This window comes from Martes martes (assembly GCF_963455335.1).
Source record: "Martes martes genome assembly, chromosome: 8".
Lineage (NCBI taxonomy): Eukaryota > Metazoa > Chordata > Mammalia > Carnivora > Mustelidae > Martes > Martes martes.
In genome coordinates, this window is record NC_137895.1 from 116541176 (window position 1) to 116612553 (window position 71378).

At 42.3% G+C, this 71378-nt stretch overlaps 2 protein-coding genes across 2 annotated transcripts; one reads left to right on the plus strand and one right to left on the minus strand.

Moving 5' to 3' along the window:
* The first annotated feature begins 1251 nt into the window (after positions 1 to 1251).
* On the plus strand, positions 1252 to 40089 carry MCM10 (minichromosome maintenance 10 replication initiation factor). The gene is made up of 20 exons (XM_080810491.1): positions 1252 to 1406; positions 3399 to 3490; positions 6564 to 6905; positions 7674 to 7775; positions 7922 to 8059; positions 9937 to 10108; positions 10573 to 10738; positions 12334 to 12501; positions 14206 to 14322; positions 17014 to 17213; positions 18695 to 18795; positions 19467 to 19577; positions 19662 to 19779; positions 21371 to 21599; positions 22934 to 23078; positions 23716 to 23834; positions 25575 to 25688; positions 27861 to 28006; positions 38079 to 38121; positions 38208 to 40089. Exons 2-20 carry the CDS (start codon positions 3484 to 3486, stop codon positions 38289 to 38291), a joined length of 2622 nt encoding a protein of 873 aa, XP_080666617.1. The 5' UTR covers positions 1252 to 1406; positions 3399 to 3483; the 3' UTR covers positions 38292 to 40089.
* A 13568-nt stretch (positions 40090 to 53657) lies between these two features.
* Positions 53658 to 64723, minus strand: UCMA (upper zone of growth plate and cartilage matrix associated). The gene is made up of 5 exons (XM_080810492.1): positions 64385 to 64723; positions 63977 to 64042; positions 63780 to 63875; positions 59490 to 59588; positions 53658 to 54570 (listed from the first exon to the last, which is right to left on the minus strand). Exons 1-5 carry the CDS (start codon positions 64539 to 64541, stop codon positions 54473 to 54475), a joined length of 516 nt encoding a protein of 171 aa, XP_080666618.1. The 5' UTR covers positions 64542 to 64723; the 3' UTR covers positions 53658 to 54472.
* Between the last annotated feature and the right edge of the window lie 6655 nt (positions 64724 to 71378).

The following is a 71378-nucleotide window of genomic DNA, read 5'->3' on the forward strand; positions in this document are numbered from 1 at the left end:
CCACATCCGGCTTCCAGCTCCACAGGGAGTCTGCTTCTCCCTCTGACCTTCTCCCCTCTCATGCTCTCTCTCTTTCAAATAAATAAAATCTTTTCTTAAAAAAAAAAAAGTTAAGGGGCGCCTGGATGGCTCAGTGGGTTAAGCCTCTGCCTTCGCCTCAGGTCATGATCTCAGAGTCCTGGGATAGAGCCCTGCATTGGGCTCTCAGCTCAGCAGGGAGCCTGCTTCCCCTCTCTCCCTGCCTGCCTCTCTGCCTTTCTGTGATCTCTGTCTGTCAAATAAATAAATAAAATCTCTTAAAAAAAAAAGTTAATTAAAAAGTGGTCATTTGCTCCATCAAAAACTCTTCTGCTTTGAATTCCTTCAAATTATGTAGAAGCTAAATATAATCCTGCACGTAGACATGGCAGTTCTCAAAATTATGTACAAACACCATTTTTAGAATGTAAATACCTAAAAAAGTCTGAATTTTACTAAAAAATATCCCGTGAAAAATAGGGCCCTCTAACAAGTTAGTATAATGCCAGTTTAAATTCTCCAAGCCTGTGGACCACAAATTCCTCTGTGAAGAGTGATTTCTATAACATCAAACAATGTCATCTAGACTTAAGATCTCATATTACAGATGGTGAAGCAGAATCCCAAGGGGGTAAGTTATTTCCCCAAAGTTAGAAAGAATTAAAAGTGAACCAGATTTTTGTTTGAGTCTAGTCATCTCAGTTGAACACAAGAGGTTGTGAAATAATCATCCAGCTTATTCAGACCTCTCTAGGATCAGTCCAACACAGAACATTTGTGGGGCCGGGAGAAACGTCTGGAATGTGCTCCCTGTTTAAGTGTGTATGTGCAGGCTTCTTGGCCTCAGGCGTTACCCTCCACCTCACAGAAAGAAAAAGAAGCTCAGAAGGATTGGATGACATAGTCCCACACAGTGTCAGGAATTCAGTTTCCACCGCCAGTAAAAATACCTTACAGGACGACTTAAACTTCCCGGCGCTGGGGGTCGCCAGAACATTTGATTTTATCTAAAGAAACGCAAGCCTTCACAGGCCGGAAGTTCCTTTACCCCCAACAAAGAGGGAGCGCCGTCACGTGGACCAATCAGATTGCCCTACGCAAGGTCGGCATTTCGCTAACTCATCCCGGTTGTCCTCGCCAAAAACGCTGACGTTAGCCAGTCAGCGCGGCCCGAAGCCGGCGTGCGTCTGGCGTCAGAGGTGGGGGTGGGGCCAAGTTGGAATTTTGGCGGGTCTGGCTGTAGGACGCGAACCGCTTCGGAATAGGGTGAGAGAAGTCGGAGTCTGGGTGTGGGGGTGGCCCTCCGGCAGCTGGGGAGAGCGGCCGCCACGCGGGTCTGTGGGAAGGTTTGAAGACCTCCGAGGGCGAGCAGCGCGGAGCCCGGGGAGGTAAGGCGGGCGAGACTGGAATTGGGCGAGCGCGGTTGTCGGAGCTGCTGGGTGGGCGCCGGCTGAGGAGCGACCGAAAGGTAGGGGCCCCTCTCAGAGGCACTGGGGAGGTGCCAGGCGTCGGGCCGTCGTCTCTACTTAAGGGGCCGGATTTGGTTTTTTCCTGAAGAAGGCTTTTAAAATGCCTGCGAAATGCGTGCCGTGTGGACTTAAATTCATTTTTTAAAAATAAATGATTTGCTAATCGTCCTTGAATGTGTACCTCTGCCGGCCTCCAGACGTAAGTTGTTTATGAATTATTTATGCCCGCACGAAGCTTAGAATCTCAAGAGAGTAACATAGCAAACAAGCACCCCGTAGTCGAAAGTGCAGTAAAGTCGCGAAAAGGGTGGGGTGTGAGAGGGTGCCAACGGGGCCGCTCAGGTAGGGTGGTGTGGAAGGCTCAGAAAAATCGATGCCTCGGGGGAGCCGAAGGGATGAGAAGGAGCTAGGGGAGCGCTTTCTAAAGAGCCTGAGGCCTGAGAGCACTCAGTGTGTTCGGGAAGATGAAGGTAGTCTAGTCTGAAGAGAAATAGGCAAGGGACAGAGTATCCATTTCCTCATAGACTTTTAAATTTGGTTCAACCAATGAAAAATCACTAAAGAGGTTTTTTGGGGGGTTTTGTTTTGTTTTGTTTTGTTTTTAATTTGAGAGAGAGAGCTCCTGCAGGAGAAGGAAAAGCAGATTCCCCACTGAGTGGGGAGCCCCCCATGGAGCTGGATCCCAGGACCCAGAGATCATGACCTGAGCCAAGCCAGACGCTTTCGGGACTGAACCACCCAGGTCCCCCCTTTAAAGACTTTTTATTGAGGGAATACCACGATCCAATGTACGTTCCTAGAAAATTACTAAGAAAAGAAAAGATTACGGTGGCTGCTGTTTGGAGAAGAGATAACAAAGAGACCAATACCAGAAGCCCATGCAGTAGGTTCAGGCAAATGATAGAGCAGTATTTTGGAGACCGACCCGATGGCAGTTGTTGGGTGTTCCTGAATGTGAGGGTGAGGTAGAGTACACAGCTTTGAGGGGGAAAAGGCGGTTGGTTATAGAGATGAATACAACAGTTGGCTAACCCTCAGGAAGCTTACAGTCCAGCAGGTTTCCCAGTAGACTCTCAACACAGTGTGGTGCACACGGTACTTCCATAGAAATATTTGTTGAATAAAAAGAAAGCATCATAATTAATACTTGACATTAGACATACCAAGATTAGCTGTAAAGCTCGTCAGTTAAATAATAGCTTAGAAAATTTGTACTTTTTTCTTGCAGTTATTAAAATTAATTTAATGGGGGTGCCTGGGTCGCTCAGTCATTTAAGTGTCTGCCTTTGTGTCAGGTCATTGATCTCAGAGTCCTGGGATGGAGCCTGCTTGGAGCCCGCTCAGCGGGGAGGCTGCTTCTCTGTCTCCCTTTCCTGTCCCCCACTCCTCTTGTGCATGCTCTCTCTCTCAAATAAATAAAATCTTTTTTTTTTAAAGTCAATTAAATGAAAAGTGTAATGCACAGAATAATATGATTTTACCCTTCTTAGCTCTGCCAACACTGAGTTTTGCTGAGTAGTATTGAATTGAAATCCTGATGTGACTAAGGCTGCAATTGAGTAGAACCACCCACTAGACTGCTATGGATAAGGTAGCCGTCACATGTGTCATAGTAAATAAAATGGGATCGTAGCCCTAATATTTAGACCACTCTCAATAATACTTGTTCACAATCCATCCCATCCATGTAATCTAGTACCCTACAAAGGGTACATCAATCGAGTTTCTAAAACCATAGTTTGAAGTCAAGATAAAGGGAGATGGTGTTGGTAGGTGGAGATGAGAAGTGGTCAGATTCTGGATGAATTCTGAGCTTCAAGCCCGTAGGATTTGTGAGATCCTAGATTTGTTGCCTATGAGATGTAAGAGAGGGGACTATCAAGGGTGACTTTTCCCATGTTGATTTCATAGCCTAGCCAAGATTTGACATTACTGCCATCTCCTGGGCACCTGATTCTTCTTCGAAGCTCTCAATCACAACTGTTCTCTTGACAGCATGGATGGTAAGTTCTTTTTATTTCATGGAAAACCACCCTTTTGTCCACAGACTTATTTATTTTACTTGCAAAATAGTGAAAATAGGTATACCCCACCCTCAAGTATTTTCTCAGTGGTCCAGAGAAGATCTCACTTCAGTCAGTGAATGTTATTTGTTTCAATCAGGTGGGATTTTATCTCCTGGCAGCATTGATTGTCTTTCATAATAATGATAGTTGGCATGTACTTACAATGTGTCAAGCACTATTCTAAGGTCCCTACTTATATTAACTTCTTCCCTACTTATATTAACTTCCTTAGTCCTCCGAGCAACTGTATTTTTTAGACTGGAAGAGATATGGTTAGTAATTTGTCACGGGTGAGACTGCCAGAGCAGGGATTTGAACCCAGGCAGTTTGACTTCAGAGTTCACAATTAATATTGAAGTCTGTTGAAATGGTTTTATCTAGCTCTGGGTTAAACTCTTATAGTCCTTTCTAATTTTATACCCTGCCCTTTTCAAAAAAGTGGAACCAAATGTTGAAATTCCTCACACTATAACAACATGTGACATTGATTGTACCTTTGGTAAAATAATAGTGTCCTGTTTCCAAAAATCATCAAATTGCCTTCTGGGCAATTGCCTTCAAATTGCCCACTCTGGGCAGTTAATTTAATATAAAGTATAATTATTTGCTGGGAGACAGTTATGAGAGTAAGTGGTGAATGGTATGTGTTCTCTAAGAAATCATCGTATCTAATAAACATTGATTTGGGTAGCATGGTGTTAATAATCTGGTTCAGTACAGATGGAATCAAAGCATTTACTGGTTCTGGGCATACATGGTTGAACAAAATCCCTGCTTCTATTCTAGTACAGAGAGTAAGATTGTAACAAATAAGTAGGAAAATATCAGGTAGTTGGTACAATGGAAGATACTAGAATGAATTTGTATGCTGAGAGAAATGCTCCAAAAGACGGGAAATAATGGGTGATGTGGGGATGAGAGCTGGTGCTTATAGGCTTAAGTCCTTGAGGAGCTAAAAGGAAGAGGGTCCAGTGTATAAATGGAATGAGGAAACACGGAGATTGGGTCAACATAACATAGAAAAGACAGGATTTTCTGTGGTGACTGAGTTAAACCAGGATGGGTGGTATCACGGGATTAGACCTGGTGCTCTCATGAAAGAAAATGGGTTCAAGGAAGGGTATGGAGCCACTTGGCCACATTTGTCACATGGGACACCCAGTGATGTGAGCCAAGGCCTCTTCTTGGGGTGTGCTGTCTTCCACAGCTGGTAGCCAGACAGAGGAGGGCCTCTTGGCTCTATTGAGGGAATGTGGCTGTCTCACCCAGAGCACAGGGAGCCATATTGCCTCTTCTCTCTTGCTGCACCCTGCAAAGGGAGTGTTGACTCAGCAATTCAGATAAATCATTATGCAACCTCTGACTTTAAGCTTTAGACCCTTTTATCAGATTCTAGGCCATGAGTTTGGCTACTGGCTGTTTTCCATCTGCTAAGAGTGCAGAGCAGTGGAAAGAATATTGGTTTGCTGGTCTAGAGATCTCCATCCTTTTTTTTTTTTTTTAAAGATTTTATTTATTTATTTGGCAGAGATCACAAGCAGGCAGAGAGGCAGGCGGAGAGAGAGGAAGGGAAGCAGGCTCCCCGCTGAGCAGAGAGCCCGATGCGGGGCTCGATTCCAGGACCCTGGGATCATGACCTGAGCCGAAGGCAGAAACTTTAACCCACTGAGCCACCCAGGCACCCCTAGAGACCTCCATCCTAAGTCAGGCTCCTGTGCTGACCTGTTTCACCATATGGTCCTGAACAGGCCTTTGACCTCTCTGTACTTCAGCCCTTATCTTTGAGGTGAAGGGGGTGTGTGAAATAGCCTTAATGTCTGCTTTAAAATGGCTTAGATTTATTAAGGACTAATGCCCAAATAGGGGGGAAAAAAGGGGAGGGGCACAGAAAATAAACAAATCAAGAAAGAAGAAATCCAAAGGGCCAATAAACATAATTCTTTGCCTTACGAGAATTCCAAAAATGCAAATTAGAACAGTGAGATGCCTTTTAAAATCATCCATCAGACTAGCAAGAAATTTTAAGTGACATATCAGATATTGATGAGATGGTAGGAAGAAATGGTACTTGCATGCAATGCTAGTGAGGGTATAACCGCTTTGGGACCAGTTTGGCAGTATCTAGGAAAGTTGAAAAATGTGCATATGCAATAATCCAGCAATTCCACTTCTGATTGGTATTTCCAGGAAACTGACACATATTGCAAGACACATTCATGGTTGCTGGATAGTTTGTGATGGGAAAGAATTGGAAATGACCCATATATCCTTTATTGGATTAAAAATATGAGTTAGTAAAACGTGATAGTTTTACTATGGAATGCCCTCTAGTCACTGAAAGAAGTAAACTAGAACTCTGTGTTTTGATTTAGATCAATTATACATGCAGTGTTGAATGAAAAATAGACTAGAATGATATACCAAAATTATGACACTTATTGCAGTGGGGCATGGAGGCAGTGGAAGGAATTGGGCTAAGATTTGGCACAATAAACTTCATAAACTTTTTTTTTTTAAAGTCATGCAGTGTAAAGGCAAGCAAACATGACAAATGGCTAATTCTGGGTGATGAAATATAAGTACATTTTATGTAATTCTTTGTACTTTTCCTACACTTGAAATTTTTTTTCCTCAAATAATTAAAAAGAGCCTAAATGTATGTTTAGTGTGTTTTGGGATTATTCCCATTATTATGGATTGGGTTTCTTAGAAGTCGGCATGCAGGCAGGTGCTTATCTGCTGAAGTAGCACAGGTGAAAGGACACAGCCCTGTGCATGGTGCACTGGGTTCACTAAGCAGATACCAACCTCTTCCTCCTTAGCCCGGTGCCCTCTAAGCACCTGGGGAGATGAAAGATGGACATAAGAACAAGAGTTTTAGCAGGCAAAATGGTGAATCAGCAGAGTCATTTCAATTGCCTTATTAATGGTGAATGTTTTAATTCACTGTGCTTGTCATTGTTGGTTTTTCTCAGGTACGTTTACATTCTGTCCTTCTTCTTTCTGCCAGGGGAAGAAGATGATTTGTCTCTGCTGACTGCACTGCTGGAGGAGAATGAGTCTGCTTTGGATTATAATCCAGAAGAGAGTCACCCCTTGACCCAGGGGGCTGGCGAACCCGACGCATATGACGAGCTCTTTGATGCGGATGGTGATGGTGAATCTTACTCAGAGGAGGCTGCTGATGGAGACCTGGGAGAGACTGAAGAGCGAAAGGAAAACTTGGCCACTCTCTTTGGAGATATGGGGGACTTAACAGATGAAGAAGAAGTTCCCACACAGCAATCACCTAAAAATAGAGTCCTCCCCGCTCCTGCTCCCAATCAGGGGAAAACTAATCAAGAGTTGCAAGGTGCCCTAACTACTTGCTCTTCTAATTTCTTCAAGATACACTAGATGGGAGCCAACAGTTTTCATCAAAATAGCTGCTGAGTCAGGGTGGTGATAAATGACTTGGCCAAAAAAAAGGGTGGAATTAGTAGATGAGACATTTTAGGCTGCAGAGGCCCCCATCCCAGTGTCAGCCAGCTATAACTGGTCCTTCCCAGAATGGCTCTACCAGCTTTCGTGCCTATTACAGAAAAATCTCACTTAGAGGTTTATATACATGTGGAGCCAGGGGTAGGACTGTAGGCTTCTCCTCCTTCTATTTGGGCAGGAGGCCATTTATGAACAGAAGCTTTGAGGAGTGCCCTTTTCTAATTTGTGACATTGTCTCACATATTTTGAAATTGTAATCAAATTCAGTGGTTGTCTATTCCTTCTAATAGAGGAGCCCGCATTTATTGCATTAATTATGGTATTCACTTTATGATATAGTAATCATTCCCTGACACCTAAAAACTTGTTAGCTGGGAATATGCATCTGTGATATTTGTCAGTAGTACCAGTTTGTGACTAGCTTAGGTATTAGAGGCTTGGTTACTGAAAATACGAAGTTTATTTCCCTGAAGAACCTCTTTGAAGTACCAAAGTTAATGGTTGTTCTCAGTATGTGACTATATTGTGGGTCTCAGGGTTTTAGGGTGGGGAGTGGACACCAAAAATAATTCCAACATTTTTATCATATATAATATTTCTTCTGCTGTGGATCTTAAATCAATATATTTTGCTTCCCTAGATGAATTAAGGAAGTTACAAGAACAGATGAAATCCTTACAGGAACAGCTAAAAATAGCAACACTTAAGCAGCCTGCAAGTCCTCCCCTTCTGCCTAAATCTGGTAAAAAACTGTAATTCTAGGAATAATGTGCAATTCTATTGTTAAGAAATTATAGCATTTTTTTCTACATTCAGCTGCTGGTAAAATAGACTCTGAGCCCCTTTCTAAATTTTCTTTGTGAATTTCTTTTTCTTTTAATAAAGTAGAGAAGTCTCCACGCTCCCCTCTTAAAGAGAAGAAAGTTCAGAGAATTCAGGAGTCGACATGCTTCTCTGCAGAGCTCGATGTCCCTGCTCTACCAAAAACCAAGCGAGTGGCTCGGACACCAAAGATTTCACCTACAGGTATAGTAGTCAAGGCCTCCCTGGTTTTTCACTACTCTTGCTCTATTTAAAAGTCAATTTGGCACTGTCATATCTGTGTGCAGGGGGCACTGTCATACCTTTCTGGTTGGGGAGGGCCAGGGGTCTATCTTATCTGCCCATTGAGAAAATCAAGTTTGTTGGGAATGAGAGCCATGTGGTATATTTTGTAATCTCTCTCTACATCTCAGATTGCTTAGAAATTCCTTAGATAAAGAGTAGCTATATTTACTAAAACAGTGAATTAAATTTTTTTAAACTCTATAGTTTTCAGTTGACTTGAATTATAGTAAGTATAACTACTGGATTGAGTTCTCAGGCAATCCAGAGATTGACTCTTCGGGCCCCTGAGTTCAAGCACAGATTCCTTTTAAAATGGCTAAGTTTTATTTGAAGCCAGGTTGTATTAAAGCAGATGGTCCATTCTTTGAAAAGACTTCTTTGCCCAGAGTAGAGACGTGTACTCAAGCATAGTTCTGGTTCAGCCCACATGTAAGCACGCAGTTAAAATGAAAAATGTCTATGACCCCTATGTATTGCTTTTGTTGCACTGCCTCAGTTTGCACATGGTAATACTTTGAAAGATCTAAGACAAAATGGTCTGGTTACTCAGAGTAAACAGCATATTATTGACCACTTATGTTCAAAAAGGCCCTTTTAAATAGCAGTGGCATAAGACACAATAGCAGAGAAAAACAGCCTCTCCATATTCACATTTGAAATAAATTATATATTCCATGTATCCATTTATGAATGGCATCCTTCCCTTTAGGACCTTTGACATTAATAAGGTGTTTCATTAAGTAGTGTCCAAAGTTAAGTTTTGAGGGGGTGTGGCATGGGCAGACTTTCTAGAGATTCTAAAGTTCTAGGGTTGTCCTGACCCTGGAAGCTTACGATGATGAACCAAAGTCTCTTTGAGGATAAAACAATACAGTGTTATTTCAGAGAAAATACGTTTATTAAGGAAAATATCCAAAATATCCTGACCTTCAGGAACATTATCAAACACTTCTGAAGTAAGAAAACTAACTGCATTGGGGATATTTAATGAAACCAAGTCAGGAGAATACCCTGGTCCCCCTAGTTCCCCACCCCCTTCCCCACCACCACCACAAATAAAATGAAATGAAACGGAATGGGATGAAATGAAACCAGAAACAAAGAAAGGGAAGCTAACATTAGGTTTTCTTCAGGTCACAGTTGATCTACACACAAATCACTAATTGATCCCTGAAGGAGGGCTCTTACTCCCTCGTGGAGTCTACCACAGCAATCTGTGTATGGGGAATACTCAGTAAATGTCATTGCACAAAGGATCTGCGTTTGAGAGCAGCACTATAATATAGCCGCCGTCTGCTACATGTGGCTTTTTAAGTTTAAATTAGATTAAATAAAATTAGACATTCATTTCTTTGGAAACACTATTCCATTTTAAGTGCTCAGTGGCTACCATATCAGACAGCATCAGTGTATAACCTTTCCATTGTCACAGGAAGTTCTTTCGGGCTACACTGCAGAGGTTTGGAGGATAGTACAGAAATGGTCTTGTGGGCATCCTTTGTTTTCAAGATTTGGTTATTGCATATGTTGACTTTAAAAGAAGCAATTCTATAAAAACAAATTTTGTAAGGATCAGTGGGATTTTTTCCTTTCACTTAACTTTTATTTGACAGACAGAGATCACAAGCAGGCAGAGAGGCCGGGAGAGAAGCAGGCTCCCTGCTGAGCAGAGAGCCCGATGCGGGGCTTGATCCCAGGATCCTGGGATCATGACCTGAGCCAAAGGCAGAGGCTTTAACCCACTGAGCCACCCAGGCGCCCCCTTCTTTCACTTAACTTTTATGTTAATTTTCTAGAGCCCAAAAGCACATCTTCGAAGATGACAAGTACACCTCCCCAACCACTCCGAACTACTCCTGGAAACAAACCTAGTGGGTTGGCCGGAGATCAGAGCACAGGGACCCCCAGGAGTTCAGGGGAACCGGCTCAGACTGTCTCCGTGGAAGCCTTCTCAGGCCTGAGGCTCAGGTCAGTAACTGTAGAGCCCTCACATTGGGTTCTTATGGCATCACTAGATGTTTTGTCCTCCTTCCCAAGGATTAAGGCTTTTTGAAATAATGTGTTTGTACAGCAGATCCACTTAACACCAACAGCTCTTGAACTTGGCAAAACTTGGCACTAAGATGAGCCATAGCATTCAGTACAGTTTGATTGTGAAATGTTTAAAGAATGCATTTTCATTTATTCATTTAATATGAATAAAAGATCATGTATCTGTAAAAAGGAAGTAGACAAATAAATAATAGTTTATTTAATCAGAAACAGTGGATGGAGACTATTTTTAAGCCCATAAAGGTATATACAGTTTAACCAGGATAGTAGTACCTTCTTGTAACTAATGTTAAGAAAAGTACCTGTGCTCTTTTTCCTACAATGCCAGGTAATCTCTTAATTAGAATAATAATCTAATCCTTGCTGGTTTCTTGACCCAGGCGGCCCCGAGTGTCTTCCACAGAGATGAACAAGAAAATGGTTGGCCGAAAACTGATCAGATTATCTCAGCTCAAGGAAAAGATGGCAAGTGAGCAGCTAGAAGAAGTAGACTGGGTGACTTTCGGGGTTATATTGAAGAAAATCACTCCACAGAGTTCTAATAGTGTAAGCCTACTGATTTCTTAACTGCTCCATCACAAGCTGACCATGGGTGCTCATGTTCATGATTTCTCTACCTTAAGCCTATCAGTATTTTATTTTGAGAATGCTGCTAGTAAGTTCACAGATTGCCTCACCATTGTTGGATTGCTGTCTGAAGGTTAAATTTGTAAAGAATGCCCTGCAATAACAAGACCTGGTTGTACAGAGTCCTTGGGCTTTTCATTGTATTATTACTGCTGCATTTCATTTGTCATTGTTTTGGGCGTACATGTGGTGGCCCCTGTGACACTGTCATCCCTCTTGTGGGAGAGAAGCCGAGTTTCTAGATGCTCCAGAGAGCATGCCTAGAAGGAAAAGGTCAATCTCAGAAGTTCTGAAATTGCCATCCTGTGCCAGCACAGTGGATCTTAGAAAAGTTCTAAAAGGTTTTAAAGTCGCACTTGACTGAGAGGTAGCGGGAAGATGACTTTGTGGCCTGGCCACTCAGAAAACCTGGGGCCTGAGCCTCAATCTCCCTAGCTATGTGAACTTAGGTTGACCTTTAATCTTTGAGGACGTCCATTTCCTTCTTTTTAAAAGGAAAGAATTGGCTTTTGGTTATACCAGAATTCTCTCTGAGCTCTCAAATACTATGCTTAATCATGCTCAATCCTGATTTCATTCTCTAATTGAGATCTTGGTCAACCTTAGATTGTTATGTGGGTCTTGATCTAGCCCTCTAACTGTCAAGGTGAATGTGAACACATCTGGTTCATTTGATTAAGTTCTTAATTGTGTCACAAGTGGCTATAATGACATTGAAATAACAGGTGTGAAATTTTATCTGCACCCTTCCAAGAAAGACTTTGTACAAATCCATGGAAACATAGTTATAACACTTGAATCCAGTCAATAACTCACCATAACCTATAACCACACCTGTTCTGGGATACCTGTGTGAAATAGTTTGATTCAATATTCAGATTATTTTGTTTAAGTCATAACTGTGAAAGTAGAAATTTTTATATAAATGGTTAGCATTTTGAGTTTCATTTCTTCAGATATGTAATGCTTCTGAAATTTTACAGTTAAACATAACCAGCTGTCTTTAAATGATACTTTTGTTTTTCTTCTAAGCTAGGCAAAGATTGAATAGCACAGAGCTGACATCTTTTTATTAATATTAATAATAATAATTAACCAGTGGTAAATAATAGATCCTTTAAATTTATATCAGTAAATTATTAAATGGTAGTGCCACAACCTCCTCTGGTCCTTTTAATACTCCGTGTGTGTGTGTGTGTTTGCGTGCGTGCGTGTGTGCAGTTAGAAAGGTCATACTATCCCATTGACTATTTAGACCTGAGAATCAGAGACTTCACTAACATTTGTGCTACTGGCTTGCCTTACTTCACCTTCATTTCTAAAATGAGAAAGGTAATAAATACTAAAACCTAGAGAGAGGTTTAATTTATAATGAACAGACATTCTCAAGATTTTATAGTCAGGGTGGTTTATATTTATATATGCTTTCACAGTAGAGCACTTGAACCAAAAATGGAGACAGTATAGCCCATTGTGCAAAATTTATTAAAAATAAGAATAAATATTTGTTCCAGGGGAAAACTTTTAGTATCTGGCGACTGAATGATCTTCGTGACCTGACACGGTGTGTGTCATTGTTCTTGTTTGGAGAAGTTCACAAAGAACTCTGGAAGACTGAACAGGGTACTGTCATAGGGCTGCTCAATGCAAATCCCATGAAGCCCAAGGATGGTTCAGAGGAGGTAAGAGTCTGTTTCCATGGTTTCTTTCTTCCTTTCTTCCTTCTTTCCCTCCTTCCTTCCTTCTTTCCTTCTTTCATTTCTTTTTTTCTTTCCATCCTTCCGTCTATCTGTCCTTCTTCCTTCCTTCCATCTTTCTTTCTGTCCTTTCCTTCCTTCTTTCTTTCTTTCCTCCTTCCTTCCTTCCTTCCCCGTCCCTTCCTCCCTCTCTCCCTTCCTTCCATACTTCCTTGTCTTTATAGCTTAGCCAAGTTCTATGAAAAACTTGTCTACCTCCAGATACTGAATCGGGCTTTTATATATCTCCACTAATTTGACTTTTTGTTTGTTCCTCACCCACCAATATTCTGAATTTCCACCTACTCTTAAGTGTGTCATAACAGCTTCTTTCATTAAATCTTTCCACATCAGTTCCAAGTTTCCTGGAGTGTTTTGAACTATTCTTCTCAGGTGTCCTTACATCTCTTTCACAGATCTCCGTTGGGAGCATCAAGCAGGCAGGATTTTCTAGTTGACAGGGCTTCATTCCATTAGTTGTACAGCTGTAGCTCCAACTTAGAATCAGAGTGATTTCATCTTCTTAAGCAGCAGTAGAGTTTTCTCTGCTATTGCAGACAGAGATCTGTGAGAGACAGAGTTATTTCTCTTCTTCCTTTCACCATAGAATGGCAACAAATCATCTGTTGGTTCAAATGTGTTTAGGTACAATAGAGAAAAACTTCCCTACAGGTTTTTTTGTTTTATTTTTATTTTTTATTTTTTAAGATTTATTTATTTTAAAGAGAGAGACAGAGAGCACAAGCCGGAGGGGCAGAGGGAGAGAGGATCTTTTTTTTTTTTTTTTAAGATTTTATTTTTTTTTATTGATTTGACAGACAGAAATCACAAGTAGGCAGAGAGGCAGGCAGAGAGAGAGGAGGAAGCAGGCTCCCCGCTGAGCGGAGAGCCTGATGCGGGGCTCGATCCCAGGACCCTGGGATCATGACCTGAGCCGAAGGCAGAGGCTTTAACCCGCTGAGCCACCCAGGTGCCCCAGAGGGAGAGAGGATCTTAACCAGAGCTGGATGCAGGGCTCAAGCTCATCTCCCTGAGATCACAACCTGAGCCAAAACCAAAGAGTCATATGCTTAACTGACCAGTCAGGCGCCCCACACTACAGTTTGTTTTAATGGTAAACATTGGGGTATGTTTTTCTCCCATAATAAATAATCCCAGTGTAGGCAATGTAGTGATGTCAGGACCAGTGTCTGTGAGCCTCTCAGCCTTCTCCTCTTCCACTGGATGGCTTTGAAGCTCTTTCCCTTACATCGCCATTCAAGGCAGGAGTGAGCCAGCTCCACCCTGTCTGCTTTTGTGGGGAAATCCCTGTGTCGGTTTCTTTGGCCTGAACACAGTCCCATGACCATTGCTAGCTTCAAGGAATGCTGGGGAAATGAACAGGATCTGTCACCTGAGGCTGAGCTCTGGCCAGCCCAAGTGAGATCCAGATTCTATAACAGAGGCACAGGAGAGAATGGATACTGGGTACAGAATTGATCATGTCTTCTATACCTCCTATTCCTACAGCTGTTTTGCAGGGTTTGGCTTCTAATTTCTGTAGACTGCTAAAGCTGTGCTAACTCCTGCCAGCCAGCTCTTACTTATTCTTGCTGATGAAAGAGCATACCTTTGTGGGCTTTTAACTCCTGCCCTGTGTCTTCTCTGCAGGTGTGTTTGTCTATTGATCATCCTCAGAAGGTCTTGATCATGGGTGAAGCTCTTGATTTGGGAACCTGTAAAGCAAAGAAGAAGAATGGACAGCCGTGTACACAGACTGTTAATTTGGTTGGTTTCCACCCTGTTGGGATGGTTTCTCCTGGAGATGGGATCTAATGGGTGTAGATTTGTAGATAGCCTAGTGGTAATAATCTGTTTGCAACAGAGTTTCCTACATAACAGGAAGCATCAAAGTAAGAAAATTCATTGTGTGGTGAGTAACTGCCAGTTTGAAAAACTGAGGACAAGGGAAGGATTTAATAAGGTGATCTTTTACTGCCAACTGACTAGAAAGTATAAGGAAGATGGAATTTGAGTTTGCCCTCAATTCTGAGCAGTGCCAGAGACCAAACACTGTAATGAAATGCATTGGAAACCTTATTTTAATCTCTGAACTCCAACATGTATTTTCTTAGAGCTTTTTAAAAAATAAGTCATGATAACTTGAGATATAATTCACGTATCATACAGTTCACCCTTTTAAAGTGTACAGTATGGTAGTTTTAATACTGAGATGTGCAGCTATCACCACCACTGTAATTTCAGACCCCCCTCCCACTACCCCCCCAAAAAACCCCATACTCATTAGCAGTCACCTCCCATCACCCTCTTCCCCCAGCCCCTGGTGAGCACTACTCTGCTTTCTGTCTGGATTTGCCTTCTCTGGACATTTCATATAATGGAATTGTACAGTGAATGACCTTTTGTGTCTGGCTTTCACTTAACATGATGTTTACAAGATTTGTTCACATTGTCACATGTGTCAGTACTTCATTCTTTTTTGTGGTTGAATAATATTGCATCATATGCACATACTGCTTTTGTTTATTCATTAGTCAGTGGTCCTATTATGAATATTGCTATCAGCAATCTTTTTTTTTTTTTTTTTAAGATTTATTTGTCAGACAGAGAGAAAGAGAGCACAAGCAGGGGGAACAGTAGAGGCAGAGGGGGAAGCAGGCTCCTTGCTGAGCAAGGAACCCAATGTGGGACTTGATCCCAGGACCCCAGGATCATGACCTGAACCGAAGGCAGACGCTTTACTGACTGAGCCACCCAGGTGTCCGTGCTCTCAGCATTCTTGCACCAGTTATTATGTGGACGGATGGATGGATGTTTCCAGTTTCCTTGGGTATATAACCTGGAATTTCTGGGTTGCACCATAACCCCCTGTTTCAGCTTTTTTTTTCTTTTTAAGATTTTTTTTTAAATTTATTTCAGAGAGAGAGAGAGATCACAAGTAGGCAGAGAGGCAGGCAGAGAGAGAGAGTGGGGAGCAGGCTCCCCGCTGAGCAGAGAGCCCGATGTGGGGCTTGATCCCAGGACCCTGAGATCATGACCTGAGCCGAAGGCAGAGGCTTTAACCCACTGAGCCACCCAGGTGCCCCCCTGTTTCAGCTTTTGAGGAACTGCCAGACTGGCTTCCAAAGTGGCTTTTACATTCTCACCAGCAGAGAGGAGGGTTCCGGTTTTTTGGGTTTTTTTCCATATCCCGGCCAGCACTTGTTTTTGTCTTGTCACTGATGACAGCCATCCTAGTGGGTGTGAAGTGGTGCTAATTAGAGCTCTTTGAACAGATTAAATGGCAAGTTTTTGTTTGTCTCCTTTTAGTTCCCTCATTCCTGCCTCACAGATGAGCTAGTGAGCAGGAAGTAGCAGGAGGGAAATAGCTGGAAAAAGAGGTATCAGCAGGAAGTGTCTGACATATTTCTACATAGCAGTGCGATCATTAAAACCCCATTGTTGCTGCATCTAAGAGCTCGCCCAATGGAACATTTGCATGTTTCGCATTTTTCCTTCACTGAAGGGGTAACATTCGTCCAGGAAGCAGCCAGAGGAATAGAAAAATTTCACTAGAACCTAATGTTTTATTCTTTTTTTTTTTTTTTAAGAGAGCTCTTAGGAGTTGAGGAGTAGGAGGAGAGCAAGAATCTTAAGCAGACTCCACCCTCAGTGCAGGCCCCATGCGAGGCTTGGTTTCACGATCCTGAGATCATGACCTGAGCCAAAATCAAGAGTCAGACACCTAACAGACTGAGTTACCCAGGCACCCCAGTGTTGTTTTATTCTTAAATCAGTTTGTATTGAGGTAAAATTCATATAACCTATAATTAACCATTTTTAAATATACACCTGAGTGATATTCAGCATATTTACTCTCATGTAAACACCAGCTCTCTACTTCCGAAAAATCTTTTATTATCCCACAGAAACACACCATACCCATTAAGTAACCACTCCCTACCTCTCACCTCCATCCCGTGGTGATGTGGCCTTTTGTGTCTGACTTCTTTCACTTAGCATAATGTTTTCAAGGTTCACTCTAGAAGCTGATTTTATTTCCCTAATAGCAAAAGGGCATATGCGGTGAACAGTATCATTTTTTCTTTCACCCAACTAGAGCTTTTAAGTGGAATTTCAGGGAAGTCGCTGCATAGCTGTACGCTCATTAGTGCACCTGAAGCTGGGAGAAAGGAATAGTGTTTATTTATTTTTTTTTTTAAGATTTTGTTTATTTGACAGAGAGAGAGAGATCACAGTTAGGCAGAGAGGCAGGCAGAGAGAGATGGGGGGAGGAAAGTTCCCTGCTGAACAGAGAGGCCAATGCGGGGCTCGATCCCAGGACCCCGGGATCATGACCTGAGCCGAAGGCAGAGGCTTAACCCACTGAGCCACCCAGGCGCTCCAGGAATAGTGTTTATTGACACTGTCCCCTGATGTGTCGCCCTAGCCCTGAGACAGCTGCTCTTCCTTTTGCAGAATGACTGTGAGTACTGTCAGTATCACATCCAAGCCCAGTACAAGAAGCTCAGTGCCAGGCGAGCCGACCTGCAGTCCACCTTCTCTGGAGGACGAATTCCAAAGAAGTTTGCCCGCAAAGGCACCAGCCTACGAGAACGGCTATGTCAGGATGGTTTCTACTATGGAGGGGTTTCTTCTGCATCATATGCAGCCTCAATGTAAGACATTCTCTGGGGAGTCTTTCAGGACAGAGATCTTGCTTCTCTCCTTGTAAGAATAAACCCAATGGTTGTACTTTTCTGTAATGGTCCTAGAAGACTTGTACAGGTTTTATCTTTCATAAATTCATGGGCTAGAACAAGGTAGACAAGGATCTCCTTTATTTCCAGGTAGAGAGGAAAACACGGTGGGGCGGATATTGGTTAAGTTTTGTCATGATGGTCTTTAACACAGCCCACACTTCTTATTTTGCTACTAAAGTAAGAATGTAGTACAACTTTGTCAGGTCTGATTGTATGGCCATTAAAGGTATGTTAATTCCAGTGTTGGCATCCATTAAGTTATTCCCCTCCCGACTATTACAGTGAGGTGGCAGACCTCTTGGAAGCCACATTTAACTCTGAATTAATAGCAGTAAAGCCTTAAACAGAGTGGAATGCTGCTGAGTCAGACATTCATGGCTATGTTCTGGGGATCTCAGGCCTTCCATAGAGTCCCCAAAGTAGGTGATCAATGGCCTTGCCACTGTAGGGTAGAAAGCATATCTGAGGACATGACCGGTGGGGACCTGTCTCAAAGGAGCTACCCCTGGTCCAAGAACAAAATAGTTTGCTTCCAGGCAAACAGAAATTGGGCAAGAAGACTCTCACCTCCTACCTGACTTGTTATATCAAACACATTTTTAAGATTTAAAGAAATGTCTATATTTTTCCAAACTGCAGAAACCAATAGTCCTACATTATAAGAATGTATCTGTATATATGCAGTTCAGCCAAAAGGAGATGATAAAAACTAGATGTAATCCTGCTGCATAGATAATAATTAGTTCCTTGCTATCTGTGAAGACATGCACACATACACACACACACACACACAGGTGTATATGCTTCTAGATGTTTTTTTCCCATGTATATAAATTTCCAGTAATATAAAGTGAGATCATACTGGACCTATACTTTGCAACTTCCCTGCCCCCATAAAATAATTAATACTTTCCTTATTGAATATGCACTTATGGCATTATTTTTAGTGGCCACATAGTCTTTTACATGGCTCTGTGATAAAACCATTCCCATAAAAAAAAAAACAAACATTCCCATAATGCTTAATGGATAACATTAATGGTGCTTCTAACTTTTAACATTGCAAACAATATTTTAGTCCATTAATATCCTAATTTTTTACTTATTCCTTAATTTCTTCAAGATAAATTCCAGACTACTTGATCAAAGTGGTGTCATTTTTTTTTTATTTCTTTTGCCATCTTGCTTTTCCAGAATGGCCTCCACCAAATTTGCTGGTTGCCTGACATAATGCATTCACCAGCTGTGCTGTAGGATTGTGGTATTAAGACAGTTCTTAAACAGTGCTTTGAGAAACGTTGATAGTTTGTAATAAATGAATACTTCTGTGCCTTTACCTCATCAGAGCATTGAATTTTAGTGACTTTCCTTTTGGGGGGTGACTCTTATCATTCCAGTGCAGCTGCTGTTGCTCCTAAAAAGAAGATTCAAACCACTCTGACTGATCTGGTCATTAAAGGAGCAGACTTGATCATTCAGAAAACCCAACAAAAACTTGGTAACTTTGTTTCTTGATACTATATTTTTTCCTGCAGATTAAATATGTAGTCTTTAGGATTGAAAATGGTCACAGTTATTCATGCCCTAAGTTATAAATATCTACTCATCACCATAGTTAGTGAGTGATGTGGCCTAAGCTGAAACAATCAGCCTTGCTTTTCAGCACCTTAAGGAAAAACAGCATATTAATCAGGGCTGAGTCTTTGAGTAGATGCTTTGTAGATTTTCTTGATATATCTGGTCTAACTCTTAATGGCTAGTATTAAAATTGGTAGTATCAGGTTCCTGGTGATACTCATCAGTTATCTTCTCATTAAAAAAGATTTAAGTCAAAGAATGGCACCTCTGCCCTTTTCGCTGGGGACTTTGTTCCTAACAGTGGTGAGGGCCTAGGACAGACTCTATCCATAGCGAATGTTCCGGATGTAGTGTAGGAAAAGACCATACAGATACTGGTGTCCTAATCATCACTTGAAATAAGATCTATTTGTCACAGCTTTGCAGTCCTACTAGTCTACTAGAGGCTAAGGATTCTTTTTTTCTCTTGGCATTCCATCTACTGCATTTACAAATGACTAAGTTGTGAATGCAGAGTTTTAAAAGTGATGTCACATAATCTCAAACTGCCAGAACTTTGAGTCCTCTAAAGCTGATGTTTGTATATTCCAGGAATACCCCAGAAGAGCTTGTCTTGCTCTGAGGAATTCAGGGAACTGATGGACTTGCCTACGTTTGGAGCCAGAAACTTAAAACAACATTTAGCCAAAACCAGGTTATCAGGTAGAGTCAGCTGTCCCTGCTCTAGCCCCACGTCTTTGTTCTCCTGGCCCCTCGGAGCCACTCAGTCTGTGGCTTGTGTTTTAGGGGTGATGGGGAGCTCGAAACCTGCTTTCCAGTCTGTCTCAGCATCAGCCCTCTTGAAGCAGCAGAAACAGCACATGCTGGAGATGAGGAAGAAGAGGTCAGAAGAAATACAGAAACGGTAAGAATAACTACTTTAATATTCCATATTTAGATCTCAGGGATCCTCAGAATGTCTTAATGGGTTTCCAAAATGTGGCTATAGATTTTGGGTTGGCTACCATTTTAACTTTGAAAGTTCAAAAGTAATTTTAACTTAACCTAAGAAGAGAGCCTTTCGAGTTCTGTATTTCTGACTATCAAACCTGAGACCAGGTGGGACAGATTACAGTAATTAACACCCTGGGGAAGAAGAGAAAGAGGGAACCCTCGAAGAGGGTTTTGGAAAAGGGGAAAGTGCGTGTTGACCTGTTTCCTCTCATTTCTTAGTTCTACCACAATTCATTTGTAAATTACAGGCTAAGGCAGTAATTTGCAGTTGTTCAGGTAGATGGTAAAAATGAGGCACTGAAAGTGGAGAGTCATTTTAGAAGCAGAATCAAGTGGAAAACAGTGCAGAAAGTAGATGAATCAAAGATTCTTGCACTCAAGTTACCAGAATAGTGATAAGAGTAACAGTTTACAGACGTGTCACGTGTATGAAGACATGCACCGCACAAAGACAGTGTCTCACTCAGGCCTTAGCATAGTCTGTGAAGGGCTGTTATCCTTGTTCTATGAGTCATGTAACTGAGTGCAAGAGAACTGGTTGGTGATGGAGTCTGGTTTGGACTCTCACCTGTTCTGCCCCCATTAAAACAGTTATCCCAAATCTGGGCCACTGAAAGATAGATGGGTCAATAAACAGGAAAGTTAACTTTAAGTCACCAGGAAACTGCTTGGAAAAACCCAGAGCATAGATTTGGCCTCAGGCAGGTGAGTTTGAGGTGCTGATGGAATATCTCTGGAGGTGTTCTTCATGTGTCTACAGATGATATAAATAGATAATACATGGAATTGTGGCCTTGTGTGAAATAGGGGTCCACCTGCTCATTTGAAGGTATTACAGTTGGAAGTTTTTCAGAATTTTACTAGCCAAATAAAACATCTCTTTGGGTAGGGTCTCACAGGGAGGTTACAGGAGTGGGCATGTGGTAGTGAAAACAATCCTGGCCTGGGATTACCCAGTACTAGACCTCAGCCTGTCACTTACGAGCAGTAGGGTCTTGGGCCTTAATTTCTTCATTTATTAAATGAGAGTTCTGGACTGCATAGTTTGTGGCAACTGTTGTTTTTCAATAGCCTTTAAGACTATTTACCAAATTAATCACCATGCAAATTATAGGTTCTTTCTGTGAAGGACTTCCAAATGTATCCTGTGTGTTATCTTTTCCCAGTAAACTAAAATACAGAGAAATTCCATGAGTTCCTGAAGGTCCCAGCTAACCAGAGAGCTAGGAATACAGCCCACATCTCACCTTCAGGGCTGTGTTCTATAGAGAGGCACCCACTTTCCAGTTAGCAAAAATAGTAATCAGTTCTAAACTGGTAAAATGAGAGCTTATCAATGAATAATCTGTTAACCAGAGTTAGTAAAGCCAACATGTTCTCAGTGTGTGCCAATCTGAATTCTTGACCAAGGAGCGGCAGCTGCTTTTTTATGACTATTTATCCCCTGGTGGCCTAGCCTACAGTGTCCCAATCTGCGTATCTGTGACTGTATTTCTTTAAAGATTTCTCCAAAGCTCAAGTGGGGTTGAGAGCCCAGCTGTGCCACCCTCTTCTCAATGGGCCCGTTCTCAGTCTTTGCAAATGGGGGCTGCATTGCCCAGCCTGGAAGGAATGCCAGCAACACAGATGCCCAAGCTTGGGCGAGGCATCTCAGAAGGAGATGATGTTCTCTTTTTTGATGAGTCACCACCACCAAGACCAAAACTGAGTGCTTTAGCAGAAGCCAAAAAGGTAAGTGGCATCTATTTTCAACATTTGAATTTGCATTCTGTAAGACATAGCTGGAGTTGCAAAATTTTTGTTATCTATGATCAGGAAAGACAGACAGTAACAGCTATTTCTTGATCATGGTAATTAGAGTCAAAGGAATTTCAAGTGATAATGGTATCAACATAATGCCATTGATTTAATCCAAGCATGTTATCCATTCTCAACACTGTTCCTTGTGAGGCTGAGGGAGATGGCCTAAACGCTGGCTAGCCCAAAGGAAACAAATTCTGGGACTTGTTAAGGCAAGATTGTAAAATGGTTGTTTAAAGAATCCTTCTTTAAAAGAAATCTTACAAAATGAAATCTTGCAGTGTCTGGGTGGCTCAGTCATTAAATATTTGTCTTTGGCTCAGGTCATGATCTCAGGGTCTTGGGATCAAGCCCTGCATTGGGTTCCCTGCTCGGTGGAAAGCCTGCTTCTCGCTCTCCCACTCCCCCTATTTGTGTTCCCTCTCTTGCTGTGTCTCCCTCTGTCAAATAAATAAATAAAATCTTTTAAAATAAATAAAAGAAATCTTACACAGGAGCTAAGTTACTCTGATTGACGTGGAAGCTGGGAGTGCTCAGAAACCCCCCTCCACTTCCTCAGCCACCCTGAGCCCTAATTAGAGCCTGTCTTCTCTTTGTTCTAGTTAGTCACTGCACCACATGAAGGGCAAAGGCTTGTCATAAGCCAAAGCTGCACCTGCAGTAATGATAGTGATAATAAGTGCACATGTGATCTTGGGGTTATGAGTTCGAGCCCCATGTTGGGTATAGAGATTACTGAAAAAATGAACTGTAAAACAGAACAATTGAACATGTACCCGTGATATATGACACACATGTTGTTTAGTCTGTATAGGTTTGTGCTTTGCACTCATTTTCTCATTTCATCTGCACAACCTAGTAAACACTATCATCTCCGTTTTATAAATATAGAACCTGAGGCTGAAAAATTAAGTAATTTGTGTAAGGTTACAAACTAATAAGTGGCAGAGCTAGGACCCTATCCTCATTCTATTTAATTGTAAAGCAAATTTCCACAGTGTTTATGTGATTCCTCTGTGGGTCCTGAAGCCCACAGTATAACTGATGTTTAACTTAATATTTAAATAAGCTGAAATTTTATTAGTTTATAGACCTGTCTCCATGCTTTGAAATTTTAATAACTGGGTTAATAATGCTAGGCAAAGAGAAGATATATTTTGCTGATTTGTATTTCAAAGTAGAATTCACTGCGTTAATAACTAGAAAAGGGACATAGGGCGACAGATACCTGTCTCGTCATTAAGATTTTTTTCTTTTTTTCCTAGTTAGCTGCTATAACCAAATTAAGGGCAAAAGGCCAGATTCTTACAAAAACAGACCCAAACAGCATTAAAAAGAAGCAAAAGGACCCCCAGGATGTCCTGGAAGTAAAGGAACGTGTAGAAAAGAGCAACACCTTTTCTCCTCAAGGTACTGGGGATTTCCAAGTTAGTAGTGGGAAGGCCACCGTCTGTGAGGAGGTGTTCCAAACCATAATCACCATCCCTGATACCAGAAGTTGTTGTTTTACTTAAAGTGGCCTCTATACAATACCTAAGTAGAATATCTACAAACTGGAATGGACCGTTTTCTATAAGCACACTAAATTGAAATGAAATTATGCATAATCCAAAAACTTGAGAAAAAGATTACTCATGGATCTTTGTACAGATATATTAGTGTAAAGATTTACTTTGAAAGAAGTGGAATTTCTTTGTTTGCAAATTATTGTTTTTACTTTGAAAACTCTGAAGCTGACAGTAATATTTTACCATCGATTTTTTAAAAAAGGCTTTTTTGTCGATGTTACCTATCATCATAGTCCACTCCTATCTTAAGGTGAAAGAGATTCTGATCCAGTGGTCAAATCTGCCATCTCCCATATTCTAGGCCCTACTTTTCAGTTCACTCCTGAAGAGTTTTCCTCTGCTGGTACCTAGTGGGGTAAATGAAGTTTGAGGGGCCTGACTGGCAGAGATGGAGAGAACTAGAGGAAACTGAGTTCATAAGGCTGCCTGGCTTTCCGAAATTCCTCTGGGACTGCTACTGTGTTTCCTTTCTGCTCTAGCTGAAGATGAATTAGAGCCTGCCAGGAAAAAAAGGAGAGAACAACTTGCGTACATGGAATCTGAGGAATTTCAGAAAATTCTAAAAGCAAAATCGAAGCACACAGGGATAATTAAAGAGGTAAGAGCTCAAAAGGTCAGAAATGATAGAGATACCTTCCAGACGCGAGGCACTTTGTTCTGAGACTAAGAATCTGTTTCTTCGACCTCAACCAAGATGTACTTATATGTCTGAGTTAACTTTAAGAACAGGAATATTTCTGATAGAATTTAGCTTTGCCTCTGTCCTTGAATTGAAGAATATCATTTATCATTATTTTAATGGACCTCAATGTTATAAAAATGATGCCTCATAATTATGGCTTTGCATTGATGTTTAAGCGGTTCACCACTATAGCTGTTCTTTTCTGTCCTGCTATATGGGGAGGGGTATTTTTCCCCATTCATGTATTTTTATATTGGGACTTCAAATACTGTAAGTCAGTTACCAACCCATTGGGGGTAGTTGCTCCCAAAGCCGTGTATTTCAGATTGCTCCCTTATTACCCTGAAATAAAATTCTTGGGTAATATAAATTAACCTAACTACAAATTTCAAGAATATCCTATGTGTAATGTAAAGAAGAAAGAATGAAAATACTTATATTAAAAGTATGTATTTGATTATGTTAATATGTAGGCATAACTATCCCAGAAGTAATAATGAAGTTTTCAGAGATTTGGATTATAAATGTAAATGAGACAATAGAAATGAAGTCTCCTTAGGTGTGGTTTTTTTGGCGACTTAAATACCATGGGTCTGTTTCTTTGACAGTGTGATTTTTTTTTTAAACTGCAAATAATCCAAGGAACTTCTGAGGATACCAAACTACATTTGTCCCTCCATATACACAGGAGTTGCCTAGTTGTACTCTTGCTATATTCAATGTATATTTGAACCATGCACAAATATTGTAGGCTTGTATACAAAGCAGTTAGGTTTGAGGGTTATGATTGGGTTTTTCATCCACATGGGTGCCTTCTAGAATAGTCAGAAGAATCCTTTCATATGGAGGGACTGTTCCGTGCATTGCGGGTGCAGCCTCCCCGTCTCTGCAAGTAGCAAGGGTGGCAGTCATTGGGATGACCAAAAAAAGTGCTCTCACCAATTTTCACAATGTCTCCATGGGGGCAGTACTGTCCCCATTTAGTGCCAGTGCACTGAGTGCTCTGCTCTTCTGATAAACTACTGATTAATGAGACAGTTGTGTATCCCACCATTCTACCAGACCTGAAACGTGGCCAGGAGAGAAGCTGGGGCCAACCTTGAGAGGCTGTAGAGCTGAATTCCTGGCCTCTGTGGCCACCAGAGACCTCGGGCCTTGTGCAGCTGTTCTTACTCCTGAGCTGTGACCACCTTCAGCTGTCAGTCTCTCTCTGCCCTCACACCTACTCCCTGTTATTCCAAACAACCAAGGATTGCTACTGCCAGGTGCTTGGTCTGGCAGATAGTATCAAATAGACTGGGCTGTCATACGTGGGGAGGCACTGAATACCTTCCATATCTTGAGTCTGTATTGGCATAGGAGAAATAATTTCCTTCTGGTGCACACTCTTGACGCGATGACGCTGTTAATAATGTTAGTATTTTCAGTTTGTATTTGGTATTTTTAAAAACTGCCAGATGCTTTCATACTTGTTTTTGGAAAAATAAGAGCTTATGTCTACTTATGATCATCTTTTGGTTTGCAGTTTCTTGAGCTCTTATCAGGTGTCCTCATAACAGCTTGTCTCTTCAGTGGTTTTTATTGTGATTATTGAATTTGGTGCCTGAATACATTTTGGATTTGGTGCAAGCTCTCTTGTATGCCTTGTCATTGCAGGCTGAGGCTGAGCTGCAGGAACGCTATTTTGAGCCATTGGTGAAAAAAGAACAAATGGAAGAAAAGATGAGAAGCATCAGAGAGGTGAAATGTCGAGTAGTGACATGCAAGACGGTGAGTGGAGATGCTTCTAACCCTGGGCCCTGTTTGGAGCTGTTGTGACCTCTAGTGACTCAGTGGGACACGGAGATATATGGGATATGGGGCCATGTCTTGTGATTGCAGTCCTGCACAGGTCATTTATTTATTCTGGAAAGCAAGCTGCTCACGACAGCCAAGGACCTGGCTGCCTGCCCACTTGGCCTCCAAGCTCTGATGGCAGAATGTTGGTGGTGAGATTCTCCTCTGATTTGACCACAGCTCCTGGTTCTGCAGGCGAGCCTTGTCCATTGGATCCAAGTTCTTCTGACCTATGCTTCTCAAGTTTCTAGCACACCCTCAGTCCACAGCTCACAGTCCTGGGACATCAGTTGAACGATTTCCTTTGGCATCACCTGTTAGGACCAATTACTATTAACCTTTTCTACTCAGGGCTTAACCTGCTAAATTGAATCTCAAGGCAAAGGATAAATTGCATTATTTTCTGTTTGCAGAATTTTTACACTAAGTCTATTAGAAGATGATATACCCTCCATCCTTCAACACTGATAAAATAGGACCAAAAAATATTTCTTGCAGAACCGTATCCTTCCATTACCACTCATTTTATCCTGCCTGACTCATCCTCCTCATAAGCACATGTGAGAGAGGAGGAAGAGGCTTAGCTTACCAAGTACCATTTTCTCAGTCTTTATTCCTTTTCAAACCTCAACATTCTCCTTTACATTTAGGGGATGGCCCTGAACCAGCTGTCACCAAAAGGTAGGGATTCCTTGAGAAAATTCAGAATAAGTAAATGTTTTTCCTGAGATAACAGCTTGTACTCTGACAAAACAGCAAACCTAAGGACATACTGGTGTGTTCGTTTCCCATTGCTGCTCAGACAAATAACTACCACCTTGATAGTTTAAACACAACTTTATTATCTTGCACTTCAATAGGCCAGAAGTCTCTGTGGGTCTCACGAGGCTAAAATCCAGGTCTGGCAGGACTGTGTTCCTTCTGGAGGCTCTAGTGTAGAATCCATTTCCTTCCCTTTCCCTGCTTCTCAATCCCACACATATTCTTTGTTTTGCAGCTCCTTCCTCCATCTTCAGAGCCAGCCATGGCAGGCCGAGCCCTCTTCTCACATCCTCTGGCCTCCTCCCTGTGCATCCCACTTCCACTTTTAAGGGCCCTTATGATTCCATTGGGCCCACCCAGTCCAGGATCATTTCTCAATTTTAAGATCAACTAACAACTCTGGTCCCTCTTTGCCATGTAGCCTCACATGCTCATAGGTTCTAGGGAGCAGGGTGTGTATGTCCTGGGGGCATGGGGGGCCGTTTTGCCTACCACAGCTGGCATACCACTCTGCTCTGTACTTTCTGAGGCTGCCAGAACCAAAAGTTACTTACCTGACTCTCATTACCAGAAACCGCGGTGCTCTGTCCCAGCAGCTTTCAGTGTTCACCCATCATTTCTTTCTTTTTTTCTTTCTTCCTTCCTCCCTCCCTATCTCTCCCTCTTTCTTTCTTTATATCATATGATTGCATTTATGCAAAATTCAAAACGGTCAAATGAATCTCTGCTGCTAGAAAGGAGGGTAGTGATTACCCTTGGGGTGCGGGGGAAGCAGTGCCTGGAAGGGGGTGCAGGGAGGGCTTCAGGAGTGCTAGGGAGTTTTGTTTCTTAGACTGGATGCTGCTTATTGTTTCCTATACTCTTCAGTCCTTTTGAGGATCAAAATTACAAGTGAATTATTAATATCTCTGCTTGGTTCTGCTGCTTATGAAATAGGAGTAGTAATAAGCTTACATCCTATTCTGAGGCTTTTTAAGAGGAAGTAAAAGGGCTACTGAAGAGGCCCCAGTGTCCATGTCCTATTACCAAACGACGGCAATAAATTTAGGACAGACCTGATGAAGCTATCAAAAGGTTTCTGGTGCTTTTGTTTTGATGTTACAGAAAGTTATTGTGTACTTCATGCCTGACCAAAAATTGTGGCAAACATAAGAAAAAGTGGCATCAGTGTGTGAGACTGAAGAAATCGCTGCAGCTAGTAGATAAGGTGGTTGCTCTGCTCACAGCTGCCTGAGCGGTGGCAAGAAAACAGAAGTCCTCATGGAACAGATTGCCCTCTTAGCAGCTAGCCAGTTTCTCCTTCGAGGCTCTTGACAGATGTGCCCTCCTGTTGGTTTTATGCAGTGTGCCTACACCCACTTCAAGCCTTTGGAGACTTGTGTCAGTGAGCAGCATGACTACCACTGGCATGACGGCCTGAAGAGGTTTTTCAAGTGTCCCTGTGGAAACAGAAGCATCTCCCTGGACAGACTCCCCAAAAAGCACTGCAGGTAGGAGATCTCGCCTGGCATTCTTAAACCCTCTTTTCAGTTCCCATGTTATGCCTTTCTGCTAGAACATTGGACAGTCTGTTTTAAGGTCAGGCCTTATTTCCATGCCTCTTACAGCTTCAGGCCACCCCTAAAAGCTCATGGAGGGAAGGGATCCTGACCTCTTCAATGCTTTACCCCCAATACTTAGTATAGTGCCTAGCCCATAGAGGGTCCTCATAAATGTTTGTTGAATGAAAGACAGAAATCATTTCTCTGAAGGTCCTGGAATTGCTGGGACAAGAAGTAGGGAACCAGAACCAGGGTAGAACCTTAGAGCGATGAGCTAACTTCTGTGGCCGTTTTTGCCCTGGGAGGTTTGGCGGACTCTAGGCCAGGCAGGGAGATGAGAGTCTGGGTCTTGTCCTGGTGGAGGGCCACCTGTGGAACTGTTGATGGAGATCGGGGTTCTCCCACAGTGGTTGATACTCCCTTTAGGATATTTATTTCATTCAGGTTTTCTAGTTGTTCTCAGAGCACTAATCTAAGGACTAAGTTGTATGCCACTCAGAAGTAGAATTAAGATCACTTTACATGAATTGGGGCACCTGGGTGGCTCAGTGGGTTAAAGCCTCTGCCTTTGGCTCAGGTCATGATCCCAGGGTCCTGGGATCAAGCCCCACATCGGGCTCTCTGCTCAGCAGGGAGCCTGCTTCCTCGTCTTTCTCTCTCTCTGCCTGCCTCTCTGCCTACTTGTGATCTCTGTCTGTCAAATAAATAAATAAAATCTTAAAAAATAATCACATTACATGAATAAAATAATTTTGTGGAGACTAATGTCTTTTATATATGAAATCATCCCTTTTTAAGATCCTGGAGTATCTTCCCATTTATTCATCCCATCCTCTATGGCTTTTATAAATTTTAAAAATTATCTCCACTGAAATGTTGAGTATTCTTAATTCTTAAATGGTTCATTACTTTTGTTGATACTGTGAGTGACAACTTACTTTCTAGTGTATTTTTTCGTTGCTTACTGTTGGTGTAGAGAAATATTATTAATTTTTTATATGGTGATCTTGCCTCTGACAAGCTTATCAGACTCTTATGCCAACAATATGTTGATTTCTCTACATAATTGATCATTTGCAAATACAATTTTACCTGTTTTGTTCCCATCCTTACACCCTCTATTTTTTGTCCTTCCTGATAGGGTTGGTCGGACCTCCAATACTATTTCCATTTCTTGATCTTTATCTTAAAGTGAATGTATCCTTCACAAATTTCTCCTCCGAGTATAAACTTTACCAACTTAAGGAAAATCCTTTTTATTTCCAGTTCACTATGATTGTGGGTAGATAACTTCTCTTCATTGTATGATCTTATCCTTTAGCTTATCAATGTGTTAGTAAGTTGACGAACTTCTTTCTTTATTTTGAATATTAACCCCTTGTCTGATAGATGGCTGGCAAAATTTTCTCCTGTTCTGTAGGTTGTTTTTTCACTTTGTTACTTGTTAATTTTGATGTGCAGAAGCTTTTGGGTTTGATATAATCCCATCTGTTGAGTTTTGCTTTTTTGCCTGAGCTTTTGCCATATACTGTAAGTCAGTTACCACCCCATTGGGGGTAGTTGCTCCTAAAGCTGTGTGTTCAAAAAATCAGGGCTAAGACCAATATCGATGAGCCTTTTTCCCTACATTTCCTTCGAGGGGTTTTATGGTTTCAGGTCTTACATGTAAGTGTTTCATCCATTTTAAGTTAATTTTTGTGAGGGATGTGAGATAATAGTCCAATTTCCTTGGTCTGTGTGTATTTCTCCGGTTTTCCCAGCACTGTTTGTTGAAGAGACTGTCCTTTCCCATTGGGTACTCTTTTTTTTTTGGACAGAGAGAGAGAGATCACAAGTAGGCAGAGAAGCAGGCAGAAAGAGAGGGGGAAGCAGGCTCCCTGCTGAGCAGAGCCTGACACAGGGCTCGATCCTAGGACCCTGGGATCATGACCTGAGCCAAAGGCAGAGGCTTAACCCACTGAGCCATCCAGGCGCCCCTACCCATTGGGTATTCTTAACTCCCTTGCAGAACATTCGTTGAAATATTAGTTGACCATATATACTGGGCTTTAAATCTGGGCCTTCTATTCTGTTCCTACTGGTCGGTATATCTATTTTTGTGCCATTATCATCCTGTTTTTATTACTGGGGCATTATAGTATAGTTTGAAATCTAGAAGCATGATGCCTCCAGCTTTGTTTTTTTCCCCCAACATTGCTTTGGCTATTCAGGGTCTACTCTGGGTCCATACAAATTTTAGAGTTGTTTCTTCTTCTTCTTCTTTTTTTTAAAAGAACGCCTTTGGTATTTTGATGGGGGTTGCTTTGAATATCTGCAGATACTGCTTTAGGTAGTTTGGCCATTATAACAATATTAATTTTTTTACATCCATGGACTGGGGTGTCTTTCCGTTCACAGGTGTCTTCAGTTTCTTTCAGAAAAGTCTCGTAGATTTCCATTCACTTCCTTGGTTAAATTTATTACTAAACGTTTTATTGTTTTTGAGTGTATCCTGAGTGTAAAGGAACATAATTGATCATTGAGATGATCATGTGATATTTTGTATCTTTCATTTTATTGATGTGATATGTTAAATTTATTGATATGTGTATGTTGAATCATCCTTGTATCCCAGGGATAAATCCCACTTGGCCATGGTGTATAATCCATTTAATGTGTTCTTGTATTTGATTCACTAATGTTTTGTTGAGAATTTTTGCATCTATATTCATCAAAGATAGTTTGTCTACTTTTTTTTTTTTGGTGGTATCTTTCTCTGTTTTTTTTTTTTTTTTAAGATTTTATTTATTTATTTGATAGAGATCGCAAGTAGGTCGAGAGGCAGGCAGAGAGAGAGGAGGAAGCAGGCTTCCCGCTGAGCAGAGAGCCAGATGTGGGGCTCAATCCCAGGACCCTGGGATCATGACCTAAGCCGAAGGCAGAGGTTTTAACCCACTGAGCCACCCAGGCGCCCCTCCTTCTCTGGTTTTGGAATCAAAGTGATGCTGGTTTATTCATTATTGGTCTGTTCAAATTTTTGGTTTCTTTTTGATTCTGTCTTAGGTTGTAGGTTTCTAGAAATTTATCCGTTTCTTCTAGGTTATATAATTTGTTGGCATATAATCTTTCATAGTCATCTCTGATGATTCTGTATATTTCTGTAGTATCAGTTGTAATGTCTCCTCTTTGATTTCTAATTTTGAATCTTCTCTTTTTCTTAGTCTAGCTAAAGATTCGTCAATTTTGTTTATCTTTTCAAAGAATCAATTCTTAGGCTCACTTTCTTTCCTATTTTTCTGGTCTCTTTTTCTGATCTTTATTATTTCCTTCCTTCTGCCACTAAATATGGGCTTACTTCTGTTTTTTCTAGTTCCTTGAGTATAAAATTAGATTATTTGAGAGGTATCTAATTTATTAATAGACATTCCATCCCTTCACTTTAAACTTTGTATGTTGTTAGAGGTGAGACGTGCCCCTTTAGGCAGTATATGGATGGGTCGTTTTCTGCCCATCTAGCCACTCTGTGCCTTTTGACTGATGGATTAAATCCATTTAAATTTAGGGTGATTATTGATGAGTAAGGATATACTACTGCTATTTTATCTTTTGTCTTCTGGTTGTTTGGTCTCCCCATTGTTTCTTTTTCCTTGTTTCTGCCTACTTTTATAAGTTGGTGGTTTTCCATGGTGATTTGTTCAGTCTCCCCATCTTTTATATTTTGTGTCTCTTCTCTAGATCTTTGCCTGTGGTGACCATGAGGTTCGCATAAAACATCTTTTTGGTAAAATAATCTTTTCTCTGGTGTCAGCAATTTGTCTTCACCTATAAAAGATTCATCTTTTTTCTCTTCCCCTTTTATATTTTATGACACAAATTATTTCCTTTGTGCTGCGATGTCATCACCAAGTAGTAGCCATACTTTAATTCTCTTTTCCTTGAATCTTTATATTGTAATTAAGAGTTTAATATGCTATTCTAGATAAGGGTTAACAGTTTTCTAATTCTGACTATCACCTTAATCGGAGTTTTGTGTATTTCTTTTTGTTTCTGCTCCAAGAGCTTTTAGCATTTCTTATTATAAGGCAGGTCTAGTAGTGGTGATGTCCTCAGCTTTTGTTTGTCTGGGAAAGTCTTTATTTCTCCTTCCCATCTAAAGGATAACTTTGCAGAATAGAGTATTGTTGGCTGGCAGTTTTTAATCTTTGAATATTTTTCGTATGTCATTCTACTGTCTCCTAGTCTGTAGAGTTTCTGCTGAGAAATCTGATAGCCGGATCCTTTGTAGGTTGCTATCTTTTTTTTACCCCCAGTTGCCTTTCAGATTTTTTCTTTATCATTGACTTTTGACAGCTTTGACAGAATTTTGTTTCTTGGAGAGGTCTTCTTGCATTGAGTTAAGAAGGTATTCTACTAGCTTCATAGATTTGTGTATCCAGTTCCTTCACCAGGTTTGGGAAGTTCTCAGCTATTACTTCCTTAAATAAACTCCCCTTTCTTGTCCTCTCTTCCCTTTCTGGAATGCTTATCATTCTTGCATCGGCTTTTCCACTGGCATTTGTTTTGATGTGGCATCTCAGAGGACTTCTTTTCTTTTTTAACATCTTCATTCTCGGGCGCCTGGGTGGCTCAGTGGGTTAAAGCCTCTGCCTTTGGCTCAGGTCATGATCTCAGGGTCCTGGGATCAAGTCCTGCATTGGGCTCTCTGCTCAGCAGGGAGCCTGTTTCCTTCTTTCTCTCTCTCTGTCTGCCTCTCTGTCTACTTGTGATCTCTCTCTCTCTCTCTGTGTCAAATAAAAAATAAAATCTTTAACATCGTCATTCTCTCACCTCTTCCACCTGAATCATTTTTAGTTTCCTGCCTTCTAATTCACTAATTCTCTCTTCTATCTGATTTGCTGTATTTCCAATGTATTCTTTTGCAGGCTTCATCTTATTTAGTGAGTTGTTCTGCTCCAGAATTTGTTTGGCTCTTTTTTAGAATTTCTTCTGTGAAGTTCTTCTGTTCATTAATCCTGAGGCCATTGAGTTGCCTTTCTAAGTTTTCTTGTAGCTCACTGAATTTCTTCATAAAAGCTGTTTTAAATTCTTTATTGGTTAGATTGCACTATTGTTTGGGCTCCTTTGCTGGAAAATTGTCAGGTGGTTTTTGTTTTTATTTTTAATACTGTATTACCATGGTTTTTTGTGGTGCCTGTTGAAGAGTGTCTCTGTGGTTGCATTTGTAGTAATGAACACCTATCTTGGGCTAAGTTTTGTTCACTCTGATTCTGACAGTTCAACCTGTAATTAGGAGCATTTTTCTTATTTTCCAGAAGGTGGCACTATAGCACATGTTTTTAGTTTCTCTAGGCAGTGAGCACTTAAAAAAAAAAAAAATGAGGGGGGGCAGTGGCCAACTCAGGGGAGGTGTGTACTTAGCATTTGGGTACTTGGGTGAGCCCAGAAGTCCTTGGGCCAAATGCCTGGACAGGAAGGAGGAGAGACTTTCCTGCGGTCCCTCCAGCTGTAGAAGCTGCAGAATGGGTGGCTGACCCCCACTCGGCACCTTCACCCTCCACCTCCTGCCAAAAGGGTGTTGCTGACCCGCCATTTCCATGACCACTCTCCTCCTTTGCTGCCCTCCCTGCTCCCATCCACCCTTGGTGACCTGGATGCTGTGCACAGGTGCTTTTTTTTCCGGGGCGGGGGGTGTTATAGATGTCTACTTCCTTGTAAACCAAAGGGGGAGAGAGGAAAGGAACAGCTCACCTTGTGATAATGACATCACTCCCAGAAGTTTCCTTTCATTCTTTGGGTAAACCCTACTTGATTTTTATTTTATTTTTTTAATTTTTTTTTTAAGATTTTTTATTTATTTATTTGACAGAGATCACAAGCAGGCAGAGAGGCAGGCAGAGACAGAGGGGGAAGCAGGCTCCCTGCTGAGCAGAGAGCCCAATGTGGGGCTCCATCCCAGGACCCTGAGATCATAACCTGAGCCGAAGGCAGAGGCTTAACCCACTGAGCCAACCAGGTGCCCCCTTGATTTTTGTTTTTAGTCTGACATCCCCTTTATCCATTCCATCTCCCCACCAGCCTCCCCTCTGACAGCCACCAGTTCTCTGTATTTAAGAGTCTGGGTTTTTTTGTTGTTTTAGTCTTTGTTCATTTGTTTTGTTTCTTAAGTTCCATATATGGTATTTGCCTTTCTCCAACTGATGTATTTCACTTACTGTTACACCCTCGAGATCCATTCATGTTGTTGCAAATGGCACAGTCTTATTCTTTTTTTATGGCTGACTAATATTCCATTGTGTGTGTGTATGAGTGGTTAGGTGTGTGCTTCCATAATTTGGTTATTGTAAATAATAGTGCAGTAAACAGGGGTGCATATATCTTTTCAAATTAGTGATTCATTTTATTTGGGTAATCCCAGTAGCAGGATTACTAGATCATAAGGTAGTTCTAATTTTTATTTTTTGAGGAAACTCCATACTGTTTTTTAGTTTACTTTATTGTAGGAATACGATATACAATACATATACAAAGTTGGGTTAATTGACTATTATCAGTAAGGCTTTGGTCAGCAATAGGCTATTAGTAATTAAGTTGTAGGGGAGTCAAAAGTTACTTGAGGATTTTTAACTGCATGGGGGCGGTACCTCTACGCCCATCTTGTTCAAGAGTCCACTGTATATTTGTAAGTGAATTAGACCTATTTTGGTTTTTTGTTTTTGTATAGGCTTTACCTGGTTTTAGTTATTTCTTGTCTTTTTGATTTCAGCCATTCTGAGAGGTATGAGGTGATATCCCCTTGTGGTTTTGACTTGCATTTCCCTGATGATCAGTGAGGTTGAGCATCTTTTCATGTGTCTGTTGGCCATCTGTGTGTCATTAGAAAAATGTCTATTCATGTTTTCTTTCCATTTTAATCAGATTATTAGTGGTTTTGGTGTTGTGTCGAGATTTTTTATTTAAATAAACAGGTATACTTAATTAGCTAATATTTTATATAGGATTTTTATATCTACAGTTAACCCTTCACCTGCATACTCCACTTACATGCAGATTTTTTTCAATAAATACAGCACAGTACCTAAATGTATTTTCTCTTTCTCATGATTTTCTTAATAGTATTTTGGGGTTTTTTAGTTTACTTTATTATAAGAATACGATATACAATACATATACAAAGTTGGGGTTAATTGACTGTTATCAGTAAGGCTTTGGTCAGCAATAGGCTTCTAGTAATTAAGTTGTGGGGGAGTCAAAAGTTACTTGAGGATTTTTAACTGCATGGGGGCGGTACCCCTACGCCCATCTTGTTCAAGGGTCCACTGTATATTTGTAAGTGAATTAGACCTATTTTGTTTTTTTGTTTTTATAAAGGCCTTACCTGGTTTTAGAACAAAGATTATATGAGACTCATAAAATGAACTGAGCAGCTTCTGGAAATAATTTATATTAAATAGCAATTAATTATTTCTTAAGGTTTTAATAAATCTCAACTGTAAAGTTATTTAGGCTTAGGCCCAGACCCAGGTTTTAGGGCCCGAGGTGGCTTGATAACCATTTCAGTTTCATGGTCCCTTCTGCCAGTTTCAGCTTTTTTTGTTTCCTTTTAATCATTTCATTTAGGTTTTTAAATGTATTGATGTATGGTTGTTCCTAATAAACTTTCATTGTTTTTAATCTGTTTCTTGTTATTTTTTATTAATAGACATTTACTGTATTTTGTGCTATTTTTCTTCTCTTTTTTAAGACCAACCTTGACAGAAGTCTCTTTATTCTTTTTCTTTTCAGAAAACCACCTTTTAACTTTCTTAATATTTATTGGTTTTCTTTCTGTTTACTTATTTCTGTCCTTATCTTTCTGCCCTTGGTTTTGTTTTGGGGTTTGCTCTGTATCCTTTTACCAACATCAGTTAATTGCTTACACTCAGTTTACTCATTTTTAACTTTTCTTGTCCCCTCATCAATGTGTTTAAAGCTACATGTTTCCCTCTAAGCACTTATGCTTTAGTGTCTCCCACAACATTTGGCCTGTAGTTAAAAGTATTTCTTGGGGTGTCTGGCTGGCTCAGTTGGAGGAACATGCAACCTTGGGGTTATAAATTCGGGCTCAACATTACGTGTAGAGATTACTTAAATAAATAAATCTTTAAAAAAAACGGATTTCTTTTTTTTTTTTTTAAGATTTTATTTATTCATTTGACAGACAGAGATCACAAGTAGGCAGAGAGGCAGGCAGAGAGAGAGGAGGAAGCAGGCTCCCTGTTGAGCAGAGAGCCCGATGCGGGACTCGATCCCAGGACCCTGGGATCATGACCTGAGCCGAAAGCAGAGGCTTTAACCCACTGAGCCACCCAGGTTCCCAAAAAAACGGATTTCTTAATGCCTTTGATGATTTCCTGTTTGACCTGAGGGTTAGTAATGTTGTTTAAATTTCAAATATATGGGATCGATTTTTATTCTTTTTTAAAATAATTTCTGACTTTATTGGCTTATTCTTAAAGGACAATTTATATGATAATGTCTTTGGAATTTGAGGCACTTTCAAAATCACCTTCAGTCTTCCCAAGAATGTCTCACCAGGATAGTCTCACCACCTATTTGCTTGCTTGTTTGTTTTTTGGGTTTTCTTTACTTCCTAGAACCCCTACTTCACTCCAGGTGTCTCCAGACTTGATTGGGGTTAGGGAGGGTACCCAGACCCCATGCTAGTTCATTACCTTGTCGGGAGTTGGTTTGTGAAATTGCTACGATCTTGATTATAATTGTTGAAAGTATCTACCTGTATATTGATACTTGACTTCTCCAAAATATTTTAACAGCAAGAGCTTATGTAAAACATATGAGTATAAGAAAAATTCCTTTAATAAGCAGGAAGTACAACTCACAAATTGAAGAGCAAGATGCTTTCCCATCCTCCAGGTGGCGCTGTGATTTTTGTAACAACTGCTTTTCTAGACTTTTTCTTGTCAATTCTTGACCCAGAGCAGAACGAGGCAAACTTTTTCTGTCAAAACCCAGATAGTAAACATATTTTGCTTCGTGAACCAGGCAGTCTGTTTCATAACTACTCAGCTTTGGTGTTATAGCTCAAAAGTAGTCATAGGTAGTACAGAAACAAGTGGACATGCTGTGTTTAAATGAAACGTTCTTTACAAAAGCAGGTAGCAGGCTGGATTTGGTTCATGGGTAGTAATTTGTTGACCCCTGACTAGAATTTCTGTTATATGTAATTTCATCATTGATCTACCAATAGTCTAGAAAATTTCTCTTAATTGATATTGAGCTAGTCTCTAGACAGGGAAGGTGGTGGAGAGGCTTAGGACCAAGGCCACTAGTATGCAGACGGACTCTCAGGGTGGGAAGAGTCTAGACTTTTAGGAAGAAGGATGAGGCAGGTAGAGCAATCCCCTGTGCCCTAGAGCCTCTCAAATCCAAGAGTGCTGGCAGCTGTATTTCAGTGAGTTAACAGTTTCTTTTGTTTATTTCAGCAGAGTGAACATCTTGGAAAATAAACTTTCTCTGTAGTTGCCGCACCTTTGCTCAGGGTCAGACTCACATAACATGTTAAAAAACGAGAATAAGAGTCTCTAGGCCCTTTGAACAATAAGAAGTAAACATCTTTAGGTTTGAAAAGAGGAGAAGGATTGGACAGATCAAGAGGAAGAATAATTCTTTCTTATCACAAGCTTTTAGTTCCAGAAAAGGGGAAGGGACTGTATGCCCTCAGAGGGCTAGCTTCCTCTTCTGAGTCTTTTCCCAATGCCCAGCAGGGGAAACCAAGCTTCTCTGCATCACCTGCTGTCTGCATACCCCGTATGCTATCACTGGATGTTCCATCTCTGAAGTATCTAGCTTTTTACAGATTTGAAGACCATTTCTCAAATCACTGGACTGTGTATTTTCAGTAGCATTAGAGCATAGCCTGTAATATGAGTGTTACCTTAATCATCTTCTGTTTGAATGGGGAATATTCTTCCTGCAAGTGCAGCGAACCCGGTTGACTATGCGTCCCAGCTCACTACTGAGTAAATCCCCTTTTCTGTTTCAGTAACTGTGGCCTCTTCAAATGGGAACGAGACGGAATGCTAAAGGTAGGTCGTTTGCAGGGTGACCAATTTTAGTAATCCATGCAAAAAATGTTGACCCATTTCTCACTAAACTATTTTCATTTTTCTAGGAAAAAACAGGACCAAAGATAGGAGGAGAAACCCTGTTACCACGAGGAGAAGAACATGCCAAATTTCTGAATAGCCTTAAATAGCCCTGACTTCAAACAGGTACTCATGGCCTGCATGGCTTCTTATGGCTCTGGAAAAGGAAGAGTGTTGGCTCTGTTTGCTCCTGATTGACACAGTCCAAACAAATACTTGTTAAGCTTACACGTTTTGCCTACTTATTTTCTGTTGTGTTGGTTTGATATCAAATTTAACATTGACATTTAGGTAGTAAATCAGAATACCATCATCTTCCATGTTCTTGCTCTTGATGGCTGCATTCGTGTAGATTTTTTGCTCAGAAACTGGAAGGTAAACTGAGAGCTGTGTTTCTATATATTTTGGGTATAGAGTGTGCAATGTTGCTTCTTATTCAGAGTAAAATTCTGATATTTATATGGGCACACAGAGGCAAAAGAATGCCTCTTCTGGGGTTCAGTTTTCTTACCTAGGAAGAGGAATGAGGAATGAGGAATGAGGAATGAGGAAGCTTGGAGTAAATGATCTTGAAGTGTATCTTTCAGCACTTAAATTCTTCAGATAATATGCCTTTTCCCATATAAATAATTACACTCATCAACCTTGACATAATTTTGATATTTTGACATCAAGCTAGGTTCCTTCTTTCATTTCTATTTTTATCTCTTTCGTTTTGCAAATTAATTCACTGACTCACATGACATTTAATTCATATCTGTATGGTTCTCTGTGCCCTTACAATATTGTGGAGCTCTTTAATAGAAACACTAAAATCTCATCATTTTAAAGTATGACTTTGTTTAAATGTGGCTTAAAGAAATTTCAAAACCTGTAACTAAAATGAATGCAGAATTTAAGCTGTGAACAATGATTGAAAAACAGAAACATCTCAGAACTCAGGGAGTTTGAGATTTGCAGATATAATTTATCGTACACATCAAGAGTTAGAAGTCAAACCATGTGCAAATTAGCACCCCAAAAATGCTGTTTAGGAGATTCCTCTGCCAGGCAACCTGATTTTCCAAAGTGAATGGTGATATCGTCCTAAGATTGAGTAAATTGGTAGGATTATTATTACACTGGGATTTAAACTCTAGCTAGAAATAGATCAGGTTTCCGCCAAGATGGTATTATGGTGGGACACAATGCTTACAGGAGCTGGTTATGGCAGATACTTGATTTAGATTTTCAGGAGCCAGAAAAAAACATGTTACATGCCTTGAATTTCATCAAACTCTGTCTACTCAATATGAGTAGAAGGTGCTGTGTCTGATGCTTGTGTCACTCCTAAGGTTATATTGCAAAAGCTATATTTTTAGGAGGATTTCTCTTCCCAAGAGGTGTTTGTTTTAACTTTTAACTAATGAAGAAAAGAATAAAGTGTTTATTAATTCTTAATAAGGACCAAAGGCACTCAAAATGGCGATATTTTTAATGGCTCATTTAGAGTAGATTTGTTTATCCCATGAGCTTAAAATAGAGCAGTGTATTTGAAGAAGGTCACAGCTGAGTGGCTGCCAAGGACCTGAACTCCAGGCTGCTCCTCGAGCAATCCCCTTCTCATGAAAGAAGCGTATTCCTTTTTGAACCAAGGGTACCGTCGGAGTCCCTGTTCACTTGTGTGTCATATATAAGAATTGTAAGGTACTGTAATAATTTAAAAATCATTGAATTACTTCTCAGTTACTCTAGATCTTGGGGGCTTTCATTGGAGGTCTTTATGTGCTTTTGTAGATCAGCAATGAGAAGGGGTCGGTGGGCCAGACAGGGACGCACTTGTTTGCATTGAAATTATGATTTGTCAGTGAAATCAGTCTTTTAATCCTATTATCTTTATCAGTGTATTAAATGCTTTTATATAAACCCAAAATGTGTATTTAGTTTTTCCTTACCTGTCATTGGCAATGTAGGGCGTATTGTGTAATCATGTTGTCATAGGCCATCCAAACAGACTAAGTACGCAGTAACCTAAATTAGCAAACAGAAACTTTGTATTTCGTGGGGAAATAATTGATTTGGATGTTCTGATTGATTGTCACAGCAGATTATGTTTGTGCTGTGCTTTTTTTCTTTCTTTTTTTTTTTTTTGGAGAGCACACAGTCTGGGGCAAGTTTGCAGAGAGAGGGGGGAGAATCTAAAGCAGACTCTCCACTGAGCTCGGAGCTTGATACAGGGCTCGATCTCATGACCCTGAGGCTGTGACCTGAGCCAACGTCAGGAGTCAGGTGCTTAACCCACTCTGACCATCTAATTGCCCTTGCCTTTTTTTATTTAGAGGAAACAGGTGGCTTATCTTTTTTTAATCACCTTTCTCTTGAGTTTTGTTTAAATATATTTTCTTTTCCAAACAACAGAAGGAAGACTGAAGTAATTTAGATAACAGTGATGTAGAGTTGCAAATAAGGAGCTTTTGAGTGATCAGTGTGAAATGTTCCTCAGAGGCAACTTAGAAAGTTTAAAATTTTAAAGTTTTCAACTTCTGAAAACATTACAAGTTGACCGATCCATAGCCAAGTGGACAGGAAGAGATTTCATGAACTGGGTCATGTAAAAGTTGATGACATATGGGAAGCTTCATTGTTTATTGCGAATTAAATGTGTCTGAGAACGTGGATGTTTAAGTCCAGAGGGTAAATCTGTTTGCCTAAGTATGTCATTCATAGCAGCCCATTAGAGCTCTACTTGACAAGTAAAATAGACATCTCTGATCCAATGAGTAGAGATTTGGAAACAATACAGCTCTCAAGGATGGATGGCTCAAAAAATGAAATTCCATATTCACCAATATTAAAGAAAGAAATGGTGATATAGCTAAGGAAAATAATAGAGAGGCACAAAATGGAAGAAATCAGTTAATAGCAGTTTGTGGAAAAGCTGTGAAATTTTTGAAAATTTAAAGAAGCCAAGAGGCACCTGGGTGGCTTAGTTGGTTGAGACACCAGCTCTTGACTTCAGCCTAGGTCATGATCTCAGGGTCCTAGGATTGAGCGCTACATCAGGCTCCATGCTCTGCTGGATATCTGTTTGAGGCTTCTTTCTCTTCCTCTCCCCCTCAACCCTTCCCCCCTCAAATAAATAAATATATCTTTTAAAAAAAAAGCTAAGAGTATAACCACAATGTCAAACCATGTAGATCAAAATGGGAACATGGCCTGCTGTGTCCTGCACAGGTCAGACCATATTGACTTACTTTTTTTTCTTTTTTAGATTTTATTTATTTATTTGACAGAGAGAGAGATCACAAGCAGGCAGAGAGGCAGGCAGAAAGAGAGGAGGAAGCAAGCTCCCCACTGAGCAGAGAACCTTATGCGGGACTCGATCCCAGGACCCCGAGACCATGACCTGAGCCAAAGGCAGAGGCTTAACCCACTGAGCCACTCAGGTGCCCCTTGATTTACCTTTTGTAGAAAAGCCAGATGACAGTAATCAAGAAGATAAAAATTCAAAACCATTTCAGAAAAGGGCAGAGCTAATAATATATGTATAGTTTATTTTTGTTATTCACAGTAATTACATTTTGTAAGCCATCACTAATGGAATTAGCAGATACTGAGTCACTGTACCTAGCAGGGAATATAAGGGTAGGTTTCTAAGAGCCTCTTATCAGATTTTGGCCAACAATCCATACATAACCTTGTTTTACATGTGTTTCTGTTTAGACACCATATTTAATATATATTGTTGATATATTAACATGGAACTCAAAGTGAACAGCACTATACATCATGACTGAACGAAGCTTATCTAGCACACATATCTTCTCTAGATGGCACACACAGCCTTCTTGTAATAACACTAGACAGCACTTCAAGCATTATGCTTGGGGCCATTTTAAATAGCAAGATCATCCACAAAAAGCGCATACTAAGATCATCCACAAAAAGCACAAAGTCTGAAAAACATGAACAAAAAGGACATTTGTTTACAATATGAGGGCTGAAACAAACAAGAATGTCACTTTGTTTGATCCTGTCTGGGAATGTGTGCATTGGGCAACTCATATTTTTCATTGCTCTTCACATCCATAAATGACCAAAAAGACACCCCAGATATTGATTATTAATTTTGGAGTTACTAATAAATTTTAGCAATTATGGGAATCCACAAATAATGAGCAACTGTATAATTTTTTCTAAAACAAGACCAGATAGACAGTGTCCCCATTTTGCAGATTAGGAAATTGATTAAGGGATTTGAAAATGTAAGTTGAAATTCAGATGGGAACAAAGGCTGTGGTAATGATGCTTGAGCAAAGACTTCTCTGTTGGTATTTTTCTTCCCAGTTTTAGTATACATGCTGCCAAAGTAAGCAAATATTGGTCTCTTTCTTAATCAACTTTGTTAAGGCCTGAATTTCACACAGTAAAAGGCACACATTTTAACTGTATGATACTATAAAATATTGATGAACCTAGACACCACCACAAGCAAAATGTAGGACATTTCCATCCCGTCAGTGGCTTGTGCGATTTTCCCTGTCCTCCCCCACCCATCATGGATCCGTGTTCTGTCCCCATAATTTCCACCGTTCTTGTGAGTCTCACTTAAATAGAATCATGCAGAACACACTCTTGTATCTGGCTTTCTTCATTCAGCATATTTCAAAATACATCTGTGTTGTGGCATATATCAGTAGTCCCTTTTTTTTTATTGAGTATTTTAGTGGATGGATATACCCCACAATTTATTTATTCACCTGTTGATGGACATCTGAGTTGGATTATTTTCAGTTTGGGGCTGTTATGAATAAAATCTCTACCAATATTCAGGTAGAAGTCTTTCTGTGACTATGTGTTTTTGTTCTCAGGTAAATCAATACTTAAGAATGGGATTTCCAGGTCAAATGCTAAGTGTATGTTTAGCTTAATAAGAAACTGCTATACTAGGGGTTCCTGGTAGCTCAGTGGGTTAAGTATCTGCCTAGGGCTCGGTTCATGATCCCAGGGTCCTGGGATTGAGCCCTGCATCGGGCTCCCTGCTCAGCAGGGAATTTGCTTCTTCCTCTGCCCCTTCCCCCAGTCCTTTGCTCATGCTCTCTAATGAATAAAATCTCAAATAAAAAAAAAAGAAAGAAAGAAAGACACTGCCAAAATATTTTCTAAAGGGGTTGCACTAGGGCGCCTAGTTGGCTTGATCAGTTATATATCTGACTCTTGATTTTGGCTCAGGTTTGATCTCAGGGTCGCAAGATCAAGCCCATGTGGGGCTTCACGCTCAGCAGAGAGTCTGCTTAGTATTCTTTCTCTCCCTCTGCCCCTCCCCCTGCACAGGCATGTGCACTTTTTCTCTCTAAAAATAAATTAATCTTTAAAATTTTTTAAAAATAAAGGGGTCGTGCCATTTTACACACCCATTAATAATGTGTGAGAATTCAATTTGCTCCACATTTTCACCAGTATTTGATCCTGTCAGTCTTTTTTTAACCGTTCTAATAGGTGTGTGGCGGTATCTCTTTGCAGTTTCAATTTATGTTTTTCTCATGACTGTTGTTGATACTGGCATCTTTTCATGTGCTGTTGGCATTCCTGTATCTTCTTTGGCAAAATACCTGTTCACTGATTGATTGAGTTGAGTAGGAATACTTCCATGTATTTTTATGTGGAATTTAAGAAACAAATCAGATTAACATAGAGGAAGGGAAGGAAAAATAAGTTGAAAATTGAGAGGGAGGCAAACCATAAGAGACACTGAACTCTACGAAACAAACTGAGGGCTGCTGGAGGGACTGTGGGTGGGGGGGGGGATGGGGTAACTGGGTAATGAGCATTAAGGAGGGCGCTTGATGTAATGAGCACTGGGTGTTGTATGCAACTGATAAATCACTGAATTCTTACTCTGAAACTAATAAAAATAAATAAATTTTTTTAAAAAGTGTTCTTCCCATATTCTGGATACAAGTGTTTTGCAGATGTATGTGTGATGAATATTTACTCCCAGTGTGAAACTTGCCTTTTCATTTTCTCTTAACAGTGTCTCAAAGAGCAGGTTTCTACTTTCTTGTAGTCCATTTTATCAGATGATCCACTTTTAGTTCATGCATTTTGTCTTCTAAACTTCTTTAACTGCCTTAACAGACCTGCCTGTCTTCTTTACCTGCCTTAACAGTCACAAAGATGTTCTTGTAGGATATTTTATTATAGTTCTAGCTTTCACTCTTCCATCTATGGTCCATTTCAAGTTAATTGTTGTATAAGCTGTGAAGTATAAGGGTTGAGGTTCATTGTTTTCCGAATGGACGCTCATTTACAGCATCACTCAGTGAAAAGACGAGCACTTCCCCCATTAGATTATTTTTCCTTCTTCGTCAAAAATCAGTTGATCCTGTATTTTGGGGTCTACTTCTGAACTCAGTTTTGTTACGGTAATGATATATTCATACAGTGTGTGTCAATCCTTATGTCAGTACCATGCTGTCTTAATGATTATAGCTGTAACAAGTGTTGGTATCAAGTAGTGTTAGTCCTTCACCTTTGTTATTTTTAAAATTTGTTTTGGCAATTCTAGGGCCTTTGCATTTCAGTGTAAATTTTAGAAGTGGCATGCTGATTTCTACGGGTGGGGGGAGTCCCTCCTGGAATTTTTATTAAGATTGTGTTTAAGGGGCACCTGGGTGGCTCAGTGGGTTAAAGCCTCTGCCTTCAGCTCAGGTCATGATCCCAGGGTCCTGGGGTCGAGGCCCGCATCGGGCTCTCTGCTCAGCAGGGAGCCTGTTTCCCCTCTCTCTCTGCCTGCCTCTCTGCCTACTTGTGATCTCCGTCTGTCAAATAAAGAAATAAATAAGTAAATCTTTAAAAAAAAAAAAAAAAGATTGTGTTTAAGGAACATCTGGGTGACTCATTAAGCATGTGACTCTTGGTTTCACCTCAGGTCAAGATCTCAGGGTCATGAGATTGAGCCCTCATCAGGCGCCACCCTTAGCATGGAGTCTGCTTGAGATTCTCTCCACGAGATCTCAAATAAATAAGTAAAATATTTAATAAAAAAAAAAAGATTGTGTTTAATCTACAGATCAATTTGGGGAGATTGACATCTTAATACTTTCTATCTGTGAATATAGTACATCTCTCCCTTTATTTAGGTCTTTAATTTTTCTCAGCAACATTTAGTAGTATTCATGCCTGTCTCAGCATATGAATAGCCAGTGTTGTGGTTGTTCTGGCCTTTGTGATTCCTATTATGATTGCAAGATGCCCTTCAACAATAACCATCAGTAAACTTTGAAAAAATAAAGGTTTATAAATTATAACCCCTGGAAATCACATAGCACACCAAACAGCAAGATCTTGTGTAGAAGGGTGCACATGGGCCTCGGGCTCTGCTTTCACTGGGGTCGGGGTGGGGGTTAGTATTTCGTGCGCTCACACTTTACCGGTAAGTTTAAAACATATGAGTGGGGTTTTAAAGTCCCTGAAGAGGAAAAACAAGTGGTCAGTTATAAAAATCAACTGAAATCTCAAAAGGCTGTCAGGAGGAGGCGGAGGTGGCCTGGCTCTTCAGTCTAGTGGTATAGCTGGCCATGTGTATGTCCAAGATAGCCATCTTTCAAGTATATAGACTGTATTTATATTTTGTCCTGTTTATTTCTAAACATCTTAACAGTTTTGATGGTATTGCAAGGGGTACTTTTTGCACTGCAATTCCCAGTTATTACTTGCTAGTATATAGAAATACAATGCATTTTTGTCAGTTGATCTTATATCCTGGGACCATGTTAAACTTATATATTAGTTTAGCAACTTTTTTATAGATTCCTGAGGATTTTCTACATGTTGGATCATGTTGCCTGAAAAGTTTTAACACTGCAATTCTTGTCTATGACTGATGTTGTTGTTCCCGTTCTAAAGAGGAAAGCATTTTCTTTCACCATTATGTATCAAAGTTTTCTGAGTAGGGTTTAACAAGAAGATCTATAAATAATAGTGTGGGTTTGTTTGTCTTCTCATGCATCCCTTAGTGATGTTATCAGTTGAGCACCAGTGGGCTTGACCTTGAGAGGGGGAAGTCATGTCAAGTCCTGGGTTGAGTTCATTTTCAGGTTGTGCTGAATTTTATCTTCACATAATTATCAATCATGCCAAAACAACAATGGTATCTGTGTCATTTGAGCAGTTAGGTTAAAGGTACAGGAAGAGTGTCCTCAGTGATTTAATAAAGGAATGAACTGTTTTCTTTTTGACCAGTGACTTCATGATACCAATCTAAGAGTATTATAGGGTTATCACCTTACAAAATATAAAACGTCTTGCCCCTCAGTACCACAATTCTGCACTGGGTGTGTGATAAACAACCAACATGAGCTAATAAAATCTTAAGCTAGTGTACCCTGACCTCACTGCCTCATATTTAATGAGGCTACATTTTTATTTAGGAAAGTTTTACATCTGGGGGCCTGTTCCCTAAATGATTCATACTCACCAGTGTGTCATTTGAGATTCATTATTACTGCTCTAAATTAATGAGAAATTATGTAGAAAACAATTTGCCCCTTTGTTTTACATATTAAGTGAATTCTTTTCAGACAGATCTGCTCAAACACTTGTCATTCCCATAAGAAGCTTTCTTTTTATGACTTTATGAAAACTTCTCAACTCTAACTATGCAGATTTTTTTAATGGTAGAAATTTGCCTTAATGAATAAAGTGAATGTCATTGGTCAAAAATGAATTTTAAATTTAAAACAAACGTGAAAAAAATAAAACAAAAATGAAAAAAAATAGCTAAGTACTTTAAAGTGCACAGATCATGTGAAGGATATTTAAGACTTGGGAATAATGATTTTCTTTGGGTGGCAGAAGGACACTATATTCTTTTCTGTCCTTTAAATTTTTAAACCATATGTATATGTTACCTAATCAAAGTATTCTTAATTTAGGGACTCCTGGGTGACTCAGTCGGTTAAGCCACTGCCTTCGGCTCAGGTCATGATCCCAGGGTCCTGGGATCAAGTCCCACTTCAGGCTCCTTGCTCAGCAGGGAGCCTGCTTCTCTCTCTGCCTCCGCCTGCTTGTGCGCGCTCTCTCTCTCTTTCTGACAAATAAATAAATAAAATCTTTAAAAAAAATTCTTAATTTAAAAATTCAAAATAATTTGTAATCTCTTTGATCTGTCTCGCTCAGTTTCTCATGAATAAATAAATAAAATGTTTTTTTAGAAAAGTGTTCATACAGGGCGCCTGGGTGGCTCAGTGGGTTAAAGCCTCTGCCTTCGGCTCAGGTCATGATCCCAGGGTCCTGGGATCGAACCCTGCATCAGGCTCTCTGCTCGGCAGGGAGCCTGCTTCCCCTTCCCTCTCTCTGCCTGCCTCTCTGCCTACTTGTGATCTCTGTCTGTCAAATAAATAAATAAAATCTTTAAAAAAAAAAGAAGTGTTCATACATTGTAAGATCACAGGGTATACGAAAGTTACCAGTTGTGAACTAGAATATCCATATTTTTTTTTTAAAGATTTATTTATTTGTCAGAGAGAGCACAAGCAGAAGCAGCAGGCAGAGAGAGAAGCAGGCTCCCCCGCTGAGCAAGGACCCAGATGCAGGACTCAGTCCCAGGACCCTGGGATCATGACCCCTGCCAAAGGCAGACGCTTAACGATTAAGCAACCCAGGCATCCTAGAATATCCACATTTTTAACCAATTTGCTTTTGGACAAATCCCTTAAGAATTTCTAAATTATGAAAAACTTGTCAGAGAATTGGAGTATAATTGGTTGAAAATGAATTAGAAATGAGCTACCCAACCAAATTAAACTGATAAAAGTACCAAGTTTTTTAAATTTGAAAAAATCATTCTGAGGCTCACAAAAATGATGACGTCCTCAAAAAAAAAAAAAAATCCTAAGTAAACAAAGGCACGTGATAATAATTTGTAAAAATCTCCCCTGGAGCATATGCACACACTCCCACCCCTCCCCAACCCACCCCCCCCCAAAAAAGAAGCAGGAAAAAGCAAATGGCAATGTAAAAAAAATAGTGATTTAAAAATAATGAGTTTTTGGGGCTCCTGGCTGGCTCAGTCAGTTAAGTGGCCAACTCTTGGTTTTGATTCAGGTCATAATCTCAGAGTCTTGAGATAGAGCCTGCCTCAGGCTCCGTGTTGGTCATGGAGCCTACTTAGGATACTCCTTCTCCCTTTCCCTCTGCCCTTTCCCCCGCCCTGTTTGCTCTCGCTGTCTCTAATAAACAGTAAATGAAAAATTTTTTAAAATAATGTTTTCAAGGCACCAACCTGGCTTAGTCAGTGGAGCATGCAACTCTTGTCTTGGTTTTGGGGTTGTGGATTTGAGCACCATAATTGGGTATAAAGATTTCTTAGGGGCTCCTGGGTGGTTCAGTGGGTTAAAGCCTCTGCCTTCGGCTCAGGTCATGATCTCAGGGTCCTGGGATGGAGCCCCACATCGGGCTCTCTGCTCCGCAGGGAGCCTGCTTCCTTCTCTCTCTCTGCCTGCCTCTCTGCCTACTAGTGATCTCTGTCTGTCAAATAAATAAAATCTTTAAAAAAAGAAAAAGATTACTTAAAAACAAACTCTTAATAAATAAAGTAAATAAAAATAATAAATTTTCGCCAGTTCATCCTTTGACAAATTTGTTTTCAATCACTTGCCTGGAATCCCTAAAGGACCAGGAGAGAGTAATGAAAGAACAGGGAAGTGTCCAAAAGGCCACACTTTTGACAAGGCCAGTCTCTAAAAATACGGATTGCTCCATTACCTATTTCCTAGTAAATGTGGCTGCCCAGATTCCCGATTGTGTTACCTTTGGCATGTTTCTCCCTGCACAGGAAAAATGACTGTGATTGGTTTTTAGTGAAGGAATTCAGGGCAGAATTTGAAAATGCTGAGGTATAATGGGACCCTTGTTATGGATGGGGGTAAAATGAGGTAATAGATTTTTTTTTTTTCTTCCAGAGGTCTTTATCTGGAGCCAACATTCCAAGCATAGCCATTAAGGAGGCAAGGACAGGCTGTTTTATTGTTTTAAACTGGCTACTCAGCCAAACCATTCTTGATTCTTGCCATCTGCCTGGCCTCAATGTCCCTTCCTGCAGGCTGTGGGTATGATTCCATCAGCGGCCCTCTACCTGGTTGCTGGCCTTCTTACTAGAAGGCGTTTGGGTGTGTTATAACCAAAATGACCCAAAATGTGGCTCCTCCATTTTTATGGCTAAGGTGGAGAGGAACTCTGCTTTTTTTTTTCTGTTGCACAGCTGTGTGTGTAATCTTACTCATTCCCCCTTGTAAATTAGGGTTACCAACTGAAAGTCTCTTGGATCTGGCCAAGCAGGAGGGCAGCTTCGTGTGGGTAAAGTGCCAACTCACCTGTCCCCCTGGGCCAGCAGCCTGCAGTCCTGCCTCGGGTTCAGAGCTAGCAGTCAGCCCGGCTGCGCTGCTGGTGCCCAACTCCTAGCCGCAGCTGGTTGGCTCACCATGTCTACTGGCACTTAGTAACCCAGCTAAGTACAGGATTATGTTGCTCCTATGTGCTGCTCAGCAGGAATTTCTCTTCTAGGTGTGAGATGAGGTGCTGAGAGGAGCCCCACCCACAAGAGCAAGACTGAGGCAGGGGTATATCTGGCCAGTTCGCTAGGGCTCTCTGTGCTGCCACTGTCAAGGGTGCAGTAGGAAGCGGATGGGGCCCTTGCGTACATCTCCTGCCCAGTATTCCAGAGAGGAATACCTCTGACCTTTGTTCTGCCCAAGCTGACTGAGTTCTCCACTTAAGATCAGAAAAGGGAGATAGCAAACAGCAGAATTCCATTCCTTTCTGTTGAGATTTATGTTCTGAAACTTTGAAACATTCATTCTCAAATAATTATCAGGTAATGAGTAAATAGTAAAGAAATTTTGAGGCAACTGCAAAGTTTTTTTCTTGATGCCGGTTTCCTCCAGTGTGATCATGTTCTCATTTAAAGCTGTTGGGTCCTTTCAGTGAAGGCTGTGGAGAAAAGCAGATTTCCTGAAGAGCCTTTCTGTTGAAAACAGGCCGAAAGGCTGTGGGGTAGCTGGTGGAAATGTGTGGCTCCTGCAGATGGGGCGTGATTTGGAGACTAGAGCTGAAGGTGACATTTTCTGTCTGAGGAAACACCACGGACAGTGTTTCCCGAAAGAGTTCCCCATTCCCGACCTTTCTGCCAGTATTCTCAGTCTGCTTAAGAAAGGACCAGCAAAGGTGTCCAGTGACAGAAAGCACATATAACCCTTCAAAGAGAAATCTGATTTGTCCAGTTTAATGTGTGTAAGTTATGACTCATCATTTTAAGAAACCTTTTACTAATAGAGGAATGGGTAAGTTAAGTCTAGCATAGTCACTGACATGCGTAGGGAACAAAGACACACACAAACACTAGGCCATATGATGTAAATACAAAATAGGGCTTACTGGAGAAAACTTAGGAGCACAAACAATTCCCTAAGCACCCATTACCTCACAGAGAAGTGTAGCTTAAAGCTGGGAGAGCTGCACCAGCTCCACTGTGAAAAGGATTATAGTAAAAGGACCCAATTCCATGATGCTCTCCTTGCTTATGGAAAGAAGCAAGGACCATGCCTGTGACAATTTAATAATGAGCTACTTGGTTGAGGCAAATACTCTTGCTAGACCTTGTTAGAAAGAGGGAGCTTCCAGAACTCAGCTTTGGTACCAGCCAGTTCCGTGTGACCAACTCAGATCTGCTAAGTATTTCCTTTCTGCACTGGTTGTGGGGCCATCTGGATTTGCATAATTAAGTGTTATTTTGCCTTTAGAAAGGATGAATTATGTGTGTGAGAATAGACAGGAAAAGTGGAAGGATACATACCAAACCACCAATGGTGCTTACCTCAGAGTACAATTAAATTAAAGAAGCAAAAAGGAAGAACTCTCATGTGTAATGGATTTCCTTTTTTTTTTTTTAAGATTTTATTTTTAAGTAATCTCTACACCCGACGTGGGGCTCGAACTCAGAACCCCAAGATTAAGAGTTGCACACTCTACCGATTGAACCAGTCAGGTGCAGCCAGGCACCCCGTGTGTAATGGATTCTCTGTTGTTTGAATTTGCTACATTGACCATATACTAAATGAAATAATTTTACAGAGGAAATGTTAAAAAAAAAAATTGGGTGAGGATGAGTAAACATGTGAAGAACATTTTAAGTGGTGAAATAGCAGTTCTCCGTTAAGTATCATGTGCATGTTTTTCCAATTCGGAGGAAAGTTTTCTTTACTCTCCTGGTTTCCTTACAGAACCATTCTAGTTAGATCCAGTTCAGACACTCACAGACCGCAAAGGTGCAGACTGGTAACAGGACTTCAGAGTACATACACTCTTCGGAGCATAATCAGAGGATTCCGGAGGCTCGGCTACCTGTCTCCATGCTTAAGGCAAATTCAACACAAGCATGGAAAAAATGGGCACTCCTGTGGGGTTTGTGCTGGGACTTGGACTCCAAGCCTGAGTCTGCACAGTATGAATCCCAGGACTCCTGAGAAGAGAACGGCGCCTCTATTCCACCTGCCTGGGTGACAGTGTTTGATGATAGAGTTTGCCCTATGCCCTTCTTACCTTCCCAAGGCCGGTTCAGCTCCTGCTTGAAGTTTGTGTGAGAAAATACAGTGCTGACTAGATCAGGTGATCTGGAATATGCATGATTGCTTCATCACTAGATTTTATCAGCCTTTTAAAAGATTACTTAAAAATACATGCATTCATTATAAAATGGTCTGCTCTAATTGTGCCAACTCTGGTGGGTTGTTTTTTTTTTTTTTAAGATTTTATTTATTTATTTGACAGAGATCACAGGTAGGCAGAGAGGCAGGCAGAGAGAGAGAGGGAAGCAGGCTTCCTGCTCAGCAGAGAACCTGATGTGGGGCTGGATCCCAGGACCCTGAGACCATGACCTGAGCTGAAGGCAGAGGCTTTAGCCCACTGAGCCACCCAGGTGCCCCTCTGGTGGGGTATTTTACCACAGTGAGCAGCTTCTCCTTAAAGTAAAGTCCACCTATGCTGCTCTGGGATCCCAACCTCAGAAGCAGGCTGGACCAGCAGGCCCAGGGACCCAGGTCTCAGTGGAAACAGAGGGCCTGGGGTGGAGACAGGGAGATGGTTAAGAGAGGGTAGTTGTTTGCAATTGTGCTACTGGGTATTTACCTCAAAGATACAGATGTAGTGAAAAGAAGGGCCATCTGTACCCCAATGTTTCTTTTTTTTTTTTTAAAGATTTTATTTATTTGTCAGAGAGAGAGAGAGAGAGCGCACACTGGCAGACGGACGGAGGCAGAGGGAGAAGCAGGCTCCCTGCCGAGCAAGGAGCCCTATGTGGGACTCGATCCCAGGACGCTGGGGATCATGACCTGAGCCGAAGGCAGCTGCTTAACCAACTGAGCCACCCAGGCATCCCTGTACCCCAATGTTTATATAGCAGCAATGGCCACGGTCGCCAAACTGTGGAAAGAACCAAGATGCCCTTCAACAGACGAATGGATAAGGAAGATGTGGTCCATATACACTATGGAGTATTATGCCTCCATCAGAAAGGATGAATACCCAACTTTTGTAGCAACATGGACGGGACTGGAAGAGATTATGCTGAGCGAAATACGTCAAGCAGAGAGAGTCAAGTATCATATGGTTTCACTTATTTGTGGAGCATAACAAATAACATGGAGGACATAGGGAGGTGGAGAGGAGATGGGAGTTGAGGGAATTTGGAAGGGGAGGTGAACCATGAGAGACTTTGGACTCTGAAAAACAACCTGAGGGTTTTGAAGGGGGGGGTGGGTGGAGGTTGGGGGAGCCAGGTGGTGGGTATTAAGGAGGGCACGTATTGCGTGGAGCACTGGGTGTGGTGTAAAAACAATGAATTCTGTTATGCTGAAAAGAAATTTAAAAAAAAAAAGAGAGAGGGTGGTTGTAGTTCAGCTAGAGTCCTCTATCTTCTAATGCACTGTGTCCCCACAGAAGTGCCTGTTGTAGTTGTTCTTGATTGTTCTGCATTCTAAGTAGGGAATTCCTGAGGGTAGTTGAGAGCAAGGATAAAGTAAGATAGATGGTGATTCTGGGGCAGGCAGTGGGGCGGTCGGGAGAGAAGAAAGGGACACTGTTAGAAACTGAGTTGGGTCCCCCTCCCTCCTTAATTCAATATGACTGGTGTCCTTAAAAGAAGGTAGAACATGTGACTCTTGATCTTGAGTTTGTGAGTTCAAGCCCCACATTGAGTGTAGGGTTGACTTTAAAAAAAAAAGTGATACCAAGAAGAGAAGAGACACATACACATAGAGGCAAGATGATGTGAAGACAGAAAAGGCCCTGTAACAATAGACGGATATCAGAGTGACGCTGCCACCAGCCAGGGAGTCCTGGAACCACCAGAAGCTGCAGCAGGCAAGGCAGGATCCTCCCCTAGAAAGGAGCACTCATGGCTCTGCTGACACCTTGAATTCGAACTTCCACCTTCCAGAACTGTAAGAGAATCCATTTTTATTGTGTGAAGCCACCCAGCTTGTTACACAATGCTATGGCAGTCTTAAGCTAAGGCCTATGGGCACTAGGAGGGAAAATGAAGTAATACCAAAGCTAAATTTCTTCTGCTTTATAGTTTTGGTTACAGCTGGCCTTGCTGTAACCCTCCCTTTTGATTCAATGTAGTTAAGAAACCACAGTTGAACCCTGAGACTCCTCAGAGATGTGAGGAAGCATCTGGGCTCAGTAACAGTCCTGGAGAATGGTCTTAACCTAAACAATTGTGTTAACATTTCTCTTTCACTTGTGTGACTTGCTGAGACAGGCTGAGAAAATCATGAGCAATGTCCCTTGAGTTCAGGCTTTCAGATGCCTAAGTCAGTGAGAATAATGGGTCAGTCAGGCTCAGGGAGAGAAGTTGGCGTGACTCGGTTTGAGATTTCAGAAGATGATACACAGTGATGACTCAGCACTTTTATTTCTAAGCTGTAAGCAAACATCATCTTTTTTCTTTACTGCGATCCTTTGCATTGTTCTACAGGACAGGAGTCTTACCATGGGAACAATGGCTAAGTAAGGGGAAGTCACTGGGTTTGGTGCTAGGAAGCCCCACAGGTGTTAGCCCATCTCAGAAAATCATCTGCAAAGAAGCGAAAGCCGGGGCATCTTAATCCATTAGAGCAAAAGGCATGTGTGTTTACCACAGCAGGCCCCAAGTTGAGACCCTTTGAAGGGGCCTGTTCACGTGGAAGTGTTGTTCAAACACCTGGGGTGGGTATGTGAGTTTCAGGCTCCACCGTGGTCTGTCAAGATGAGGTCAGATGTGGTGGCGGTTATAGAGATATGATGGGTACAAGCCATCATAATGCCACTGGCGCCACTGCTCGATAGCTTCCCGGCTTCTCTCTTCTTGTTCTGGGTAACAGAGATAAAATTGTCATGTTAGCATGGAGAGGACTGTGATCTGAGGAGAGCCACCAAGCTCTTGGCAGCCATCTATCCAAACTACCTACCCTGTAGGTACTACTACCTACTCAGACAGAATGTCTGAGTTAAAAGACCTGACAGAATGCTGGGTCACTTTGGGTGCCAAGCCCAGTCAGGAGACAGAGCTGGTAGCCAGTAGAGTCAAGATCAAGACCTATGTCCCAGCCTGTGCTCTTTCCCTTACACAGCCCGCAAAGCGGGGAGAGGTAACAACAAAAAATGAAGCACAAAGAGAACAGAACAGTAACGAAAAGAGACAACAGACTTTATGGTTAAAAAATGACATCATGGAAGGAAATAACTGTCAACTTCAAGTGATGGCATTATGAGTAATTTTTTCTCAGGCTTTAAAAGTAAAATTATGTTTTAAGAACTATCCAGAAAGGGAGTGGGTTAAGCAAAGTGGAGTGAAGTTTGATAATCGTTGATTCTGGATGGTGGTTATATGGGGGTTCACTGAACTTTATACTTTTCCATGTGTTTGAAATTTTTCCAAGTAAAAGGGTAAAAAGAACAGAAGGGAGTTTTTAGTAAGAAAGTCTTGATTCTGCTGTCTTTAATCAGACATGTCTCTGAGTAACAACTTTGTTCAATTGTAGGATTACGCCCCTGATGCCAAGTCCACACTGCTTGTTTTTGTTAAGGACGATAAAAGCACTAGCAGATTTTGCAAGTCCCTCAGTGTATAAAAAGGCAACCATAAGACTCCTCAAAAGGTAAACAGCATTACCACATAACCCAACAATTCCACTCCCATATATATATACCTAAGAGAAGTGAAAACAGGGACAAATGAATGGACAAACAAAAAGTTATACAAATACGCACACATACATATGTATTACTCAGTCATAAAAAGGAATGAAGTTCTAATAACATGCTACAGCATGTGTGAAACTTGAAACACGCTCAGTGTTTATGTGTCTATGCCAGACACAAAGAGACGTGTACCGTGTGATTCCACTTCTATAAAATACCTAGATCAGACAAATTGGTAGAGAACAAAATGTACTAGAGGTGAGCAGGGACTGTGGGCAATGGGGAATTAACTGTTGCATAATGGGTAGAGTTCTTCTCTGAGGTGATGCAAGGGTTCTAGGAATCCATAGTCTTGCTGGTGGCACAACAGTGTGAACGAGCCAAATGTCATTGACTTGTCCACTTAAAAGTGGTGATGATGGCAGATTTTATGTAAATTTTACCACAGTTTTTAAGTATTTGTGGAAAATGTTGGGAGGATAGGAAGTTCTCACAGAAAAAAATGGTATCAAGGATTCAGACCCCCGAAAGTTGTACTTTTTTTTTTTTCTTCCAAATGTGGGCTTCACCACCAAAAAGCCTGTGAACCTGACTTTGGTGCTAGTGAACCTCATTCTCTGGAGCACTGGGCGAACAGGACAACCTGGTAACATCAGGATGCAGAGAAAATGTGTGTCTGTCTGGTCCTTAGCCCCCTTGAGAGCAGATGCCCTCGACAAGAAGGACCCCTTGTTACAGCTGGGTATTCAGGCATCATGGCTGCTGTGTATGTTTCCTTCCTCTGTGAGCTTGGAGTCGGTGCTACCCTTGATGCTGGAAATTGCCTTTGGGACTTAGTACCCCAGGACAGTCTGGAGCTTAGAGTCAGGCCCCGGCTGGAGCTTTGGGTCTTCTGATCTTTCTCAGGCCAGATAGATCGGCTACTCTTTGCCAATCTTGAGAGCATGATTTTGGCATAGGAATTGATTTTATTTCTCTAGGTCATGCCGCTTTCTTCATATACCATTTCACTTAGACAAAGGGAAGTTCTCCCTGGCAAAGGCCCAAACAGCGTGGCTTTTGTGTAAGAGACCACCTGTGGCTGAGCATGTTTAGCCAAGCCAGGTGTCATGTGGCCAAGCCCAGATGGGCTGACCCAGGCTTCTGGCTTTTTTTTTTTTTTAATATTTTTTTTAATTTTTTATTTATTTGACAGACAGAGATCACAAGTAGGCAGACAGGCAGGCAGAGAGAGGGGAGGGGGAGAAGCAGACTCCCTGCTGAGCAGAGAGCCCGATGCAGGGCTCGATCACAGAACCCTGGGATCATGACCTGAGCCGAAGGCAGAGGCTCTAACCCACTGAGCCACCCAGGTGCCCCGGCTTCTGGCTTTGAAGGTGAAGCAGACTTTGGCTCCCACACAGACCTCAGGGGTAGGGGCTCAACACACTGTTTATCCTGACACTTCCAGACTCAGAACTCAAAGGCATAAAGGCATCTTTGCCTCATCAAACTAGGGGTTTTGAGTAGAGAAATAGCCAGGAGCCACAGCTCTCCCAGAACAGCTCCGGTGTCCCGGATGGGCTGATGGGTCTGCAAGATTGGCTTCTCAAGCTCTCGGGAAGGTCACCTGCCTGAACTTACGCCTTCGGAAATCCTAGGCCTTTCATTTATCCACAGTCATTCCTTAGCATTTGTTTTTAAGGGGTGGGGACAAACCTGCAGCTGCTGCCATTTATTCTGAGAATAGGTGACATGGTCAGATGAAAAACAGCCAATCAAAAAACAGGGTCCTGACTGAGGAGTGTGTGGGGGCATCAGAGAAGGACTGAATGTGCTGCCCTGGAGGAGAGGTTTCAACATCCGGCTACCACAATTGATGCTGCCGCTCAGAGGGGTCAGAGGTGAGGGCAGAGGAGGAGAATTGAAATATGTTTCACATCAACATTTACCCTCTGGCAGGCTGGACCTGCTCCACCTCTGCCTCCTTTCTTTATCCAGCTGCGGGGGCACTGGGACAGGGAGGGCATGCTCTCCTTATCTCACTCCTCACTCCATCCCACTGCAGGGACTAATTCCCAGATGGAAGAAGGTCCCCCAAGACCTCCATACATCCGATCATCCTTCATTTGTAAGAACACTTCTTGGCTGGCAAACACCTTGGTTCAAATCCCTGACTAGCCATGGCACCTTGGATATTCAGGCACCCTTTCTAAGCCTGAGTTTTTAAAACAAAAACAGAAATTTTTAAGACCCGAGAGGCTGGGTATAAGTGTTGGGTGGTTCAGAGCAGCGCCTGACAGAGCCGGTGCTCAACCAGTGACAATAGCTCCAGTGTTACAACTCCTGTAGGCCTGTGGCCTGGCCAGGGGTCTTCATCTCTGTGGGCAAGGCCTCAGCCCCCCCCCCCCATTGCTATCTCTCTGGCTTTGGTAGAGGACTGGTCATCCCTTGAGTGCTGGCCCCTCACCCTAATTCATTGTGAAAGGGAGAACAGTGAGTGTTCTCCAACCAGATGCTAGGTATGGGGACTAGAAACATTTACAAATGCTCAAAATAAAGTCCTATTATTAATACAGTGAGCTAACAAAACAAAAAAACCCTGAAGGAATTTTTCAGGCCACATACTCATATTTTAAATGCCTCTCCCCAAAGTGTCCACCAAGGTAAACAACTGTCCAACAGAAATAATTTGCCTCTGAGTTACAACATCCTAGCACTACCCCCCAGGATGTTCCCTGGAAAGCTTGATTTGGTGGGGTCCAAGCCCACCACCTGTTTGCAGGGCTCAGGTGCCACCTGTGAGCCAGTGGGCATGACCTGCAACCCCTGAGTACCTGGTGATTTTATCCTGTTCTCAAGAGAAGCCCTCAGAGAATGTTACCTCCCAAATCAACCAGAGCGTACAAGCCAGGAGGCTCATGACATCAGAATGAAGATCATGGACTTTCTCTAGCAAAGGTCACCTAAACTGGGGCCTTTTGTCCAAGCTTATATACATTCGGGAGCTTGCCCAGGAACATTTCCTTCTGGAAGTGTGGGGGAAAGACCAAACAGAAATAAACATAAATATACACTCTAGCCTGCTAGCCTCAGCCCTAATAAGTATTTCTATGGGATTTTGGTCTGAGTGACACTTGAGGACACTTAATTGATGCAAAGTGCCATCCCATGCCGTGGAGTCTGGTTCAAAAACAGCACCTCCCTCTGCCCCGGCCCAAGCCCACACCCAGCTCTCACCTCTGAGGCCTTGGTGAAATCAACATTGCCTGAGCAGGGCCAGGAGCCTTATCTGCCCTAGGGCTGAGGCAGGGAATCAAGTGTGTCCTTTGCTGGCAAGAGACGCTGACACAAAGCCGAGGCTTAGGAAAGTCAAGAGCAGTTGCGCAAAGCCTATAAAACTTAGATCGTGCCCAACACTGGGTGAGTTGCTTTCTGAGGTCAGATTTCCTGATTTGGTTACAACAGTCAGATAAGATACTAATTATAGGGGTGCCTGGGTGGCTTAGACATTTAGTAAGCGTCTGTCTTTGGCTCAGGTCATAATCCCAGGGTCCTGGGATCAAGCCCCACATCAGGCTCTCTGCTTGGGAGGAGCCTGCTGCTCCCCCCTGCTTGTGCTCTTTCTCTGCCAAATAAGTAAGTTAAATCTTTAAAAAAAAAAAAAAAAGATACTGATGATAGTGAATAGGTGAATGGAAGCCAGAATGAGTAGTTCCTAGAGCTGTTTTGTTGCTATGAATCCAGGGGAGTTGAAAGTGAGTTTGAAATCTTTCCAACACACCTGTAACCAGAGCTAACCCACTAGCATAGGCACTAAGACAGGGAACACAGGCCACTACCTCAGTCCCCAAGTGGGAGAAGATATGATCAGCCAAAAATTCCCCGAGCCAGTGGAAATCTAGGTGTTATGTCCTCTTCTATTCTTCCTCAAGTTCTGTAGCCATTTGTGTGACTTTCTTCCTTCAGGACTCCAGTAGATGTGAACTGAGGAAAGAGCCTCTCTTACCACTCCCTCTTCTAATTCAAATTTAGGGAAAAGTGGAAGCAACTTTTTATTTTCCCCCAAAGGCCCACTTCCCCGAAGACACTGGCTGAAGAGCTCTTACCATCATTTTGCTCCTCCACGAAGTTCTCAAACTCGTTCCTTTGTTCCTCATAATATTCTCTCCGCAGCTCGTCAGCCCGCAGCTTCTGTCTGTTCTCCGCTGGGAAATGGCAAGAAGCAAGATTTGCCTCCAAGAATGGGGGCAGAGGCATGCATTTAGGGGAACAGGAACACTGATCATTTGGCCTGAGAAACTTGAACCTGGTGGGGAGAGGTGGTTTGGGGGGCTTCACGAAGACGGTTTACTCCTGGCACAGACTTTAAAACTTGAAGGAACCAGGAACTCACCCCATCCAAGCACCATGTTTTGCAAATGAGAAAAGCAGTTTAGCTTCACTCATAAAATTAGTGGTGTATCTGAGTATACTAGGTTAGTTAGAAACTAGAAATCCAATGATTAGAAATGAATTCTAGGAGGAATAATGAACTTAAAGTTTATTTCACACTGGGGACGCCTGGGTGGTTCAGTCAGTCAAGCATCTGCCTTTGGCTCAGGTCATGATCTGAGGGTCCTGGGATCAAGTTCCACCTTGGGCTCCAAGCTCCCGTTGGGCTTCTCCCTCTCCCTTTGCCCCTCCCCTGCCCGTGTTTTTTCTCTCTCTCTCTCTCTCTCATGCACTCCCTCTCTCCAATAAATAAATAAAATCATTTTAAAACAGTAAAGTTAATTTCACGTTAATACCTTCAAGTCCATCTTTGAGCAGCTGTCACAGCCAAAATGTGTGCCACGAACAGATTAAAAAGGCAAGTAAGAAAGATTCTGTCCCTCTATTTTAGAGGCCTATAATCCTGATAAGGAGAAAAATACAAAAATGTCATACCCAGCAGAATGGCTGCTGTGATAGAAATGTATACAGGGCACAGTGATGTTGGGGATGATAAAATGAGGTAGGAAGATCTGAGAGGATCCTTGGTATCCATGTGTCCTTAGGCTGTTCCTTCCCTTTGTGTGGGCTGGCCTTAATGACTCTTCTAATGAACAGAAGTTGGCAGACATAATGGAATGTGGTTTTCTTCTTGGGCATCTCGTTCTGAGCAAAGCCAGCTACCATGTTGTAAGTGGTCTTATGGAGAGGCCCACTCATGGCAAGGAACTGGTGGCCTTGACGGATAGTCAGCAAGGCATTGAGGCTTGTTTGAAGGCAGATCTTGCAGTTGGGCCTTGAGAGGACTATAGCCTGGGATAGGTGCTGAGCCTGAGGCCCCCACCTAAGGTATATCTGGACTGCTGAGCAACTTAGGAGACAGTAAATATGGTTTTAAGTTGCTAAATTTGGGGTCCATTGGCACACAGCAATAGGGAATTGGTGCAGAATATGAGATGATCAGGTAAACTTCCTGATGTTGAAGATACCGACTTACTTCTGGTATCCCTTATTTTGTAAAGCAATGCATTCTAGTAAAGTTGGCTATAAACTTTTTAAAAAGATTTTATTTATTAGAGAGAGAGAACAGGGAGAGGAGAAGAGCGAAAGGGAAAGAGAATCTCAAGCAGAATCTACGCTGAGCATGGAGCCTGATGTGGGGATTGATCTCATGACCCTGACCATGACCTTGAGCTGAAACCAAGAGTTGGACATGGTAACATTGGGGTGTATACCTCTGTGGTCAGAAGAAATACCCCCAGTGATAAGTGAAAACTGTCACCAAGAACGTATAAATATGGTGACCATTCCTTGGCAAAGCCCCCGGCAACACCTTGAGCCCCAGTGGGAATCACCTCTGTCCCCTCACCCCGCCCAAACACCACATCACACTTCACCAGTAGGTGCAGCTGATCCTCACTTGCTTCAATTTAGCCTGGAAAAAATCTTTCTAGATTGGGAGATCTTTTGGTGTAAAATAGTTTCCAGGTTCATCTATTTCTACCCTTAAAACTTGACCTCTTTGGTATGGGAGCTCTGGTCGTCTGAAGGAAATTATTGAAAACTCTTAGTATCAAGATAATTGCTTTTCAACTGGACAAATCCACAACAGCAGGAAGGCCATGTCTGGTGCAGGAAGAACTGTCCCTCAAGGACACCTCACACTCCTCTGGTATGATCACATCAGAGGGGAGACCGAGGCGCCGTTGTGTCCATCAGCTTAGCTGTGCAGGAGGAAGTCAGGAGACCAGTGATGATGGAACAGAGAAAGTGAGGAAGCCATTGGGTTCCTGCCCCACCCCGTATTACAGTGGTGCTAGGACAAACAACAGAGCGTTTCTTTGTGCAATAATTAATACCATGAACCATCTGAAATGGTTGAAAGTTAAGGGGCCTACAATAATAAGTGAATTAATTAAATACTTGTTACTTATATTATATTATTTTATTTAACTCAGAGTAAAAAAATCCGAGTTCTGTGAATTGGTCTCAGTGCAGATTTCTTAGGTAAATCCCACGCCTTTCCCACACTATGTCTTTACCGATATAGTTGTAGGACTCTTGAGTCTGGCAGAAGGAATTTGTTCTCCATTCCTTCCCCCACACTTACCCCCCTTGCCCCATATCCACACATTTCTTAGGAGGGAATTGAGGCTCAGAGAGATTCAGTGACCTAATAAAAGTCACACAGTTGGTCAAGACATAGCTTGGGACAAACCAGAGCCCACACTCACTACTTGGCCCAGAACACACCTTTCGCCTTACCATCCCCCTTATGACCCACCCTGAGCTCCAATGTTGCTCCAGGTCCCAGAAACCCCATGGGGATGGGAGAGAAAGGGGTTTGGAGTGTAGGAAGCAAGTGCTTAATGAGCCATCACCAATTCCTAAAGAAGCATCTTCCATTTCTATGGACTTCAAAAAAGAAGCCGTCTTCCCAAATTGCCTTTCTAGGGGTACGACAAATGGGACCCTTGACTCAGCAGGGGCTAGGAACAATTTAAGTGTTCGGACAAAATGCCACGCCGACACCGTGCGTCGTGTACATCCCTTCTCAGGTTCTGTATTTCATTCTGAGTGCCTCCTGTCGTCCTAACGGAACCTCCTGCATCTTCACCCTGAAGCTTAGAGATGTCAGGTGCCTGTTTCCTGGTTCCAGATTCCAGCCTATCTGTGTCACTTGCCTTTTACCCAGCCTGAGACATAACTGAGCATTGTTCTCCTGTCCATGCACGGGACTCACCCAGGGGACAGCAGGTGACCTCAGGCGCATCCTAAAGTCCTCACCAAGCTGTCCCGGACCCCCACGACTGACACACACAGCTTCTGTTTGAGGAGGGACCTCTGGCTTCATCACACTCCTTGTGGTTCTGAATCAGCTTATGAGGATGGAAACTACTCTCCTCTCCCACAAGAAGAGGCCGCTTCTCTGATTTCCATCAAGAACTGCCCGGCCTTCATCATAGCCCTTCCTGTGTTTCTGGATGTTTGCTAACTTCTAAATCTCAAGTTGGGTGAGGCCTGGAGATTTTCCCAGTGTGATTCGTACTTATCCATTTGGTTGGGGGCTGGGGGAAAGGAATTTCATCTCCACACATTTTCATCATTTGAAAACAGTCCTGTTATTTTTACTGAGCAAGTAAGCCTTGCTGAGCGTGCCAAGGGACACAAAGAGTTTATTCAGACACACGCGCAAGTAATGAATCAAGCCACAGACTCAGAGACAGAGCTCAGAGTCCTTGGAAGAATCTAGTTCAAGGGCAAAAAACTCAGATGCCTTCAAGGGTCAGCAGGTCATGGAAATGAGGGTCCCTGCCAGGCAGGGGATGCCAGGGCCTACTTCAGACTGAGAGGGAGACACACTTCCAAGCTCAAAAGCCTTCCAGAGGCATTGGAAACCAAAATCAAAAATGAAAACAAAAACCACTACTGGCTGAATACTACAATTTCAGGGGCTTATAAATAAGGAAACTTGGGGCTAAGGAGAGGAAGCTGTCACCAACTCCACAGTCCCAGTTCCCAATCCCAGGCGCCCTCTCCCCACCTCTAGTGCTGTTGGTAGCTGTTGTGCATGAAGTGCTGTCTGATACCCCCAGAAAGCACACACCTAGATACTGTGTTCCCTCTTGACTACAACCTATTTCTGCTTCTGTTTGAAACTTCCTGAAATTGGGAGGCATCTCAGTCTCTATTAAGTGCTTTCGATGTAGCACTGCCCCTTTTCATTCCTTACCCTGTAAGTGTAGTCCAAGATGTGACCTGCAGCTGAGGAAAAGTGGAATTCCTAATTCAGAGCCGCCATCACTTGGATGCCCAATGGCCTAGGTGGAGGCCCTCCTTGGTCCCCTTGTAGTCCCCACAGCCCAGCTGAACTGTGAGAAAGGAATGGGAGGGGCAAGCAAAAGGCAGACCTCCAGCAAACTTACCGTTGGCCTCGTCTTGGGATTTGGGGGACCGCTTGCCCCGCTTCTTGAGGAAATTGGAGGCATCTGATTCCTGCATGAAGATCTTCTGTTCCACATCTAAAACCCGAGAGAGGCCAGTCACAACCAACCCAGGCTTGCCAGGGCCACCGCAGTGGCTGGCCTACCGCCTTGCACCCTTGGGTGGCCCTTGCACTCACCTTCTTGGGCCTCTTGTCTTGCTACCTGCCGGGTACCCACTGACGCACCAGTTCCCTGCTGCAGCACTGTGGGAGAGCACAGGGTGAGGGACGCACTACCTCAAAGGGAGACCTCACCCAGAGCTGGGCTGGAACAGTCCTTCCCCACCACTGTGACTTGCCAGGCCCCAGTGTGGGTCCCTGGAACCCTCACATTCCAGCCCCAGAGCAGTCTCCCCAGGAAACCACCAAGTAAGCTGTTCTTTCTTTGTTGTGTTACAATACACACACACACACACACACACACACACACACACACACTCTCTCACACATACTCACCAGGCACAGCCCTCTTAACAGTAAACACCCCCTCTTTCTACCTGGACCAGCTGAACAGCCTCACCTAACACCAGTCCTCTCCATACTCACTGGTCAGGAGCAAAGCAGCTGAGAGACAGGAGGCCAGAAAGAGCTGTCTCCAGGCCATTTTTGGAAGGGCTGAGGCTCTGTTTGGGAACCACGGGACAGAGAGGGTTCTACAGACCCTGAAGCCAGCCACCAGATTCCTCACATCTGTGCCAGGCATGCCAGGAGGGAGGGAGGCAGGAGACCTGGATGCCCCTTGGGGGGGGGGGGCGTGGGAGGGGTCTCAGCTGCGGCTTCCATTGGCTGCTCCTCCTGGAGCACTGGAGATGTTTTTGGCGTCTGCAGACCTTTACAGAAGCAGAGCCTGTCGTTGTCCGGCCCCAGCTGAGACAGCTTTGGAGTGGCCTTTCCAGGATTCCGCACCCAAGGAGTTGCTGTTGGAATGCCCAGCCCGAGAGTCCGCGATTTGAAAGACTCAAAGAGATCCTGGCATCTGCTTCAGGGGAGGTGGGGACCCTAGTCCTAGAGGCTGAAGCCTGTTGGGGGAAGGGAGCGGGCCTCAGTGGGAGACTGACTGAGATATTAGGCAAGGAAGTACCAGAAAGCCTAGAAGACCCCCTCAGGTAACCCTCACATAGACACACAGGCTGTTACAACAGTAACCAGAGTGCCCCTCACTGTGACATATCCCCCAGCTGATGTTCACTGTAAAGCAAAACACAGACCTCTGTGGTGGGGTCCCAGTGCCCTTTCAAGACTGAGGAAAAGAGGCAGTCCGCCTTTCACTGCAGAGGGGAAACAGTGCACAGTGTGTGAAGAGCCCACAGCTGAGCATGTGTCTCTAGAAGGAGACAAAGGCACACCTCATGTAGGGGAGGAAGTGAGTTCCTAGAAGTGGGAACACCAACGGGATCAGAGCTCTGTGGGGCCATCAGAGTGTAGTCCCTTTGGAGATGTGTTCTTGACATTGTCATTTATTATGAACAATCCTCAACTCGTTGTTACTAGTTGAAGAATTGTACTTTGGACATTGCTTAGAGTTTTCTTAATGGCAACCATCACTAGACTTAGAGCACAGCCCACACCTACCTGAAGGTGTAGGGAAAGGAGGGGAACCCATGGGAGTCATGTCCCCGAGTTGTCTCATCAGTTAACTTCTCGGTCATGCCTGGCATGGCAAAGCTAAATGAGGCCATTTTGAGGAAATGCAGGCCATTTAATAATAACAGAACCCAGGAACATGGAGGGTGGGAGATAGGCAGGACAGAGGTCACAGGAAGGAGTTTGGTTTCCATCTTTGTGAGGCAGCCTAGTGTGTAGACTATAAACACAGACCCTGGCCAGGCGCCCTGGACTCAACCGCAGCTCTAGCCTTGGCAAGCTGCGTGGCCTTGGGCAAGTCACCTACCTCTCCATGCCTACTCCCCTCCTTTGTCATACATACTGATGTGACGATTGGAGGTAACACATCCAAAGTCAGAATGGTGCTTGATGTACATGGAGCATTGGATATGTTTTTGCTATCATGACACAGTCATGAACCATTGAATGATTTTGAGCAGACAAGTGACAAGAGGGTTTTTTTAGGAACACTATCATCCTAGTGATGTGGAGGGTGGGAGGAATTAAGCACTAGGACTTAGGGAAGGCTTTTGCATTAATCCAGGTGGGAGATGGTGTCAGCAAAAGGCAGGAGGAGCAGGAATGGAGAAGACAGAGCATTTCAAAAGACTGAAGAAAGAATCTGTAGGGATCAACTGATTAGCTAGGGGCAGCGAGAGGCTGGGAAGTATGCATTCAGATGAGTCCCGTGTTTCTGGTTTGGGGAACTGGGTGATTGGATTGCAAGACCATTCAATGAGGTGGAGAACACAGGAGGAAGTTCGAAGGACATGCACTGGACAAATCAAGTATCTGACACTTCTGGGATCTTCTAATGGCAAATCCAGTGACCTTCTCATTTTCCCACAACAGTAATTTTGTGAATATGTTAAACCATCACCACAATCAACTTTAGGACACTTTCATCACCCCAAAAAGACATCCCATACCCATTAGCAGACACTCCCCAATTTTTTCAACCCCCAAAGCCCCAGGTAACCACTAATCTACTTTCTGTCTCTGATCTCCTTGTTCTGGGCATTCCATCTAATTGGAATCATACAATCTGTGATGCATTGTGACTGTATTCAAGGTTCATTTCTGTTGTAGCCCACGTCAGTACTTCATTTCTCCCTGCTACAGAATAATATTCTATTGTACACATATGCCATATTTTATTTATCCATTCATCACTTAATGGGCATTTGGGTTGATTCTACCTTTTGACTATCATAAATAAGGTTGTTATGAACATTTTGTGCACGGTTTTGAGTGGACATACGTTTTTATTTCTCTTGGGTAAATACCTAGGAGCAGATGTTAGATTACATGGTACCTTTGTACTTTTGAGGAACTTTCACATTATATTTTCCAACTTCATTTACTCATCTTCCTTCTCGAGTGTTCTGAGATCTCTTTGAAGAGAAGTTTCTATCTTACTCTACGGAAATGATGCCCAGCACAGAATAGATACTTCATAAATGTTTATTGAATTAGTTAGTGAAAATACTCTTGAGTGAGGGCATTAAAAGGGAACATTTATAAGCTTATTTCAGTGGGCTATTCAGAAGAAGGTACCCACATGGGGACCCAGAATTTCTAAGTTAATGTATCACTGGGTCCAGGATTATGCTCAAGCAGCAGGAACAAATTTTGTGGCACACTTATGGATTGCCTTAGAGGATGGCCAAGTTGGCTTTTACATTCTCCTCAACTTGACAAAGTTTAGAAAGTTTTCTTCCTGATGATGGGCCCCTGACTCCCTTTTCTTAGAGTATTTACTTTAGAAAACTGCAACTGTAAATTCTTTCTCTGCCCCTTTGAAATCTATGCGGATCTCTTCTCCTAGTCTCGTGCTGCTTTTTCAATCCAGGATTGTCTTTCTTAGGGACCTTGGGACTTTCTTTTCAAAATGAAAATACCAAACGAGATAGCACCCGTGTCTCCCAATCTCTGTGGGAGGAAAGACACCTGGCTTCCGTGGACACCTTGCTCCAACTGTGAAGGGCAGTTAACAAAATGCAGCTGGCCTGAGATTCCCCCCGCCCCACCTCTTAAAATCCCTCCAGGTCCTTGCTTCAGTGGAATTGAGTTTAGCGCCACTCCTCTGTTGCAATTGTCCTGAATAAGGTCTTCTTTGCCTGTTTAACTTTGTCTTTTACAATCTTAACTCTGACAAGGCCATCGGTTCAACACATCACCTGATCCACCAGGGCCTGCAGGCATGACTCATGTAAGTGGAAATGGCCCTTGGGGACAGTGTGTCCAGATAAAATGAGATCACTAGATGCTATGGCTCATGTTAAGTGTTCTTCCAAAACAAATACGCAAAAGCCCATTTTCTGCACCTAATATTAAGAATATGTTATGCTCTGGGGTGCCTGGGTGGCTCAGTTGGTTGGGCTTCTGACTCTTGATTTAGGCTCAGGTCGTGATCTCAGATTCATAAGATCCAGCCCTGAGGCAGGCTCTGCACCCAGCAGGGAGTCTGCTTCTCCTTCTCCCTCTGCCTCTCCCCCTGCTCGCACACTCTCTGTCTCTCTAGAAATAAATAAATGGGTCATATATATATGGTCATATATATATATATATGTATAATGTTCTTTCCTGTTATTTCATTTTCAATGGACTAATTATGTTCCTGAGCCTGATCCCCCTGCCCATTTAATAGGGAGAATTAAGGATTATACCAAAAGAGGGACTCATGACCCTGGGAACCAGGGGATCCCCAGAACTCAACTTCCTCAGGAGTCCCCATAACAAATATAGATGAGCATTTTTCCTGCTACCTCCTCAGGTCTCAGGAGTGGTGAGAATAAAACACCTTAGACGGAATGCGAAGACCTGTTTCTTGAGCAAGAGTGACAGTTTACGAAAACTGTTTCAGTGTTTTTGTTGTGCCTCCGGAGCTGACTGTGTTGACACAGTTGGGTGTGGAAAATGCGAGCTTTGTGAGTCAGGACATGCCTGAAACCTTCCTCGTTTCTTATTTTTCTGTAAAAGACATTCATTTCTCTAAGTGCCTAGCCAGAGTGTTATGGAACTTCTTTATAGCTTTTCCCCTCCCATGTTACAGAATATTATTAGTCCCCATGAAAATGGTTTCTAGAGGTCTCCCTGTAGAATTAAGTCTGAGAGGAGATGTCCGTATTCAGAAAAAGGCATGGAACATTCTATAGCTGCATAGAGTACTACTAGGAGAGCACCCATGTCCGGGTTGATATCAGCAGGCAAGCACTCTGATGGCTATACTATTACTAAAATATTAAAATACTTTCCTGTTAGTAGATAAGTTGCCACTTTCCTGAGCCATCTTCCCAAAGCCCCCTACTGCCGCCAGGGCTCCGTGCTCTCCCCCAGAACCCATGCTTTCCACAATCCATTCTTGAAAGGGGTGATGTTTGGCCCAGCAGGGAGCCTGCAGAATCCTGCTCTGCTCCCACAGCCAGCCTTGATTCTGATTGATCAGTGCCTGTCCTGTGCCAGCTAAATGTATTGCCAATCACTCTGAACTCGGGGCTTTCTGATTACTCACTGTTCCTCTGAACTTGCCTTGTATTTTGTCCACCTCTTCTCTTTGTCACCTCTGTTCTGTTTTCTGTGTGATGTACTACCCCCAACCACCATCAAAAGTTCCATACCGTGGGTGCTTGGGTGGCTCGATTGGTTAAGCACCTGACTTTGGCTCAAGTTGTGATCTCAGGGTCCTGGGATCGCCCCGTGTCCAGCTCCATGCTCAGCAGGGAGTCTGCTTCTCCCTCTCACTTCGCCCCTCCTCCTTCTTCTTCTTTCTCTCTCAAATAAATAAAATCTTTAAGAACGAAAATCCCATACCGACTACAAAGCAGGGCATATGTTAGGGTATATGTGTGAGAGAAGGATATGTATCAATTGGAAATGTTTTCGAAGACTTGGCCACATGGTGTCATAATGGTTGTTGACAAGAGGAAGCCATAACAGTGTAGGCAACCAGATGCTCTAACCAGAGGTGTTCTACTAACAGGTTCTCGGGCTTTGCTGATTCTTCTAGAATAGGGTATGGTAGAGTCAGTTATTGGTGTAAGGGAAAGGTGAGTTGACCCTCTTTTTCCGGAAGATCGCCTTGAATGGATAGATCATAACTGTTCTGAAAATTAATCACTTTGTCTGGCCTCAGTAGAGTGTATAAAAAGATCTTGGGTGCACTGAATGACAAAAACTGGCCAAATTCTTTGTGAGAGGGGAAGGAAAGGAAGAGAATGGGGTGTAGAGGTGGTTCGGGTTTGTGAAGGGGAACCTTGAGCAGGTCCTGACTGCATTCCTTGGGCTTCTTTTTCATGGTTCCAGAAAGAGCTGGTCACTAAGATTGCTGAGATTCATTACACCTTGGGCTTAAGACCCTAGACTGAGAGGATCCCGGGGCCCATCTCTCCACCAGAGATATGAAGTGAAGGACTTTTGCTCTACTACCTATGGCAGCCACTAGAGCAGGGTACTTAGCCACTCCTATCTTGCCTCCATCATGGCAGCCTGTGCCCCCATCTCCAGAAGTCTGAGCCTTCTGGCTGAGACCTTGTTTCTCCCACCTTCGCCAGCAGTCTCTTGACCTAAGAGACTGAACCACTGCCCATTTCCTGCACTGCCCATGCTTTGGTAGTGACACTTTGGGGTCTGGGGTCATTGGTGTATCACAGCCCAAATCTTCACTGCTCAGAAGTTGACCTGTCAGGAATTTAAAGACCATCCTGGTCAGAGTGGCTGAAAACCCATCCTAAAAACGACGCTTTAGGGGAAGAAGTCCACTGCTAAGGGTTTATTGCTCTACGACGTGATAACAGCTTATCGAGTGCAACTATTTTAGATACCAAAGACTTGACCCAGCTAGCAAGACTCGGGTACATCTCACCAAGGCCGGATTCCAGCACAAACCCCAGTCTCACCAGGCCACCGCCCCAAGACCAAACTCCCAAGATGCAGCCAAAGCAGATCCCCAACGTAGAGCAGGGTGGAGACTAAATTTCTGGACTGTAGCATAATCCTCAGATGGAGGGACTCAAATGTTCTCACCCTTGGGATGGATGAAGGTGCATTCACTTTGCTCTGAAGGTCTAGAGATAGGGACCTCACATTTGACTGCACATTCAGATCTCCCTGGTGCTGTAAAAATACACAGTGCCTGGGTCTCAACCTGTGTGTGTGTGTGTGTGTGTGTGTGTGTGTGTGTGTGTGTGTGATCAGTAAGTGCTGATTAAAAATCCCTGAATTTATTTTTTGCCAGATTTTTTGTGGCATAATTGAAAAATGTACAAACCTGTACAACTGTTTTGATGTATGCATTGTGGAATAATCATCACAATCAAGCTAATTAACATATCCATCACCCCAACTTCTAAGGTTCTTGTTCAGTTTATGTGAGGTTGAGCACCAATATCTTTTACAAACATTTGAGGTAGTTATAATGAACAGCTAAGGTTGGGAACTGCTGGTGCAAGTATATATATATCTACTGATCATACATGTGTACAGATGTACATGCATATATACACACACACATTCAGAGACTGATCCGAATTTTTTTTAAAGATTTTATTTATTTGAGAGAGGGAGAGCAGGAGTGGGGAGAAGGAAACGCAGACTCCCTGCTGAGTGGGGAGCCCAATGGGCGGGCTCAATCCCAAGACCCCAAGATCAAGACCTGAGCTGAATTCAGATGCTCAACTGACTGAACCATCCAGGTGTTCCTCCAGTTTTTTATTAATGTGTGTGTGTGTGTGTTTGTGTGTGTGTGTGTGTGTGTGTGTGTGTGTGTGTGTGTGTTGAAAAACCTTGTAATGGGAGTGGTCTTGATTTTCTTTAGTTTTGGGGGGGTTCTTTTTTTCAAGTTTTGTACAGTGTTCATACAATCATTTCTAATCTCAAGGAAAAAAGCCAAAGTGCTATTTTTAAAATAACTTTACTTTCTAGATCCAGCTCAGCT

Bases quoted from the DNA above. Each gene is read 5' to 3' on its own strand.
- MCM10 (XM_080810491.1), top strand. The intron at 8,060-9,936 runs GTATAGTAGTCA...TTAATTTTCTAG, and splicing joins ACCAAAGATTTCACCTACAG to AGCCCAAAAGCACATCTTCG. The intron at 38,122-38,207 runs GTAGGTCGTTTG...TCATTTTTCTAG, and splicing joins AACGAGACGGAATGCTAAAG to GAAAAAACAGGACCAAAGAT.
- UCMA (XM_080810492.1), bottom strand. From the start codon at position 64,541: ATGCCTGGCACAGATGTGAGGAATCTGGTGGCTGGCTTCAGGGTCTGT. The intron at 64,043-64,384 runs GTGAGTATGGAG...GCTCTCCCACAG, and splicing joins AGCTGCTTTGCTCCTGACCA to TGCTGCAGCAGGGAACTGGT. The intron at 54,571-59,489 runs GTAAGAGCTCTT...TCTGTTACCCAG, and splicing joins CGTGGAGGAGCAAAATGATG to AACAAGAAGAGAGAAGCCGG.